Source organism: Mustela nigripes, chromosome 1 (assembly GCF_022355385.1).
Source record: "Mustela nigripes isolate SB6536 chromosome 1, MUSNIG.SB6536, whole genome shotgun sequence".
NCBI classification, from domain to species: Eukaryota; Metazoa; Chordata; class Mammalia; order Carnivora; family Mustelidae; genus Mustela; species Mustela nigripes.
The window spans coordinates 167055038-167127126 of NC_081557.1; the positions used below are offsets into that span (position 1 = coordinate 167055038).

The window sequence follows — 72089 nt, forward strand, 5'->3', positions numbered from 1 at the left end:
CTTTATACATACTACCTCATTAACTTCACAAAGGGCTGTGGGAGCTGGGGAGCAGGCCGGTAAACTAATACAAGACCTGGGAACCAGGTTGCCAAGTGTAAAGCCATGCAACTGAGTACATAAACCAAGATTTCTGAAGGTTTTTTTTTTTCTCTTACCTCTATTAACGACTCCATAGGTCCTCATATAAATGTATTGTCAACAGTCAAAATTAAACAGAAAATGGACCAATTCTCTGGGAATTATCTTTATCTTATTCTTGAGGCATATTCTTTATCTAGGAATTATGATATACTGTCAACCAGAATAATTCCAGGAAAAATAATTTGAATTAACTAGCTACTTTGGACTAGCTTTTTACCAAATAAAGTGAGATAAGTAACAACAAGTCAATATAATCCAAACTGGCTATTTATCTACATGAATTTACAAGATAATTGCTCAGTCCTCAGGATGATTTCAGTTGGATGATTCAAACCCTTTGAGATGTATTTTTATCTGTAATTAATCTTTGTATTTGATACAGTCTCTTTGATTCATTAGTTAAACTCAGTATCAGGAAAAAACTTTCTGACAGATTCGTAAATATTCAGAAATATAATATCAGGAAATAAGTGTTTCCAGTGTTTTATGTATATATTTGTATGTGTGTGTATATATATATATATGTGTGTGTGTGTGTGTGTGTGTGTATGTATATGTATATCTGTATACATATTCATATGTATATATATAGAGAGATCTATATCATCTAAATATGTTTCTACTTATATAGGTATTATATATTCATAAAATATAGGGAGAGAGAGAGATATCATCTATATATTTATATCTATATCATCTATCTTTCTATATCTGTAAGTATTTTTATAGAGAGAGAAAAAACTGGAAACATATTATAAGGAAGAATACCACACAGGCCTACAGAGAGATAGAATATGTGTCTAAGCTTACTTTCGAAGGTTATGAACCATATTATTAGAATATTGGCTATGATACAACTATAAAATGGAAGTAGCAGGCTTTAACCAAATTCCTGAACCATGTGTGTTAACTTCCCTAGATACTCTCTAGTACACTTAATTTTATTTTCCTACTCCACTTAAATTTTATGGTCAATCAGATCTAAGTAAATGAATCACTCCATTTGGACAAGTAATGAATATGCATCAATTGGGCTCTGTAATAAGAACAACACAGGGACCAGAAGTTGAGGGATTCAATGTACTTTAGCCATCAGAGTTTCAATCTTGTGTTCATCTTCTATATCTCCACTTTTCAACCTATCTTTGCTCCTTGTCTCAACAAATACTGTCATCTTTACCCATTCAGTTGGCTCAAGCTTGGAACTAGTGACTCCCCTCTCTTCCTCGTGGTCCCTCACACATGGTAAATTCCTATTATGAAGCCTCTTTATCAGTCCTGGAATCAAGCTCACTGCCATTACCCACATTTGCCATTGTCTATATTAGAATCTGAATTGTTCAGCTTTAAGCTGCCTCACCTCTAACCAATCCACCTTAACAGTTGCGTACTAAGATGTCTACTCAAAGTCCAAATATGTCATTGCCATATTTCAACTCAAAAATTTTCTCTAGCATTACATTTTGTTTAGGGTGATTTGCAAATATGGAATAAAATGTTTTTTATCATGTCCTATTTTGACTCTCCAACCTTGTCATTTTTGATGGTACTACCCTCATGGATGGCAAAGGGTGCTTTATGTTCATGAACACTCACTTAGCTATCAACTGTTTGCAGAGCTAGACTACATGCCCCAACATCTTGTATAAGTGGTACCCATACGGCCAAAGTCTGACCAGTGGCATGTGAGCGGTTACGACATGAGTGTGTCTTTCCCACGGTGTCTTTTTCCCTCTGTCTGCTGAATGAGAACTTAGAAAAAGGTAGACATATAAGACAAAGGAAGCATAGACCCCTGAATTATTATGGTGGAAATTGTCCGACAGGAACTCAGAAAGCGAATAAGAAATCATGGTTTATCTTTAATGGCAATTAGTATCCCCTCAGCTTCCACGTAATTCTATCAGCTGATACCACCCACCTACTTCTCTGGGGAGCACTTCAGGTGCTCACTCAGTTCCAGGTTTGGCACATGCTATTGGGCATCTGGAAACTTCTGCCCTCCCTGCTCCTTACATTTCTCTACTCCTGATCACCGGTCAGATTTCAGATTAACTTCACGTCTTCTGAAAGCTGCTTTCCCCAGAGGCCAATCTGTACTAAAGTGTGAATTCATTACATCTTATACCTACCTTACTTAAGCATTTTACCAAACATACAGTATTATAACTGCCTGTCTCTCTCTCTCTCCTGCTAGATCTTGCAAGGTACCTTCTCAAAACGCAGGTCTGGGTCTTGTTCACGTTGTGTATGTAGCAACTTACATAGGGTCTGACATAGTAAGCATTTATCTTTGAGTCAATAAATGATTATCCTGTTCGTTTTCATTCAATTCACAAAAACACATTGGTACCTTATATGCTAGGCTTTATACTAGACAAAGTAGATATAGTGGTGAACTTTATACTAGACAAAGTGGATATAGTGGTGAACAAAATAATTAAAGCCCCTACTCTCATAGAGCTTAATGGATACTGGGCAGAAGATAGAAATTGTGAGGAATGCCAAGTAGGAAAATTATGCAGCAAATAAGAGTGTCAAATGTGGGAGGGCTAATTTGGGTTATAAAGTAGACCTCCCATGGTCTTGAATTCTGAAGTACAGTTTGCCCATATTCTGTGGGCAAATTGCCTCCGTTACGATTTGTAAATGAGAGAACAATGTCAGTATGACATGGAAGTTGCATTGGTTCATGCACAGTTTTTTCCCTAGTGTGTTGATATTTTGTTCCTCCAAGTTCTCGCACAGCTGAGCACAGCAGGAGTGCACAGGAGTATCACACAGGGCATGATGGCCATTTACCCCAGTCTCTTGCTTTTAGCTCAGTCTGGTCACATGTTCTGTTTTGGAAATAGTATTGCATGTTCTTCCTGATGGGTGCGCATTTTCTATTCTCTCTATAACTCAGCAACCTCAACATTTTGTGAAAATCCCTTCATAAGTCTTACTCTATCTGTTTTTTAGGGGTAAATTTCCTGTGTTTAAGCCAGTTGTATTTCATGTACAAGGTACTTAACACATCTTTCAAGCTGTGTTAGTATTTTTTTAAAGATTGTTACTGGTTTTTGTTAGCGCACTGATTACAGACTTGCAAAGTTTCTTATTTTCATGAACCTATGAAAGTTTTAAGTGGTCTATCCCAAACCTATCTCCCTGTACACCCTGCTAGTCTTTTGTAAATGTTATAAAACCCAAGGGTTTTCAGAGACCTGTATATTGTGTTCCAGCAGAAACCCCCCTGCCTCCTTTCCGAACCCTCCCTTCCTCCTTAAACTGCTTCTGTGGCGCTTTCTCTAGAAATTAATAGGTGCTCTGCTCTTCCTGCCATACACCAAACATTGGGCTTGTCATTTGGTTCCATCTGTGTACAGAAAACCTGTCCAAATCTGCTTGTCTAACTGTGAACTTGGCCTCTCCAGCCAACTTGGTGAGAGTTTTCTGTACAAGGCATTTCAAACTGTATGTACTGTCACTGACCGAAATGAAATGTGGAGAAGACAATTCAGCTTATCATCTTGCAGTGACAGAGCTCTGTGCCTGGTTTCTTTGTCACACTGGGTAATGCCACTATATCAGCAGCCAGCCACGCAGGAAATCTTGGAGTAATTGTCAACTCATCACTGTCCTTTGTTCTATAGATCCATTTTCTTCAGTCCTTGCTGTAACTGTACTTATCCTTCCCAAATATGGTTCTTCACTCTGCTTTTACTTTAGCTCCTTATTACATGTTTCCTATTAAAAATCCTCTCATCATCAGACTTTGTGTGTCCAGTTACAGTGTAACACAGGAAAATGAATGAGTTCTGGGGCCAGACAGTCCTACAGCAAAACTTTGCTTTGTGGGACCTAAGGCAGATTATTCAACCTGTCTGAATCGCTATTTTCTCATATGCAGAGTGGGAATAATAATGCATAGAGTGCACAATTCTTATATTTGAATAACCATATGTAAATTAAAATGTATATGTCAAAAACCTTAAATAATCAGATTAAAAACAAACAATTGGACAAGTATTTGCCCCCAAATTAAAGACTTAATATTGTATCTAAAAACAAGAGATTGACTGAATGTTCAGTAGAAAAATAGACAGAATATATGAACTGATTCCTAAACAACTAAGTATAAGAAGCTAAAATTAGGGAAAGATTTTAATCATATTAATAACCAGACATGTGCCAATAAAAGTATCTATGAGATACTATTTTATCATAAAATTAGTGAAAAATAAAATGATAAAGCCCAATATTGTGATAAAGGTGTATTAAGCAGAGATATTAACTATTAGGAGTTGAATTAGTACACACTGTCTTGAAATCATTTTTGCAAAATTTATCAGACTTTGCTTTTCTAAAATTTCGACTTAGTAAACACCTTTCCAGGAAGCTCATATGACTGGCATTCTCAGAATTCTCTTTTTCTGGGAGAAAATACAAAATAAAATATAGAGCAGTCTTGCCAAGAAATTATGATATATGGGGTCATATAGCTAAAATAATTTCTTGGCTAGTCTCACTTTATGTGATAGGTTTACTGTGTATAAATCAATTAGAATCTAACTAGAGATGTTCATGCATTTATATGCATGAAACAAACTCACTTTGTTTAGCAGATAATCAAGAGAATACTGTTCAAATATGTACTTTAAGCTAGGTTACCAGATGTGTAGCAAAAGAGGAAAATGTCCCTTCTGCCTGCTCTCACACCTTTTTTGCCTCAATATTCTCAGACAAACTTTTAACATCTAGAGTGTTTGCTGTTCTTTTATCTTCTTTTTCAATTTTTCATTCAGTGATTTAAAATTTTAAGCCAATTATCTTGCTAATCCACTTCATTCCCTCGGGTAGCCCCACTCCAACAGTTCTTTGAGTCCATCACCAATCTGATCTACTGAATTTTTACTACCCATAATCCACTCATATTCCCTTTCCCCTCAACAAGCTTAGATTCCATGTTATATCCTTAGAACCACCACATTACATAAACTCCCTTGCTCCATCCATCTCTTCACAGTTGTTTCCTGCCCAGTCTGACTCTCTGTTTACATTAGATTCCCTGCCTCTGCACATGGAGGGTGGAAAACTCACCGCCATCTTGACAGGTTTTACTTTTGATCAGTGACCACAGAGTTCAAGTGAGTCTTCCTCCTCCTGAAAAGCCTAGTACATTTCCCCACTCAATTTACATACCTGTTCTCTGAAACTACTCATCTGTATTTTCCCCTCTTTTCTCTTCTAATCAACACGTCCTCACTCCTTGAATTTCAGATTATGACTTGGTTCCCTATACTAAGAAAATAGAACCAGTCAGAAAAGAGCTTCCTTATCCTCCCCCCACTAAATGTACAGCTAATTTGATGATGGATGATTCATTTTTCTTCTCATCTGCAGAGTGGAGCAGGCCCACATGATGAGTCTACTTTTACTCAATCTGTTTTCTTAAAGCTTACCTTAAGTCTTCTGCAAAATACTCAGAAATTGGCATTAGGATATGGCATTAGTATAAGGGCTTTCCTGATCGACAATTTCCCTCTAGTAAATTGTGAATCTATCCAATGGTTTCTGGGAAAGCCAGCCATAAATTATTATATCATTGTATCATCTATCTAATACGAATATTCAAGTGTATGGGTCATGTTGCATAATGCATAGCATTAATATTAATCTAAGGACTCTTATCTCTGCATTTTTCCTTCACAAAGCCTTTCCAATTCATAGCCTTAGATTATGATTCAGGAAACTATACAAAAATGTGAAGCAGGAACCTGGTACTAATGCCCTCATTGGTTTCCAAATTAGCTTCAAGATCTATACCTCTGTGTAATGCTTAGCTGTGAAGCTGTGGCAGGATAGGTCTGTCTTTAGAGCCCTGGTGCTTTGAGGGCAGCCACAATGTGGTACGTGTTGGAGACATTCAAAGGATAGGGAGGAAAAGCTTCTGTGGCAGTTAGGGTAAGTAAAGAAAATATAAAGTAAATTTAGTTAAGGAAAATAAAAGCATAAACAGGTTAAACAGATGAAATTTGAAACACAGATTCAAACATGTAAAATAAATAAGGTTGCATTCCTCAAAATAAAATGATTTAAACAGGGGCACAATTTTAAAGTATAGACAGACACTTCCATCACTAGAGCCATTTTTTTATGACTCCTCAGAGTCGTTTATCTGTATTTTCTTCTATTCTTTATTTCTTGCCTTCTGTTTATAAATACAACTAAAATACTACGTTTGTATCTTTAGGGTAAATACCCAGGAGTGCAATTGCTGGGTCATAGGGAAGTTCTATTTTCAACATTTTGAGGAACCTCCATGCTGTTTTCCAGAGTGGCTGCACCAGCTTGCATTCCCACCAACAGTGTAGGAGGGTTCCCCTTTCTCCGCATCCTCGCCAGCATCTGTCATTTCCTGACTTGTTGATTTTAGCCATTCTGACTGGTGTGAGGTGATATCTCATTGTGGTTTTGATTTGTATTTCCCTGATGCTGAGTGACATGGAGCACTTTTTCATGTGTCTGTTGGCCATCTGGATGTCTTCTTTGCAGAAATGTCTGTTCATGTCCTCTGCCCATTTCTTGATTGGATTGTTTGTTCTTTGGGTGTTGAGTTTGCTAAGTTCTTTATAGATTCTGGACACTAGTCCTTTATCTGATATGTCATTTGCAAATATCTTCTCCCATTCTGTCAGTTGTCTTTTGGTTTTGTTAACTGTTTCCTTTGCTGTGCAAAAGTTTTTGATCTTGATGAAATCCCAATAGTTCATTTTTGCCCTTGCTTCCCTTGCCTTTGGCGTTGTTCCTAGGAAGATGTTGCTGCGGCTGAGGTCGAAGAGGTTGCTGCCTGTGTTCTCCTCAAGGATTTTGATGGATTCCTTTCCTAGGAGAAGAATAAATGAAACAAGATGGGGTTGGGAGGGAGACAAACCATAAGTGACTCTTAATCTCACAAAACAAATTGAGGGTTGCTGGGGGGAGGGGGGTTGGGAGAAGGGGGTGGGATTATGGACATTGGGGAGGGTATGTGCTTTGGTGAGTGCTGTGAAGTATGTAAACCTGGTGATTCACAGACCTGTAACCCTGGGGATAAAAATATATGTTTATAAAAAATAAAAAATCAAAATATAAATAAATAAATAAATAAATACTACTAAAATAAAACACTAAGAAGGTGGCAGGGTATGCTGGAAAAGAGAGAAAAGATTTGGATTCTAGTCCCAATTGTACATTTGTTTGCAGTGTTGTTACCTTAGCTTAACTCTCTAAGGCAGAGTTTCTTCATTTGTGAAATTAGGAAAATAAGATGTCTACAACCTCGCTATATGGTACACATTTAATAATTTATAAGAGAAATTGACTACATATATGCTTAGCATACCCTGAAGACTACCTTCTTTTTAAAATCATTACATAAATGTTACTAGTTCTGTCAATGTCCTTCTCCTTTTATGAAGCTAAACACCCTTCCTGAGTTTTCTCAACCATTTCTGTGGCAACAGGTACATCTGTTGTGTTGATGCCTAAGTCTGTATCACTGGCTCAGAGCTCTCTTCTGCACACTCCAGTTTCTCCTTGTGAGTAGTGTCCCAAGAAAAGCTCAACCTCACAGCAAACTATCTTTCCTTATGAATTTGTCCCAAAGCATGTCTTTCCCTTTCATTGCAAATCTTTATGAAATGGTGCTACCAACCACCACGCCAGAAGCCTGGTGATCATCCGAAGACTCCCTTCCTCTCTCTCTCCTTTTAAAGATTTACTTATTTATTTATTTTAGAGAGGGTGGGGGAGGGGCAAAGAGAGAAAGAATCTTAAGCAGATTTGGCACTGAGTCCTGTGATGGCTCTATCTAAGGACATTGAGGTCACAACTCTGAGATCATGACCTAAGCTGAAACCAAGAGTCGGTCGCCTAACTGACTGCACCACCTAGGCATACAGGCTCTCTTTTTCTCTCACCTCCATTTCTAATACATGGGCCAGTTTTATCCATTCTACCTCTTTAACATTTCTATGTTGTTAGTGCTTGAATTAGTCTCTTGCTTCTATTTCTCTCCAAGTCTCCAGATGCATTCTCTTTCAAATGAGTTTCACTGTCACCAAAGCACTCTGTCTAAAGCTAAAATTCATTTTTCCACTTTGTAGGATACAAATTTCTGTGGGTCCCCATGACATACAGAATGAGATCCAAATATCTTAGTGTGGTGTATAAGCCCTTCTAACATCACCAGACTCTTCTAGATTTTCATGCTCCTTCTCCCCTGTAAGCTCTGGTAATCAGGAGTTTATAGTTGGGCACACAGGATAATGTCCTAGGCTTTCCTGATTCACTAACTCTGCTCCTTCATCTGAGAATGACCTTTCTGCCCTGGCCACAGTCCAGCCCTTTCATCAACCCATTGATAACTGCCTCATCTTTCCAGCTACCACTCAAGCATTGCTCCAAAAACCCCCTTCTGATACCCTCTTTCCAGATGGTACCAACTACTTTCTCTTCTGTATCTTACATCAGCTTCCTTCACTGGTCATATAATTCCCAATTCATGTGTCTACAGGGTTGGCTCCATTTCTACAGTTCAAGTTCCTTAAAGGCAACAACTGTATCTAATTCCTTACGGTGTACTCAAAGTCAAAGTCAGTCAGCTCGGAGCACAGATGCTACACTCCAATTTTGTAACTTGAGGAGTGCCTGGTACTGAGACTTATTTCAAGGGGTATGCCAGGAACTTAGGGGACCAGTAATGGATAAGTCAGGACTGGGACGCTAACATAGAAGAAAGCCAGACTGGAGGATGGGGGCAGGGTAGCAATCACAGAACTCACAGTTGGTAGTTGTGTGGAGAGGGTCTCCTGCCCCAAGAGCTGTGGCCTTAGCTGCAAGGAGGGATACCGTCATTCAGAAGCAAACCGCATAGGGAGAGGTAAGGTAATAAATCCTTCCTCTTCAGCGTCCTTCCTTCCTGCTAGTGTTTCCCATATTCTGAACCCAACCCAGAAGTGAGAGGACAATGCGGCCCGTTGATGCTGTCTATATAGTTAGCTTTTGCGGGGGCTCAGAACACACTAGAACAACAAAGAAAAATATAGTGCAGGGTTTAAAGAGGTCGACAAATCCTAATTTCTTAAAAAATGTAACCTAACTGAAAACTTATGTGCCTCTGTATGACTCTCACACAATGGACAATGAAGAGTTAAACGCGAATGCTCTGAAATAGCATTTCTGCCAGCTTTATACAGGATTAGGTTGTGCGGCCACTTAGCTGCTTCAGCAGAGAAATGCTTTAAAGGGAAAGAGCAGGAAGCATTGGAGAGAAAGGTTTTGTCATATTTCCTGGAGGAGAAATGTATTCCTGGTGGTGTTACCCAGAAGGTGGTCCTTTCTGACAAAATGGGGATGTTTATGGAGGATGGATACAAGAAATTAGGAAGGCTTTCATAAAACCACAAATAAACAAGCCGACATAACAAGAGTGATGTCTAAATGAGAATGCCAACAGCACAGGGATAAAGAGAAGTGAGCTTGGGTGATAGGTGGAGAGAAGCAGTAGCCATGTGACTAGAAAAAAAAGGAGAAAATGGGGAAATAAAGTGAGATAATAAGGATTTACTGCAGGGAAAGCAGGCAGTAGTATCAGCAGGAAAATGAGGTATCTGTGGAAGGAATCTGTAAATCTCCCACAAAACTCATAACAACTGTGAGAGCCTTGGAATAGCATGTCTGCCAGCTTGGAAAGATTGTCCAAGAAATGACAGCCTGCTCAGCCAGCAGGCTCTGCAAGGACAATGTAGGCTTTCGAGGAAGACAAGTGAATAAGATCAGAGAAGCTCTGGACCCAGGCAGTCCAAATATAAACTGGTGGTGCATTTTCAACAATTAGAGATATTTTTCATTGACTGTACATGTACAGATTAATTCTTTGCTAAGCTGTCATCTTTACATTCTGCCTATATGGAACTAGTTTCAAATAAATCTAATAGTAAGATTTAGATTAGGTTAGATTAGAACCCTAATCAAGGTTCTAATCATATGATTAGATATCCTATCCAGGTATTGTGTATGAAAGAAATGCATGACTTCATAGATGTTAGCAAGGAGAAAGTCCACCTCAGGCAGATCTTTAGGTCAATTCTTGCTCTACCATGGAAGTTATGTTAGTTTGATTTCAGTCTTAGTTTCCTCTTCTGTACAATGAGGATATTGCTAGATCCTCCTTTACAGGTTTCCTATGGAGATTAGAAGAGTTAAGGCATTTTATGTTATACATAGTTAATGGACGTTAACACAGAGCCTGGAACATATTATATGTTCAAATCCTAAACCATTATTACTTCTAATGGAGCTGACTTTTTACTCCATTTGCATGAGGCTGAAAGGAAACTTATAAAAATTATTACATTTTGAAGACTGTAAAATATCACAAAAGTTTCAGATGCCATCACTATTACATATAATTATTTATGGCTTAGGGGAATTGCTCTAAAATAGATTTTGAAAGCAATTTGTAGCACATCAAAATGCTACACCTATACTGGATTGTTGGATCATAACATAGCTTTATCGTTATAGTGATAGATTCATGTAAAATATTATTTTATGGATTAACTGTATATTAATCACTATAATGCCATAAAGTGTCCCAAATTTTTAAAGCATATTCTTCTTGATTTATATGGTTTTAACAAATAACAGAGGGAAACATACCATACTGGTATCACCTAAATCTTAGTCTCAAGAGTTATTCCACTTTACAAACAAAACAACTATTTGTATTTAACATATAGTGAGTGTTATTAACACATAGTGAGTGTTATATGTTGAAATTATCTGAATAAATAGGTGAGACTCATTTTGATCAAAATTATGGTGTAAGTCAAGAGTCAAATACATAAAATCCTAATGGTTAATCACTTTCAGCAAAACGAAAGTCTTAATAAATATAACCACTCTCTCTAGCTAAAACATGAACTGGTTTTAAATAGTGAATTAATGAGTTTGAGCCAAGAAAAAACATTGTAACACACTCCCTATTTGCATACCATACTTCTTAACCATTTCATCAAGTGAATGAAAATTGCAGGGAAGCCAAAGTCCATTCTTGAGAGTTTTATCACTGTGAAAATTACTTGCCATAACTTAGAAATTGTGATTTTTGAGTTGAAACATTGGATTTTTTTTCCCTGTTAATTTCTATTCTCTCTTGATTCATTGTGGAAGAACAATTAAAAAATAACACCTTTTTTTCACTGGGAAAAACACAAAAGAATGGATTGATGATGGAGTCCCTCCTAGAAGTCATGGACACTATAGATTACCCAGAACAAAGGTGCCATGTTGGTATTCTCCGAGCCTTTGCAACAAAAATTGGTAAAACACGAGAGATGTGAGGTCAGATATATCCACTATCTCAGTCTAGAACTAAACTGTACCCTTTTGGTATCTAGAACATTCGTCAAGTTAAATTCGAGGTTGTTTTTCTGTTCCCAACATCTCTGAATAAAATGTCACACTACATTTACCCCCACTAACAATGATTCACTAAAGTAGTGGCAGTACTTCTGAAATTGGGGGATGGAAGGAGAGCCAAATGGATAGGTGATTTTTAAAGATCCCTAAGTGACTCTGCTGAGTTTCCTAGGAGAGTGAACTCTTCTTTCTCTTGTCTCCCTGCTATGAGTCTCTGGATGGAAACAGAGATCTCAGTGATGTCCAATACGAACTAGTTCCTATGAAAAGTTGTAAAAAAAAAGAAAATGATATTTAGTTTTCATTAACCTAAAATTTTTGAGTACTTACTCCGTTAATACTTTTTTCCTCCCTCTATTAGATACTTTTGAATGCTTTACCTGTATGCCTTCTTTCTTTTTTTTTTTTTTTTTAAGGACTTATTTATTTATTTGAGAGAGAAAGAGCAAACAAGTAGGAGGAGGTATAGAGGGAGAGAATCTTTCAAGCAGACCTGACTTTGAGCTCAGAGCCCAGTGTAGGGCTGGATCCCATGACCTGTGAGATCGTGACCTGAGCTTAAACCAAGAGTCAGAAGCTTAACTGACTGAGCCACTCAGATGCCCCTAAATGGCTTCTTCTGAAGTTCATAACAACAGTCAGAGATTTCCAAGCTTACAGGTGGAGTGTCTAGGCACAGAAAGGATGAAATCCTTGACTAAGATCACATAGCCAGTTACTAAGTGATAGAACAAGATTTACACCAGACTGTCTATCTCGTGTCCATTCTCTAAACCACAATCCTGTGTTTCACAGAAAATCTATCCTGGCTAAAATATAAACAACTCTGATTTTTTTTTTTAAAGATTTTATTTATTTATTTGACAGAGAGAAATCTCAAGTAGATGGAGAGGCAGGCAGAGAGAGAGAGAGAGGGAAGCAGGCTCCCTGCTGAGCAGAGAGCCCGATGCGGGACTCGATCCCAGGACTCTGAGATCATGACCGGAGCCGAAGGCAGTGGCTCAACCCACTGAGCCACCCAGGTGCCCCAACTCTGATTTTTTTTTAAACCTAAAGTACATAATTCTGTTGCTTTACACCACCATGTACTTACTTATGCTGCCAAGCCCGTCCCTCTGTTTCCTTTCCTTGTCTGACTGCTGCTCATCCTCCAGGACTCAGCTTGGTCACAGCCTCCTTTAAGACGTCCTTGGGACAAACAAAAGGCATCTGCTCCATGCTCCCAAGTAAACTATGCATAACTTTATCAAAATTCTTTATTCATTGCTTCTCTAACATTTCTCACAGCTACCTTGTGTCAGGCTCAGCGCTGGTTATACATATCATCTAAAATTGCTTGTTTTAAGAATCTCTATCTTTGATGGCAAGCCTTATTCCATTTTGCTTCTCCTGAGTCAGGTGAAATGGATGGCACATGGAGCACTTTATATTTTTTTTTAACCAAAATAAAGATTACTATGCTGTATTTAGCTACATCAATATCAATGATCCATAACAACAGATAAGGCTTGTTGAGGACTAAAAAAATGTAAGTAGAGATTTAGACAGAATTATAAACCTTTGTTATAATCAGCTTCCAGTGATTTCAACACTTTTAAGTGCTTCTATGGGTCAAACTCTGTGTTAGAGTCTGAAGAAAATATATGTATCAAAAAAGAATAAGGTTTATAGCCAGCTCACAAGAAGCACGTGGTCTAGTGGGAAAAGATAGAGTATGTATGGATCAGACCATTTAGAATGAATGTTGTAATAATGGCTTCAATAAAGTTAGAAGAAAGCACTTTGGACTAAAGTGATAAGGAGTGCTTCCAAGAAGAGAAGGCATCTAAATTACAACTTGAATATACAGAATTCCAATTAATATCAAGAAAAGCCTGAACAGAAACATTGTAGAAGAATAATATTTTGAGATGTTAACTAAGATTTGCCTCTTGGAATTGTATTTCCTTTGATTCTTTGACCCCTTCTCTATTCCTTTTCTCATATTAGGGGAGAGAGAGGATATCATAATATACAAAGAAAAACATTTTCATTTAAAAAAAAATCTAAAACCAAAAACAAAACAAAACAACAACAAAAAAAAACATTTTAATCTCAAAAGACAAGGTTTTTTGCAGTGAAAGAAACTAAACTCTGAACCTTTTAAGGCATAAAGTTTATGCCATAAATAAGGAATAAAGAAACAGGCCTTCCCACTCAGACTACACAAAAAATTCCACAGAGTGCAAAAATGGAAGATAACCCAAAAGGAAGCTAGGCCCTAGATTCTATTAGGTTCCTGGAAAAGGTCCTATATTCTGTGCCTACCGTCCCCCCCAACTTTGGAAGGTATAATTAAACATGTAGAATTGAGATACCAAAAAAAGGATTGGATATGATCAAACCCAAGGATAGGAACAATAAGAGCCAGCCTTAATCAAGCACTTCATAGGGCCAAGCATTATTCTTACCAAATTTTGAGTCATAACCAGCTTAAGAGGGTTTTACCATTATAGTATCACCATTTTACAGATGGCACAACTAGGTTATAGAGAGTTGAAGTAATTTATCCAAATCCATTCAATTAGAAATGGCAGTTTGTATTTGAATCCCAGTAGTCTGGTATTTGAATCCCAGTAGTCTGATTCTAAATGGTGCTTATAATCATCATGCTATGTAAAGACACAGAATTACCTAAGATTTAGTTTCTAACACCAGCTAGGATTAGGGATGGATGTAAAAACAAGTTCAGTTACAGAAAAAGAAAGAAAGTTGCATTTTTTGGGATGACTGAACTGTGAACACAATCATCATAATAATGGCAGCTTTCATGTGAATGATCTCTTTTAATTCCTCCAGTGGTTCTATGAGTAAAACCATTATTACCAATTTAAAGATGAACAAGTGGGCAATTATATATATTAACTTGGCCAAGTTACCATAGTTAGTAGGTGGCCCAGCAGTATCTGAACTCATACAATCTGACTCCCAAATCCATGTTCCCAATCATGCCATCCATTTATTAAGTAAATGGCAACTGTGATGCCCATGAAAAACGCACTGCTTACATTTCCTGCTATAGGATATGTGATTGACTGATGGCCCCAACTTCATCCCTCTAGGTCTACCTTTGTATTCACTCTAATGTTACACCTGCTGGTCACTCTTTTCTAATGATTGACCATGGCAAGGTAACATGTAAGACTCCTCCAATGTGGACTTTGGTTCAAGCACTACCACTGGCCTAACCAAATCTTTATTAGAACTGTGCTGCAGTCTGAGATTCTTACTTTCTTCTACCACACTGTTAAACCTATATCCTGATCTGACGCTTACCCTTACTGATTGCTGCTCCTTCCTCCAGTAAATCTCTTGTACTTCTTACCCTCTGTTGACATCTGCTTCTCTGCAGATGCCAACTATTGCAAGTACAGATCTACTGTACTGAGAGGGTCTGATAAAACAAGTGATAAGATGGGGATTTAGATATGGCTCATCTTAACCACTCAGTCTGAATGGGAAGCAGGTAAGAGAAAATCCCCGGTACAAGGCCCAACTGCTAAAGATTTCACTGGGTGATGATTTGTCTTTCAGGTATAATGGTTCAAAGATGGTAGAGTTGGCTGGTTACTGCAAAATTGTATTGACATTGACACCCTGCAAATGGTGAGGCACCAAGGACAATTAACAAGTAGTTAATACGCATGAATCCAGAGAGACTCTTGGTCTCTCAACAAAAAGTTCTTGACTCCTGGAATGGAAGAGCAGAACAGATAAAGAGCAGATCAAAGATTTGATAGTGTTACAGAGTTCCAGAGACCTTAGGATGCGCAGAAAATGCAGGTCTGTAATAACAAATTCAGGGTCCTGGCTGAGAAAAACAGGGATCTTGAATTATGGGATGAGAACAAGCAGTTGGATGTTCTTGAGGATTGGCTTTGTATCAATCCTTAGAGCTTGCAGAGATGGCCTACAGCTCCCCCTTCCCCCACCATGGTTAGAAGATGATGCAGAGGCCACTATTCGGCAAGATAGCAGGTGTCTCCTAGAACCTACCGTCAACACCTCTCCCGGCTTCTAGGACCATGACTGAAGTTAAATCCCAGAATTACCCATCTGAATGTTGCCCGATAAGGGGGGAAAAAGACTGTATTCGAATGTATTTGTAAGAATTAGCTAGCACGTACCCTCAAGAGCCTGGAAAGTAGCCCTGGGGTTGTGTTTAGAAAGTGTTTAATCAAGAGGGCTGGAATGTAAGACTGGATAAAGAAGAATTCATTGACTTAGGGAAAGGGATGCTTTCTCCAGACTTACCTGTCTCCAGATTTGGCATCTGACAAAAGCCCTCAGGGAATGGGCAAATTCACTGTTTGAGTGGATCAGCCTAAGTAGTTCTTGGAACTGTGCAGCCATCCAACACTCATTCCACCCAGTCTTCAGTGCTGCACTGTCTTCACACAAGTGTCACATACCCTTTGTGTCCTGAAGGTCCTCCCGCCTTCCCCTGCTCCTTCCCATAATAAATTTCTTGCACCTCTAATCCTGTTGTATTGTCTGCTTCTGGATAAACCTACAGACTAACACAACAAGGAAACACAGCCATAGGTTTCATATGAACAAAAATAAAAAACAAGATTGAAAACTAAGGTCTGGATCAGATCATGCACCTAAAAAGCCTGGCTGAGAAATCATGTCTTAATTCCCGGGTGAAGTGTCATAGTGAGAAAACTGATGAAGATTTATAGTGAGCATTTAACATAAACCAAGGTTGCTATGAGTATAATAATTCGGGAGTTAAGGTGAGAAAAGAAAAAAAAAAAAAGATTAAGAATCAAACATTTGAAAATCTTTCTTTCTTTTTTTTTTTTTTTTAATGTGAGGTTGCAATGCCTCCATGCTTTGTGTGGGTGGGTGAGTAATTATATTAAAATGCTTGGCTAAGAAAGATAATAATAGGAGATCAATAGGTCCCCTTTTCATTTTGCCTTGGAGCCATGCTAGAAACCCAAAGCCTGGGTTAAAAGGCTCTGTCATTCACCATGAGCAGATCTCTGGTAAAATAAGAGATGGGATGATTTGGTGAACCCTTGATTAAACTGCCATTAAATTCATCTGAATAGATTGATCAAAAAAAAAAAAAAGAGAGAGAGAGAGAGATGAGACAGGTCCATTTAAGAAAGTGTTACCTGATTAAATATGAAAGATTACTATATTTACAAATGAATGCATTTTATTTAGAAATGAATCATCACACACATATTGACATCTGATAAAAAAAAAAAATCAGTACATTATCATTAAAAAGAACTCTGTCTCCAGATGAAAGACTGCTTCCAGGACTTAGGTGGGAGAGGAGGGAGACCTCAACAGAGTAGCCTTCTGTAAAAGTTGCTCAAAATTGCTTAGTTTTATTTTGTTCTCAGTATTTTCCATTTTTTTAAATACTTTCTTGCTTAGAAAATAGAAAATAATTTATAAGGATATCAGCCATTCCTTTAAAAAAAGCAAAGAGAACTAAAATAAATGTCATGCTGAGACAGCATCTAATATAGGTGAGGCTTATTAAAATGTATGTTTGTTTGGACCCTACTTTATTTTTTTAAAGGTTATTTATTTATTTATTTATTTGACAGAGAGAGAGAGAGAGAGAGAGATCACATGTAGGCAGAGAGAGGGAGAAGCAGGCTTCCCGCTGAGCAGAGAGCCCAATGTGGGGCTCAATCCCAGGACCCTGGGATCATGACCTGACGCACTGAGCCACCCAGGCACCCCTGTTTGGAGCCTACTTTAATTGTATGCTTTTTTTCAGTTGGAAGCTTTTGATAAATGTAATATTTTATGTAATTACATACATTTGGGAGCTATTGATGGCATTAACTCTAAGGCGTTATCTTTTTACGAATAAACTGAGCAGAGGATCCACTTAGAGAAGTTGACTTTCTCACCTTAAGGAAGAGACATGCAAATAGTGACTGAACATAAACATTCGGTAAATATTACAGAACGATAAAATAGTAGTAGTTATATTAGAACTATCCCCTGTCAAATGACATAAGAATCCTTTCTGCCAACTAATCAGTTAGATTTTGAAATATGTGAACTTACCAATGCTATCAATGTTGTAAATATAAATGTCTTGTTTTAAGGATGAATACCACCACTTAAAAAAAATCAGTGTTTATATCTGAGTATGTATTCTACTAATGACTCAAGAATAATAAATAATTTGAAAATTCATAAATATGGATATAGACTCATTATTAAACCTAACCATTTCTTTTAAATAAGATGTTCCAATTGGATTGAAAGCATTCATTGTCAAATAAAAGAAAGCATAATTAAATTTCCTACAAGCACATTTAGATATCACACTTCTTAGATTTTACAGCAGCGTTCCTGGATCAAACTTTTCAATAAAGATTTTTTTTCAAAATAAATATCAAGTTTTGGGTCTATAAAATTATCTATTACTAGTGAAATATAAAGAAAGCCCTAATTCAGGATTTTATAAATTATTCATTATATTCTTTCGTACTCAGGATTTTATAAATTATTCTCTCATTATATTCTTTCACTTTACCTATTTTAGGTTTTTGATATTTACACATCTATATTTTAATTCCTACATGTTTATATCAACATAGGAGGCCAAATTATCTAAAATTTTACAATTCTTTTCTTCTATTTCAAATTGAAGAGCAAGAAGAAAAACACTTATATAAGAAATATAGGCTATATAAAGCAAACATATATTTAATTACTTGAAGTTTTTTTTCCATGTTGAATGTTTCATGTTTCCCTGTTAATGAATAATGAGTATATGATTATATAATATAATTACATATTATATTATATTATAATGATTATAAGTAAAAACCCAGTAACAGGCATAGCTGAATTTGTGTGTTTAGGAGATCTTGTTAGATGTCTTTTTCCCTGTCTCCAATATAGGCTTGAATCTGTTTAGCTTCACTTTCAGGAAGATTCCCACTCTTGGGAATAAGCGACATGGTCACCAGCAGTTCCCATCATACCATATCCCATTTTGACAACCTTAGCAGAAAAAAAAAAGTTTCACTTTCTGCAGTGGTTTCTGAAAGAGAGAAAGAGAGGCTGAGAGAGAATCCTGGCTTAACTAGACATGTATCATGTACCTCTCCTTGAATCACTGGTCCATATGTTTATTAATCAGACAGGCTCATGTACTTCCTCCCTCACCCCCAAAGCTACCAGTGTGAAGCAGGTCCACCTGAACGGCAGGGACAGAGAAGAGAGGAGGATTTCTCACACGTTGGCAACAAAGACTATGAATTCGAACACTTAGGAATACTGCCTGTTTCTCTCATAAGATAATAGGCCCCACTTACTGTGTACTTTTTCCTTCTCTAGCTAGGAGATTTAAGAGCAGGCAATGGAAGTTTCCATTGGACGGTTATTCTGTTTACCTGCCCTGCATTTACTCCCTCATCTTGTGGGTTTGACTCTACTTTCCCTCTGACACGGATCCTCCTCTCCTCTCAGTAACATTTAGAGTGATACATTTCCTAGTTCTCTGTATTCCTAAGTGGGAACCAAAGTCCTATATGCAGGATTTACACTTTCCTTTTCAACAAAGACAAACACATTAACCTGTCACTACCACCCATGGTACAGTTTCTTTGGATGTGCCATCTTCATTTTCATACCAGGGTTGTTACAATCATTTAAGTGTTTATGACACATGGTTTTATTATTTGATAAAATAACAGCACAAAATGGGAAATGTGACTGCTGTTCCTAGGAACAGCAAATATGGCTTTTCTCATGAGCATAAAGTAATTGAGTCCAAGATGAAAAACATTTAGTGTGCTGAAACTAGTACACCTTTGGTTTTAATCATACTCATTGGGTCAAATCTAGTGAGATGTAGTTTCAGTGATGAGGCAGCAATAATTAAGGAATCTGTGAAACGCATGTTAAAGTTGGTCGCTAAAAATGATCTGTATTTTGAGATTTTGTGATCTTGTCTGGCTTCTCTGAAACAAATAATCTCATACATAAGCCTATAGCTAATCAATATTTGTACACATTTCTGTAAAGTAATGGGGTAACTCACGTAGACCCACAGACATAATGGTGTCGTGTGTGCCTATGTGTTGTATGTGTGTGTTTATGCATATACATGACTAATTAATAAAAACGGATCTTTCAAGTTAACCAAATAGAGTTATCACACAATTATACAGAAATTAATTATCCTATTAGGATTCCAGTGAACATCTCGGTTTCTCTGCCTCTTCCCTCCTGCTGCTTCCTTGTCCATTAACCCTTCGGTAAAACATCATATAGCAGACACTAGTCATCATTTCCTTTTCTTTTCCCTCTCCTTTCTTCTCTTTCTCTTACCTTCACTTCCTTATCTTTCCCCTTCTTCAGTCCTTCCTTGCTACTCTTCTTTCGCTCATTTTTTATTTCCTTGTCAGACATCAATTTACCTTTTTATGATAGTCTTACTCTGATCTTCCCTGGAGAACTAGTATTCTCCTATTCTGAGTAAATATACTTGGAAAAGGCTTATCTCCATTCAATTCAGATGTTATAGCCTATGGTTAAGCAAAACTTGCATGTTGCATATGCTTAAAATTCACCAAAACTTCTCTGTTTAACAGTGACTTGTTCAGTGTGGGACTCATAATCTAACTTAGGCCACCTAGATCTGCCAAGAATTAATTTTGGGATTTTTCCTGGACTTGTCTGGAAAGAAAAGTTTTCCCTATGAAAGAATTCCTAGCAATGAAAAATAAACATTTAGAGGTAGAAGAGACCACAAAAACAGATGAGGCTTCAGAAGAAAGCTGACCAAAAGTAATAAAAAGGCAGAGAGGATAAGATAAACTAGTGTGATCTTGCTCTAGTCTTTTCAGGACCGTAAGATAATATATTCCTTCTTTATTATTTAAGCCATTGTGAGTAGTTACCTTTTCTACTTTCTTTAAGGAGTAGATTATTATGAAATAAAAGATTATGAATAATACCATTATCAGAAGATGGAACTTCATTTACCCTTCTAGAAAACAGAAAGGCTAATTACATTGAATTTAATCAACTGATTTGGTGGTTCTAACTTAGCAACTCAAGAAGAGATTAAGAAATTTAGGTATAAGGTTATGAAGACACGCATACATTAGTTTTGTTATGTTATCTGCTGTGTATTTGTCTCTTCTCTTCCTATACAGATCTGCTTAAGTTATAAGTTGACTGTGAGTGTAGGGCAAGAAGTAACAGAGTTTACTTCCTCTTAATGCCTCCAGACTAGTAGTGAAATGTCTTCTTAAACTATAAGCCATTATTTAAAAGCCTATCTACTCACTAGTCTCTGAATAAACCAATAAGTAGTATAGAAGTCATTTTTTACTTACTTTTCTTTTTATAAGTAAGTCGATAAGACAATCACCTACTATACAAGTATCAAAATGATAAAAAAAAAGGCTACTCAGGGACACTCCAATGGCACCAAAGAGTTTCCCTGCCTTAAAGTTCACCAAGTTAGACACAGTAACTTCATGCCATGATATAAAATGCAAATTTATCTTTCAATTACAATTGATATTCTAGAGTTTACTATTGGTGGCAGCTGTAGGGACAATTAAGGAATTCTAATTAAAGTTAGTTGGAGTAGATGAAGCCTATACCAGATTCCTCCATTTGATGCAGTTTCTAACTCTTAAAGACAGAAAAGGATCAACAGTCATTTTAAATCTAAATCAGGAGCAGGTTTATTTACTTATTACATGCCACTTCCACTAATAGCATAAGGAATGCATACATAGATTATGTAATAGAGGATATAAGTGTACAACATTGGCAGCATTTGTGATGATTACCGACAAGAATTAATCAGCATTCCTCATGCCATACACAATGCAGTTAGAATAGAAACAGCAAATCTGTTCAAGTAATGCAAACAAGCTGCATAAAAGGCTAAACAAGTAAAAGTATATCATCAGCCATGACTCAAATTACATCTTTAAATTGTGTGCCAGCTTCCTTCAAATTGGCCATTTAAGAACTCAGTCTCTGACAGACTTTACAAACTGGGAAGCATTGCATCTTCTCAGGTCCACAGTTTTGTTATGGTGTGGGAATACATTTAATAACTCAGCCTGTAAATTAGCCCATACTTGATACAACAGATAGAGTGCTGTGAATCCTTATGTGATGTTTTTCTTAGTGATGGAATCGGTTGGTAAATCTCAGAAATCCTACATCCTCTGTGAAGATGTTATCCAAGCTCCTCAAGAAAGTATAGATTGTGGTCGTATTGCTTGATTATTTTCAACTCAAAAAAAATTTTTTTTTAATTCATGACATTGCATAAGAGCCAAACTGTGAAATCAAGCACTTCAGTTTTTGTTGTAGTCATTGCTCATTTCTTTTCTGGTTCTGCATATATTGAGGTTCCTGAAATCATTACCATTCAGTTCTTCTAGATTTGGAGCTACTCATTGTTTAGTCCTCAGAACTCTGATGGAAAGTATTCAATGGGAAACTTCTGGTATGTTGAAATTTCTGTCAAATGGCAGGTTTGAAACTAAAACTCTAGTCTAAGGATATTCTGGTACAAAATGCTTTCTCTTGCATAAAAAAAATATAAAGATGCACTTCTCTCTTAACCACTCTCCCTACAATTCATTTAGGCTATTAAAGAAAATATGAATGACTAACTCTGTGAAGAATCAATGATAAATAACAAAAACAGTAAGTATTTGAAATATCCATTCTAATATATATATATATATATTGAGGTTCCTCAGGACTCTAATGGACTGAAATCATTACCATTCTTAAATGGCCAATTTACCATTACTAATGAGCCAACTTCTTCCCTTGCAAAGAAAGTTTGGGCAAATTTAAAAATCTTATTTCTGTCTCATGACTATGAGTCAACCAAACAATCTCAATTCTCGGTTTGTTGTTTTAACATCTATCAACTTCCTGCTCAAAGGTTTTGGTCCCTGAGATGTTAAGAAGGGGACACTAATTTCATCTCCTTTAATGGAATTGTTAACAAAAATTTAAGAACAGAAAGATTAATTATGTTAGACCAAGTACAATAAAATTGTTGGGATAAATTGAGGGGGATGAAGGCTAACGATTGGGCTAACTAAAGGCTAAAAAAATATGGGTCACTGGGAAGAGGGAGAAATGGAAGGACACACCTGCAGAATTTTTCCTTGGGATTCCATTTCTTCTCTACCTTGGTCATTGTGGGATATTGACCCCAATCCAATAATGATTATAGTAAATGTGGAAGTACAACTGTGATAAATGAGACCAAGATCTCAGCCCTCATCCTTCCTGTCCCTTATCTATCTGTAGTCACTCCTTTGATAATCTCATTCAGTTTCATTATTTTCTTATGAGAATTTATTTATTTGAGAGAGCATGCACACATAGGAAGGGGCAGAGGAAGAGGGAGAGAATCAGCAGGCTTCTTGCTGAGTGTGGAGTCTGAAGGAGGTCTCAATCCCAGGACACTGAGATCATCACCTGAGTCTAAATCAAGGGTCAGATGCTTAGCCAATGGAGCCACCCAGTTGCCCCTAGAATCATTATTTTTATATACCAATCTATAAACCCATACTATAACTATACCTTGAACTCCAAACCCATACCAATCATATGTTTGACATCTTTATTTGAATGTCTGAGAAACAGCTTAAGCTTAATATGTCCAAAACCAAAATTCAGTCTTCTCCATCTCAGTAAATTGCAACTTCATTTTTCCAGTTATTCACATAAAAAACCCTGGCTTTATTATTAATTTTTCTCTTACTTACATATCCTACATGTTTATAAATCCTATTTCCTATATTTCAAACTATATGCTGAATTCAACTGCTTTTGACAACCTCTACTGCTAACACTCCAGTGCTACCATCTTCTTTCACTTGGGTTATAGCAATGCCTGCCCCCCAAACTGGTTTTCCTTCCTCCATCCTTGATCTATGGTCTACTGTCAACACAGTAGCCAAAGCAGTCCTTTTATAATATAAGTTGGATCATGTCCCCTCCAATCCAGTGCTCCAAAGATTTCCTTTCTCTTTCTGAGTAATAGTCAAAATCCTTAACCTGACTCCGTACAATCTTGTCACTCTTACTTCTCTAACTGTAGTTCCTACTATTCTCTCTCTTACCTACTACGTTCAAGACACAATGGATTTCATGGTAGCCCTTGAAAGCTCTAGTCCCATTCCTGTCACAAGATCTTTGTACTTCCCATTCCCTTTGTTGGGTAGCCTGTTTCTAGGAGGTCCCTATGATGTACTTACTTACTTGCCTCCTTCAGGTTTTACCTCGAATGTTGCCTTCTCAGTTCAGCTTTCTCTGATCATCCATTTAAAATTCCAACTCTTCTTCATCCTCTCACACTACTGCATTCCTAATCTCATTCCCACTCCTTAATTCTACCCATAGTGCATTTTACCATGTGACATTGATATTTGTTCACTTCTTTGTTTTGACCTCTTTCTTTGCACTAGAATGTAAATAAATTCTATGAAAAGAGGGATTTTTGTCTACTTTGTGTATGCACATATTCTAATCTGAATGATTGAATAGCACATGGTAAATATGTAATATATATTTATTGAATTAACTCATTAATTCCTAGGAAGAGGTATAGGGTACTTTAAGGACCTTTAATAGGTGAATTTGACATAGTCACAAAAATTAGAAAGAACTTCCTTTATAAAAGTGAAGCTTTAGCTAAGATCTGAATAATGAAGAATAAAGAAGAAAAAAAATCTAAATATTAAAAACAATGTGAACAAAATGTCCTGAGGTGGGAAGAAAAAACCCATCTTGCAAGTATAAAGTTTTTTAAAAAAAGTCAAAGCAGCTGGAGTGTAAAGAGAAAAAAGGATAACAAGAGATTGCAGAGCCAGATCACAAGATCCTCACAGATGACATCCAGGTTTTTATTCTAAGAGCAATGAGAAATCAGTGACAATAGTATGGAATCACATGAACTCTGTGTGTGATTTGCTCACTCCATGTTTCTGTGTCATATTCTGGTAATTCCCAGAATATTTCAGACTCTTCTATTATTATTATATTTGCTCTGGTGGTCAGTGATCTTTGTTGTTACTAGTGCAATTGCTTTAGGCGCCATGAGCCACAGCCACATATGACAGTGAACTTAATAGATGAATGTTGAGTGTGTTCTGACCACTCCATTTACCACCCATTCCCCCATCTCTCTCCCTCTCCTTGGTTTCCCCTATTTCTTGAGACACAACAGTATCCAAATTAGGCCAGTCGTCAACCCTACAATGGCCTCTAAGTGTTCAACTGAAAGGAAGATTCACATGTCTCTCACTTTCAATCAAAAACTAAACATGATTAATTTTAGTGAGGACGGTCTGTCTAAAACAGAGACAGGCTGAAAGCTAGGCCTCTTGCACCAAACAACCAAATCAGTTAATAAAGCCAAAGGAAGTATTCTTGAAGAAAATTAAAAGTGCTATTCCACTGAACACATGAATGCCAAGAAAGTGAAACAGCCTTATTGTTGTTGTGGAGAAAGTCTGGATGGTGTAGACAGAAGATCAAACCAGCTACAATGTTCCGTTAAGTCAAAGCCTAATCCAGAGCAAGGCTCTCACTCTCTTCAATTCTATGAAGACTGAAAGACATGAGGAAGCTGCAGAACAAACACTGGAAACTAGCACAGGTTGGTTCATGGGATTTAAAGAAAGAAGCCATCTCTATAACATCAAAGTGCTAAGTAAAGCAACAAGGGCTAATGTAGAAGCTGCAGCAAGTTATTCAGAAGATCTAGCGAAGATCATTAATGAAGTGGCTACACTAAACAACAGATTTTCTATCTTCTTCTTCTGTTGGAAGAAGATGCCATCTAGGACTTTCATAGCTAGAGAGGAGAAGTCAATGCCTGACTTCAAAGGACAGATTAACTTCTCTATTAGGGTCTAATGTGACTGGTTACTACAGGTTGACGTCCATGCTCATTTACCATCCCCCAAATCCTTGGGCCCTTAAAAATTATGCTAAATCTACTCCATCTGTGCTCTATAAATGGAACAATAAAGCCTGGAGAAAGCACATCTGTTTACAACATTATTTTAAGCCCACACTTAACTGAGGAAAAACAGTTTCCTTTAAAAATATTGCTGCTCAGTGCCAATGTACCTTGTTACCCAAAAGTTCTGATGGAGTTGTATGATGAAATTCATGTTGTTTGCATGCCTTTTAACACAATATGCATCCTAAACCCCAGGGACCAAGGAGTAATTTCAACTTTCCAGTCTTTTTATTGAATAAATACAGTTTGTAAGAGCATAGATATGTAGTGATTTCTCTGATGGAATGGGGCAAAGCAACCTGAAAACCTTCTGGAAAGGATCCAGCATTCTAGATGCCATTAAGAACAGTTGTAATTTATGGGAAGAGGTTAAATAGTAACATAAACAGGAGTTTGGAAGAAGTTTATTCTAACCTCAGTTAGATGACTTTGAGGGGTTCAAGACTCGAGCAGAGGAAGTAACTGCAGATGTGGTGGCAACAGCGAGAGAACTAGAGTTAGAAGAAGAGCCTGAAGATGGTAAATTTCTGCAATCTCACGATAAAAGTGGATGAATTGCTTCTTAAGTATGAACAAAAAAAAGTGTTCTCTTGAGATGGACTCTATTCCTGAGAATAGAAGATTCTGAAGATTATTAAAATGACAACAAAGGATTTAGAATAGTATGCAAAGCTTGCTGATAAAGCAGCAGCAGGATTTCAGAGAACTGTCTCCAATTTTGAAAGAAGTCTGCTATAGGTAAAATGTTTTAAACACTGTTGTTTGCTACAGAGAAACCGTTCATGAAAGGAAGAATCAATCAATTCAGCAAATGTCATCATCTTATTTTAAGAAATTGCCACAGCCACCCATCCTTTGGCAACCACCACCCTGATCAATCAGCAGCCATCAGTATCAAGGCAAGACTCTCCACCAGCAAAAAGATTATAACTCATTGAAAGCTCAGATGATGGTTAGCGTATTTCAGCAATAGAGTATTTTTAATTAAGGAATGAACATTGTTTTGTTTTGCTTTGTTTTGTTTTTGACATAATGCTATCCCACACTTAATAGACCACGGCATAGTCTAAACATCTTTTAAATGCACTGAGAAACCAAATTCATTTGGCTTGCTTTATTGCAATATTTACTTTACGGTGGTCTGGAACTAAACCCACAATATCTTCAAAGCATTCCTGCCATCCCCATGAGAAATGACAGCAACTTGGACTAGGGTGGTAGTATCTCTCAGGTCTTTTGAATTTCGTCCTATTTTTCCTGCAATTCCAATCTCTTTGGCTCACCATTGTACCCTCAGGTTTTACATCCCAGGAGTGCTCCAGCTTTGCCCTCTTTTTTCAACAGGGAAGAATGTGAAATTCAAGAGCCTCACTCTATCTCTTCTTGCCATTCCTCCACCTGATGTTGCTCCATTCACATTTTCCACTGTTTTTATTTATTTGTGTATTTATTTCAACCATTTGATCAGTTCCATGGTGATGGTAAATGTGTCAGGAATCATGTTTTATTCATCTTGATATTCCCAGTAGCTGGCACATTGATGATACACAATAATACTTGTTGAATAAATGAGGAATTAAATCAATTGCTGGTTTGCCAACACAAAAAAAATATTCACAATGTTCTTCTTACTGCTGCTCTGTAGACATCATGAATTTGGGGGTGGATAAAGGCATTTCCATGAGGTCAAAATATATAAGCTATGGGTTAAGTCATCTATTAGCGGTTGGATGTGCACTCAAATATACATACATATAAGTAACTGAATAGTATATAAATATAACTATAATATTAAAATTCTATAAAGATAAATAATGTATTTGGGGAGCAAATTGTATACATAATTTTCAATACAGTCCCTTAAATGGCTGAAAGTAGGATGTAGTGAACTGAAGGAAGAACACCTAAAAAGTCCAAAAGAGTCCATGTAGGCTCCCCAAATTCTCTGATTCCCTGACAACAGGTTAAGTATTATAAGATGCTCAGTCAACAAATTCAATTGCAATGGCACAACAGTGACCAAATATTAGCCATAAAAAATGTTTAATAACCCACACTGATTCTTACTTATTATGGGACATGACTTAAAACTCTGCTGACTAAACACATACACACACACACGCAGACTGGTCTAGTTCCATTCATACACATGTTAATTCAATATTAATAAATAAAATTATAAATTATAAATGTTTATCAATAGAGGTTATAAGTAAAATCTTAAGGCAATTCATACAAACATGAGAAAAGTTCTTGAAGGATACAATGGGTTTGAATTTTCAGCTACATGTGTTTTATGATGGTATCAAAAGTAAAACTGTATCATTTAACTGTATGCTTTTGTACCCTCCCTTCCACAGACTATATAATCTAATCAGTGAAGTAAGTAAGTGTTTTTCTGAAGCCATGGAATTTTAGATAGAAGATCACTTTTTAGAAATGTCATAAGCAGAAGATCATAATTCAAACCAAACAATCAGATTCTCCTACCATCTAACTCCTGAAGAGTTCATGTAATTCTGTCCTGAATTAAAAATGCTTTAAATACAGGATTTATACAGGATTAAGAGTAGTTTTTAAAAAGTACTCTTCTTGGAAAGAGGTCTGAACACTGCTTCTAATTTGTGAAATTATAACACCTGTTAACTGGAATGATTTTTGTCATAAGTAATGCATCATAAAGAAAGCATTGACTTAGACTAAAAAGATAGTTTGGTTGACATTTAAATATATATAAACTTTAAAAATAAGTAATATTGCCTCAAAAATTGGCCCAAAAAATGAATTGCGATGGATACAAGACAGATCTTAAGCCAAGATATTAGAGGATTAGAAATAAAATTTCCAAATAAGAATAAATTTCTTAGGTAACTATTCTACTTATATAGTGTATGCAAATAAATTTAAATTTGTGTTCATTGTGTTTACTTCAAACAACATTTTTTCACCACTAAAAAGAGACAAAATAAAGACAAGAGTAGAAATAAAATGGAGAAGAACTTCTGTATAAAACGTGCAAATAAAAACTTTTACCAATAAGCAAGTTGAAAAAATACATGATTTTTGCAGAAACTATATGAAATTATCAGGCTCAAAGTCTAAATAAGGTATAGAATTCCTCCCCTCTCCCTCCTTGGTTCAAACTACTTCGAATTATTCTCTTATCGTTACAGAAGAAACTCCAAGTACTGGTATCCTTAAAGATTTCAAGTAGAGACAGGAAGCTATTTTCTATGAAAATCCAATTCTATATTTTTACCCTATTGTTGCTTATACCACAATATAATAAAGAAACACAGCAACTCACCTGAAAAAATTGCTGAGGATCCAGGAACTCCCATAATTCAAGTTACCTAATTCTTCTTTCTCAGACTATATAATCTAATTCTGTTGTCATGGCCAAGACATATTTGTGATATTCTACTAAGAGAACACAGCCTGAAATTTCTAAAATGTATAAAAATCTTCTGAATTGGTATGTTTTTCTGTGGACATGGACTCTTTCAATTGTTTGAAAGAGTTCCAGGTTTGCAATCATGTTTAAGATTTCCAATATACAAAATTGTATTCTACATTTTTTGTAGGTTATGAAGCTTCAAAAAAAAAAGAAGAGCCTTGCTCTGAGAAGCAGTGAAGTAAGTAAGTGTTAAGCACATTCACCACCAAATAATAAGCAGCATGGTTGGAACCCAGTATTCCATAATAAAAAGAGTAACACAATAAAAATTTAATCTCAGAGTATTGCTGGGAGGGGCTGAAGACAGAATTCCAGTGTTGCGCATTTCTTCAGGCACTTCAAGTCTTTCGAGCATTACCACCGGACGTTTCATTCATTGGCACAGGGGGATGCTTTCTCCTGGCACACTTAGGATGGAGAAGAATGGAGAAAAGTTTGGATACATTCATTTCTTCCTCTATTTAGATGACTTTTTAAAACTTTCAACAAAGAATATATCCTTTAGAAATGTGAAAAGAACCATGTTCTTCTTTTTTCCTTTTCTTTAAGTATATGAGAAAGACAAAATCTATGAGGAAAAACAAAATGAACAAAACTGGCATATTTTATGAAAGATTTATATACAGTATTCATTCTGCTGACATAAGGGCAAGTGTAGAATTATAAACTTTTTTATCATAAACAAAATTAGATTTTCAGGATCATATGTTCATTACTGCAATTCCCACAAATAAAAATTTCTTCATGGAAAAATAGAGATATTTTGAATACTAAAGTCCTTTATTCAACAACACAGAAATTTCACAAAAACAACTTTACTGGGCAAATTGAATGTGGTTTTTTTAAGTTTTTTTTTTTTTTTTACAGTTTTGTACATGCCCCATAAGTAATTTTCTTTAATAAATACACTGTTTTCCAAAACTGCTTTTTTAAATAATTGCACAAGCATACATACACCTTACACAAATATCTATTAGAAAATTTAATAGATGACTGCACAGTTCAGAATAGGAGAACGCTGTGAAAGGAGTACATTTTGTGTCCCATGTTCCTGAAATATCTGACTTCCTTGCCATTTTGAAAATGGAATCCCTCCTCACATGGTAGCTGTCTTTTATTCACTAGGAATACAGATCTCAGTGTGAAACTGCCAAATTTAATAAAAACAAAATCTGAAACATTTAGCTGTTACATGAGAACCAACTGTTTGATATCACTGTGAATCTAACCATGATCAAAGACCCACCACAGTTTTTTGCTGAACACATTTGACCCTGAATAGTGTGCTCATTTAACTGCTTGCCTTTTTTTCATTATTTGATTACAGATACTATCAGCTTAAAGACTTTATATGCTTTAGCATTAATTGTACAACTTACGTGCCAGGCGTTCTAAATGAAAGGAAGGGAATATTCTTTTCTGTTAGTGATTGCTTCACACTAATTCATGGGAAGCCCGCCATCTCTTGCTCCCTATAAATATGTTTAGAAGCCGGAAGTTGGGTGTTGGGGATTAAGCAACCAGAGATGTTTTTATATACTCTTACACTGGAGAAAGACTTTCACTGTGTCACTGTGTTGTCTCCTAAGGATGGATATGTTTCTCACTTGCAAAAATGTCTCTGCTTGTATACAGGTGGGCAAAATCCATCAGAAAGCCACTTTGGTCTGAAGGCCTGGAAAGAGGGAGGTTTGCATTATGAGGTTCTTATAATGTTTGGGTGCTGAGTGACAGCTGACAAGTAAAATGGTTCAATGCTCTTCATACCAACACCCTGCATACTTTCCAGCTCTCCCTAACTGCTGACAGAATGTGGCATCTCCTTGCCTACACCTAGAGAAGGTAAGAGTCCTGTGCATGTTTGAACCTCTCTTACAAAGCTTTTAATTTGACTTCTTTGATACGTAATTCTTAAATTGTACAGTCCGCCACAATCTATATTCTGATTGCTATCTTCTGAATTTTCTTGGTCCGAATATGAAATGTACAGTGAACAATTTTGAAAAGTTACATTCATTGGTATTTTAGAATCGTGGAAATTGTAAACCTTTAAATCACTCCCTCGGGGTTATAATGATATGCTTTACAAGTTCTCAGTATATGGACTTAGGAGAAGAGAACCAAAAGGAGAACAGAAGAGTAACATCTTTTTTCAACATCACCAACGAGAACTTTTTATGTACCCTACATTATATAAACAGAGTTTTACCAAAAACATAAAAAAGGGGTGGTATAAAAGAACAATATCAAGAATAAAAACATGTAAGAGAATTAAAGAAAAGCTGCACTTTTCCATTTCAATCAACAGATTTTCTTTCATTAAAAAACTGATTTGACATGTAAAACAACACACTTTACAATATACAGATTCATTAGTTTTTTAAGAAAACAAATAAAAACACATCAAGACATGCAATACTTAGCATGTATTTTAGACTCTCAGTACATTGTCATGAGATCTTTACATGTTACTCTATGCCTAATGCAGCCTGAACAGACATTTGCTTCAATTCTGTCGTAACAATCACCATTTTCCAAAAAGCAAGGCAAACTTACCATTCAAGTGTAAAAGTAAGTTTTCACTTACTTGTAATTAATTAGCACACTGGCTTAAAAATATGAGTAAAATCAAATAAAAGTGGATGAGAAAGAACTCATATAGTTCTCATTGGTCCCACAGCAGAAACAGAAATTCTAACTAGAAACCCTCAAAGGAATATACATCAAGCAGAAAGCTATGTCAGAATTAACATACAGCACATTTTAGCTTACGATGATTTAATGATCTTCTTGAAACAGGGACAGGTGTAAAACATGAAATAAATTTTCCTTAAAAAGCCCGTTTGACTGAAACTGGAGGCCTTGCGATGCTCCTCTAGCCAGGTTCAGTCACTTGCTTTTCACACTGGCGTTTGCAGGGAACTTCACCCTCCCTCCCAGACTCTGATGATGAAGTGCTTTCTTCCGGTTTTCTTAAAATCTCCTGTCATATTATTTCCCATTCACAACTACAACTAGCCTTTCAAAATTATTAATCTGCTAGTCTTTCTAAAACTTTACAGCCCTTTTTCACCCTTTCTCTTCTCAAGTTATTTTTCTCTGCATGATCCATCTTGCTAACATTTTTCAGCAGACTAGTAGTGGCTGTCCAGGCTAAAATAGCTGGCTGGTGGATAAAGAACAAAAGTTACGGTAACATGGCCACTTCGACGCTCCATGTATTTTTACTAAATTCTACTTTATTCCTCAAGATGAAAACTGTCTTTATAATCTGGCAAGAAAAAGAAAATGAAATAAACTTCCTAGATATCATGGCATCACAAATAATATCTGTCCTATGGGGACAGCCTTAGGAACCTTGACGGCCATAAGAACACCAAATCCTATGTGAAAGAGCAGCATGGATCCTATGAAGCATTAGCTCCTTTGTGTTTGGGGCTGTTTGCACTATGAAATTCCACAGAGTGTGGACCTGGCTGCTCAGGAATGAAAGCATCAAGTGACAAAAATGGGAATGGGAGTAATGGAACATTCCACTGAGGGCCTCGGGGAAGGCCACTGGTCCACCTGGGAGGCTATGGGAAAGGAAGATAAAAAGAAATGTAAAAGACTCACTTTTATGAATGTGTTCAATTTTTTTTTAACTTAAAAAATATATGTAGTCATGCCTCAGTGCAAGAAGTCTTTATGTATTCAAATTTTAGAACAAACTACCCATTTCATATCATACATGGAATTAAAACATTTGGGTACATTTTATTAAGTGTTTCTTTTTCCTACCAAAACAAAATAATAAAAGAACAAAATATGAACAACAACAAAAAAATACATACACCCCATGTTGGGTTGAGGAAAAAAAAGCCCATCCTGAATTTCTCTGCCTAAGATATGATACTTTTCTCTGTATCCTAGAAAACACTGTTTTTTTTTTTCTTTTTAAATTTATACAACTGATTCTGCATGTTCCAACTACTCTGAGTACTCCGCCTTACAGTGCAACCCAAGACAAGTCAACTACACTAAGTATTTGGGAGGTATACCCTTCTGTACAGCTCGTTTGTAAGCAATGCAAGTGCATAACCACTACTCTAATATAGTGCTCAAAAGATTAATTGAAACTTTCATAACATCTTCCCCTCTTATAACAACACAACTGAAGGTAATTGCTGGATGCATCATAATCTTTTAGTCTTGTAAAACTTGGCATCAAGTCTCTACGGAAAGATGCATGGCAAAACATACCACTGCTGTTGCTGCTTCTAGAAACAACTGGCAAAAAATATTTAAAGCTAAAATTTATTGCTCCAGATTTAACTTGCAGAACCATACTGTTGTGTACAAACTGTTAATCTCCATAGATGCTCAGACATGATTGTCTCCTTGTGTCTAAACACACAAAATACAAGCTGCTATCTGTACAGTTTACAGTACTGAAACACATATATTTGAAAATGAAGTATAGATATGTACTTTGCAAAGATACATGATTTTACAGCAGGGGTTTACCCAAACTTGTTTTTTACAGCCACTTTCAAAATAGACAACAACTTCACTAGTATAGCTAAATTACATCAAAGAAAGAATCAGTGTATTGAAAGTAAATAGACTGGCCAATTCCCCAAGCTCCCAGATTATTTTTATATGTCTTTTTTCTTTTCTTTTCCTTTTTTTTTTTTTTTTGGAAGAAACCCCTATACATAAAATGAAAATAATATCTGGATATTTTCTTCAGTGGTGGACTAAGCAGTTTCTTAAAACAAGACATTAGTTTGCCCTTCACTTCCAAATGCCTTGAAAATAAGATATACTACTGCTTTAAAAGAACCATCGGAATGCTTCAGCGCTGGGAACAGGTGTTCTCTATAAAAAAAGAGCAAGAAAACAAGTTAAGCTTTCTTTCTATGCCAATATAAAATTAGATTTTTCTCCTTTACACTTCAGCAATATTTTTAGTCAGCAATACACAACATAATGACTTGTATATTTCAACATTTAATAAAAAAATGTTCAGTCTTGGAACATTACAAAAATTGGGATGCTAACTTTAACGCTAATTTACTGAATATAATATTAAACACACATTAGTCTAAAAAATACAGGAAACACAGCCTAGAACATGGATAACCATCGGAATAAAGGGGGAGGTTCAAACTATTAGCCAATAGTAGGACGTCCGGCCAGAAAGTCTATATCTGCTGCGTACATACGCATCCTACGTAAGGTTGATATTTAGAGAATTCAGTGAAGTAAATTTTTTTATTCCGGGGAATTCTGTTTACCACAGACATCAACAAATATTACATTGATATTAATTCTATCATTTAACAACTGCTAATGCTAAACATTCCTACAAATAATCTAATGAAAACTATACTGACAACATATGCCACTATTTTCAACAAATTCTGCATTTTCAACAAATTAATGTTATATGTATGAAACAAACTTATACTAACCAATGACACTCAGTGGAGCATAACTATCCTTTTGCACCATAAAAAGAGTAGCTTTCCAAAGGAGTACTAAGTTAGCACCAAAGTATGAACAATCATTTTAACAAAATGCTTAAAGTTATGTGGTGTGTTTTGTTTTGTTTTGTTTTGTTTTTTGTCAGAAAAACAGTAAAGTATTGAATTTTCCTCTCTATATTAATATTACAGTAATTCATTATACTATACTCGTATTCTTTAAAAAACAGAAGCACATAAGAACATATTGAAGGTACATAACAATAAGTTAAATTTTCCTGTAGGGGCAAATGAAAGAGGGCTGATTTTATTCCTTAAACCAGTCCAACAATCCTGCACAGAATACAAGATGGCTGCTGAGAATAAGTAAGCATATAAGTTGGTATGCTGAATGCTACCAAATTATTGGGTAAGTACAGAACACGCACACACACACATGCACGCACACACACGCACACCTCTTAAAAACACATCTTAAGACTGTGTTAGTAGCAAAAACACATCTTAAGACTGTGTTAATAGCACTTGAATTTCATATTTCAGAAAATACACGAAAAATTCAACTCTAAGTACTCTTTAATAATTGAGGCTAGCTTTTATTTACTCTCTCACATTTGACTTATCTGGTTGACACAGTGCTACTGTAACAATGTCATCTAAAAATAAAAGTGTATTATTTGGTTAAGATGTCCACTGAAATTTAAATGAAAAAAAAAATTGTTTTGAAAGCAAAGCCACTTTTCACTATTTGCACTAGAAAGAATTTTTAAAAATTTGTCCTCACAGTCAACACAATAGATTTCCAAAGAAAGTATAAGAACAAACTAATGATTTTTTTGAAAGTAAACTCTCCTCCCAATGTGAGTCTCAAAATCATGACCCCAAGATCAGAATCTCCTGCTCTCCCAACTGAGGCAGCCAGGCACCCAAAACTAATGATTGCAACGCAAGTTTGTATAATGTATATGCAAAAGTATTTAACTTGTGAAGTATTTTCTAAAAACGCAAGCAAGAAAGCCCATTATTCCCATATAAGTAGTACTCATTAATATTTTACTCTTTACTCCTCATGGTATAATGTTTTCTTCTCTCCAGCTCACTATGAGTATCTGAATCCCCGTCATTTGATTTGGTTGATGAAAAAAACCCCTTTACCACTTTTGAAAACTAACTTTTGAATGATAAATGTAACTGTATGTGTTCATTACATTTATTTAGTCATTATTAAAGGAAGCATATGAAGCAATAAGAAACATATTCATTCTAATATTCATGCTTTACACACACACACACACACACACACACACACACAAGCAGTAAATGAAAACTTAGACGTTCATACCAGATGCTAAGCTTGCTGCCTGATGCCAACTAAGAATAAATTTTATATAAGTATGCATACTTATATAAATGTAGTCATTTTTAACAAGATAAGTTAGATCCAAACATATCCATGCAATTACAGATTCACATATGAAAAATAAACATGTGCATATATATTCATATATATTCACATTTACATGTATAGAATATGACATAGAGATGCCAATTTACTTTCAGATGCCAACTGGAAACAAGACTGTAAGTATATATACTTAGATAATCTTGTATCTTGATAAACATATATGTTTATGAAGATAAACAGAAAAATGTATGGAGTACATTTTTTAAATGAGGTGAACTCCTTATGTCTTGGATACATTTTGAAAATTCTTTTCCAACTCTTTGCTCTTCCTGTGCCCCTTTTCATTACTAAATTTTATTTGCAATATTTAGAGAAAGCAAGCTTCATAAAATGCCACCTGAGATCAAAGGTCATGGTTGTGAGGAGAAAGATAATCAGTTTTCGGTGCTTATTAGCACCAAAAATTAATTAGATAATGCAAATATGAGAAAAGCAGAGAGCTGGCTTCCTTTACTAATACAACCTGTCACAAAATAAAGCACTGTGATGTTTGCATATTATTATGCATACATTGAGGCCAGTATGTATCTCCATATATAAAGATATAGTCCACTGCTGCGGGGGAAGGATGAAGATAAGCAGAGAAGCATCTTTTAAAAAAATATTTCTCCCTTATATTAAGATTTTTGAGGTCATGAAGCCTAAAAATGATTTGCTGGGAAATCACTTAAAATGTGTGAGAAAACAGGAAATCTACTAGTGCAGTAATTAGAACAAGTTATCAAGGCATTCACCACAAGCTTGAAGTGAGGTTTCTCTAAATTTTATTTCAGGGTTGAAAAAGTAACACAACTCTTTACTGTCCCATAGGCCACACAGAGCAGAAGATGTATGCTCAAGCTCCTGCCCAGTTTTCACTGAGCTCATGAAAATTCCCTGGAAATTTACTTTATACCTGGACTGAGTTCTTTTTGGTCACGATGGGGAAAGCAACATTGTTTGCTTTCATACATAAAATATTGGTTAAATTATAGGTTCTTTATAAAGTCTGCACTAATCTGGGGACCTATCTTCTCTAATTCTGTCAACCAATGAGGTCATCTTTGTTACAGGAATTTTATTTCAAATGGAATTTTATTTCAAATGGAGCTCAGCACACCAGCCAGGAGGATTAAGCACCCTGACCAGATATCTTCGGGTTATATAAATTCAACAGTCCCAGCTGGGAAATCACACTCTTGATGAGATTACAGTGACTTTCTGGATCTTGGTGATGCTTGCAGGAAATCGTTATCCTGAGTGACAGGAAAGCCAGATTCCCCAGGAATAGAAGGGGGCGGGGAGGTAAAGAATAGAATGGAGTTGATCAGCATTGTTTAAGGCAGCCTTCACTGCTCATGCAGGTGTGAACGCTGACACACAACAGCCTGCTACTCCCAGGAGGCCTGTGCAGAAACCCGCAGCCCTCCGTTCTCCTTCCCGTAGTGCTGTAAAGCCTCGTGTTCCAGAGCATTCCTACCATGAGAGAAAGCCAGAGCCACATACGGAAGACCTTAAACTAATGAGCTTAAAGACAGGACTTCTGTTTCCTTCCTAAATGACTAAGCCCAAGAACAGTTAACACAGACTTTTAAAAAAAATGAAAACAGAAGTTATCAATATGTCTCCAGCAGAGGTATATTTAAGTTTAATTTTTGTTTTCGCAATGAAGAAATATTTAAACACCCTAAAATAAATTAAAAATCTGCAAAGCTGCCACCCAAAGAATTTGAGAATTTCTCTTCTTTGGTGTCTGCAGAGCAGGGGCTATCTTCAGGCTGTGCAAGCATCTACACACTCTTGTGTGAACTTGGTGAGTCGAATAAAAATTCACCTCCTGGAAGCTGTAAAAGGGATATCTACTCTTCTTTCTATATGAAAGTGGGTGGGATTGGCTATTCATATTTAGCTACAATATGTAAAGCATGGCACTAAACAAACTCATTTTAATAAAACCCAACATGAACTTTCAAAGGGCAAATTAAAGACAACTCAATGCCGAAATCTTCTTCAGAATGCATAAAGCTATGTAAATGGAGGTAATTATTATGACATTAGAAAATTCTGTAACTAAAGTTCAATATATCTTCATATACTTTCTAATCCAAAAATCGTGGTGATTCCCCTAGGCCTTCAGAATTCTACCGTGAAATAGGATGCTTCGAATACAATGATTTCCAAGCTGCAGTCCATACTTTTGGCCACCACTACTCTTAAGCTAATAAAAAATAATTTCCTGTTTTCCCATTTGTTATTAAAGAAATAGAAGCCATCCAATCATTTTCTGATTCTCCTGTAATGATGTGAAGTATGCTTTTTCCAATCAGAACCAAAGCAATATCAAACTGTAGTTTGCCACTCTTCTGAAACAGTGTTTTCCTCTGAGGAGTCGCCTGTAAGTTTCTTAGGCTCCAACCATCTAAGACCTCGAAATTGGAGCTCCTCACAGCATTTGATTGACCTCTTCACACTAGAACTTGAAAACCTCAACAAAGCACTGAAATTTCACAATAGAGAGTACATATTACAAAAGGTAAGAGTAGGTACCATTGTTTGCCTTTAGATATTTGATTATATTTTGTTTTAGCTTCATATGAAACATTAAAACTTTGTAGTATTTTGCATAAACAACAGCAAAAGATTCCTGATGATGAAAAAAATTACTTTTTTTCCTGATTTGATTCACAAAGAATGCTAAAACATCAAGTTATATGAAGTCTCAAATTTTTTTACTGACAAAATTTCAAAACCTACTTGGAGAAGTGGAAAATTGTATTATGTATACAATATTGTGAATGTGAATACACACACATGCACATTAATACAAGTCTTTGGAAATTTAATAATTATAATTATAACATTGTTATAATTATGATAATAATAATTATGATCTAAAATGATACTTAGGAAATGTTAGAGACACCCCAAAATGTCTTTAGCAGAAATATTTTCTATATTGTATTTATAATTAATATTTTAAAAATCATAGAACAGTAATCCACTAACTTTACTAGAATTAATAGCAAGCACAAGTATAGAATAGGCTAGTAAATTGAGAGAACAATTAATTTATGATATATGATAATCTTACAGTCCAATAACTGTTATTATAATAAAAAACAACTTTATATTTTAATAATACCTCAGTTAATATAATATAAATTAATATAAACACTTTCTACTTTTTAGATTACACCTTTCTTTTTCTGTCCTTTTAAAAATATATGCCATTTATATTATGAAATATATATCATATGTATGATAGATGTCACATATGTGATATATATTGCACATATGTCACATATGAAATATGTATCAGATTAATTCTTCTCATAATTCAAATTAATTTATCATATGACTGTATAAGTAGTAGTATACTTACATTTTATTTTGGCCATTATCCAGATGTAAACTAAAAGTATCTACCAAAATTATCACTAACTGGAATATTAGATCCCTCTCTAAAAGAGAGAAAGCACCAAATAGGTAACTACATAATTTTTATGACCCAATTTTTTTGCAGGCATTAAATATGATTATAAGGAGAACTCTACTTTTTTGGTTTTCAAATTGACATGTATGGGGCCAGGATTTCTCTAATTAAGGGTGGAGAACTGGCAATGGCTTTTTCATTAGTATCCACTCTCTGTAGGCCGTTGCTCCCGCTACTCTTCCCACTATGCAAATTCTGACAGCTCCTCCTCTTCCCCCCTACCCCCCCAGCATGAACACCACCACCCTCACCATCACCATTGTGATGGCATGATTTTAGGTGATGATAGCATGACTTGAGAAGATAAACCTAGCCAACTTTTGCAGATGGAAAGATGAATTTATATATTACATTGTACAGATGCTAATCAGTGTACTGGTAGAGCCAGGTAGGAAAACAACTGTCTAAAGGAGAATGTGTGTGTCTAAAGGGTAGGAATGGGTTGGTAGGAAGGAAAGTAATAGTTTACCACTGTGATTTACATGCATCCAAAAGTGACCGGAAAAGGTGCCCACCTGTGGCCCCAGTATCTAATGCAACTACTTAATTTAGGCAAGTCTTGTGATTAATGCTAAGTAAAGTAGGATTATATTTTAACTGATTTTGGTAAAAACACTTCAAATCACAGCATTCTAACAAATAAGTAAATTTATTGTCTGATAAATGAGTTGTTTAGTAATTAAAATGTTCTTGGAAATATAAAAGTAAACTATAATAGAATGATATCAGGGTAAGCGAAAAGAGGAAAATTGGTCAATGATTCACCAATTAAAAAGGTGTTTTTGAAAAAATTATTTTATGCAGTATTTTTAACCCTATGCTAAATGTTCTTAGAGGGAGTGTGAAAGGAAATTAAAAGTAAAATTGAGATTAAAAAGCAAAATTTAGATTAATAACATCAATACTGTCAAGAATGATTAGTACAGTCAATTCTATTTATATATTCTATATGTTTATATTTAATTTATGAATATATACACAAATATATGTGGTTATGTGATAAATGAATCTTAATCTATCTACCTACATACCTATCACTTATATACCTGGCAGAGACAAAAGTAGGATAATTCTACCTCCCCTCAAAGTCACTCCACTAATCCTGTTTAATGCAACAATGCCTTTAGGTGAGATCACTGCTAATCAGCTATTGAAAAACCATCAGCATTCTTTTTGTGATAAAGTTGTTGGACAATTTTGAAAATTCTGGTTAATTTTAAAGCAGACAGTGAACTGTCTTTTTTTTTTTTTAAGTGAAGAGAAGAAGAAATATTCTTGTAAAATGTGAGAAAATGGGAGGTCACAAAAAAATTAAGAGGTGAAATTTTAAAATGATCAAAGCTATGATTTGGACAGTCTCTAACGTGTAGTAAAATTAAATACAATAGTTACACCAAACTTTTATAAGAAATTCAAATTATAGTGTTTCTCTTTGAATTATTATAGATAGGAGAATTTGAGAACTATTCACTTTTTATATTATATAAAAAGTGAAAATAACTTTAATAATTTTTTCCCCCTTAGGCTAAGTCCTTAGTATCTTGGATGTAGTCACTGGACTTCATTTGGTTTAGAATCCTCTATAACAAAATTCCAACCACTTCAATGACCTAGCCCAGAAACCAAAGCATGTTTTATGTCCATGAATTACTTAGAGGAATTTAGAGTAAATTCCAAATATTTCAGTCATTAAGATGTTATCATCAAAATAATGCATTTGGTTAAAACTGTACTTCTGAGAATAACATGTAGCTTTTGCAGTATTTCCTTAAAAAAAGTGTTTTTTAAACAATTGTAATTATATTATAACTGCCATCCACCAAATACTCAAATTCTCAATCACTCTGATTTTTTGGTCTTTCTCATTTTTTTCCCTTTTAAATAATGAAATTAAAAGGTATACAATCAACAATTATTATAATTTAACTTTATCAAGTTATTACATGTTACCTAGCTCTTTAGAAATACATTTTGGCTAATTTCCCTCATTAAGGGATATACACTCTTAAGCATTCTACACTACCATGATATCAGCATATCTTGTGCTAAAGCAAGTTCTCAAATCTTTAGATTCAAATTTCTCCTCAGAGAATTTCCACATACTCCTTCTGTTTTATAAGCATCCTGTACCCCATCTTTGTGCAAACATAGCCACCTTCCCAAAGTTAACTAGCAGAGTCAATTGATAAGCCCAACTTTTTTCAAGCATAGAATTTATAAGATGTAGTGATTAATCATCTTTCTTCCATTTTTTCTGGAGTTTTTTTCACATGTGCATTCTGTATTTTCCAGGAAATTTTCTACATAACACTTAAAAATTACAGATATATTTGGAAGAATTCATTGTTGATAAGATGACCTCTATCTCCCTAAACACCACGGCTAATTTGGAGCATGAGTTTTCTCACTTTGACTTTTCTATGTTTCTAACAGAAGACCTGAGTGAATTACTCTTTAAGAGAAGGGGTTGGGGGTGGAAACTAGTTTCAGTGAAACTCCTTATTCCGCTGTGGTAAATGAAAAGAAACAGTGTTGAAGGGTTCTAGTGGGCCTAAGCCCAACCAGACTCATGGCATCTTGCCAACATTTTTGAGACTTTGTTTCTATTAATTTCTTATTTAAACCAAACTCAAGAAGATGACCTTGGGCATGACAATACTTTTCTACCAGTATGCACCTTTCTCCTTTCTCTGGGGTTTGTGACACTACATTCTGCCTGCCCTTTCTCCTCCCCTCCCGCCCGCCCTTCTTTCTTATGCAAGGCAAACAAGGATTTCCACTGGTCTGCAAAAGATACTTGAAATAACAAGTCATACTGTAGATTCTCAGTATGTTCAAAGGTTCAAGGCAAGTATTCTTTTTTTTTCTTTATATCTTGAAAAATTCTACTAATAGCAAATGTAATACAATACCACATAATCACATGGGGTAACCAGGTAGAGATCCTCAATGGCAACCTGTATTTCTTATTTAGGTCTGGGGAAGAACTAAACCAAGGACGCATCAAGGAATCCTAAGGCTTTTAAGTAGATATGAGACTGTTTCCTGAGAAATTATATCATTTTAATTCAATTATGTCATTTTACATTTGTCCGTTTCTTGGGACTGAAAGTTAAGAATGTAAGTAGGGAACTCAGTATCTTGGAGGAAGGACTAAGATGTAGATTTAGGCATTTAGATGGGTATTGCAAAAGGCAGAAATAAAGGAAAGTGTAAGTTCCTTAAATGTGTGTGTGTGTGTGTGTGTGTGTGTGTGTAAACATAATTGTATGTATATAACCACAGCACTTACCACAAATCATAAAAAATAGCAGTTCCTACCTAAAGATTTGTCAAATTGAATTGAATCTATCAAGGGCTGACTATATGCTTAGTAACATACCATGTATTCATGAATATACAGCATAGGTAGAGGCCTGCCTACGAGAAGTAAAGACACACTATTTATAGAAATACATTTAAATTTTACTCTTTATCTTGTTAACATTGTTCCATTTACAAATGCAATTTCTTTCCTCACTACAGTCTCATTCAATAGTGTTGTTGCTGTCACTAAACTAGTGTTTTTCAAGCTTTTTTACTGCAACCAACACTCAGAAATACATTTTACATAGCAGCCTAGTACATGCATACACATACATTTATGTATACATACAAACTGAAACAGAAGTTTAACAATATGTACTCTTAGTATATGTGCTGCACTCATATATTTTATGTTCCACTCTCTTCTATCCTAGTTTCTGAAAATCCTCGTGGTGAACCAACACATGGACCACTAATGTTCTGTCACCTGCAGTTTGAAAAACACAGCTCCCCGCCACACAAATAACATACTCATGTGAAGAGAACCACATGAGGAAAATCCAAAACTACTCCACAATGAATTTAACTCTATAGAGCAGCCTTATATTGAAAGATCTAATCTGTATTTCCTTTGGGACAGAAAAGGCCAGTGTTCTCAATTTTGTTTTTCATGGATGAAAATTAGAGCACACAGAGTATTTAATGTTTACTAGAGGATTCCACACCTTCTCACTTATCATCTATCTACATACAACTGAGAATTTTAGCTCTTTCCTTATTCTTAACTCCATTAAAACCATCACTGGTCTCATTTAAGCTACACACAAGAACACTTTCCATAGACAAGTCTTTCCCCAGCACAGTTACATTCCTGTCACTGATTCACCAGCACCCGTAATCATCATTTCCTCACAATTAAATTTAAATAGTCTGTCTTTCCTTTAATATGTATTTTATCTCTTTCACTCTGAAAGGTTTTGGAGAAAATATATCTTCTCTGGAATTTACCAGATTTGCTGAAATACACAGAAATGGACATGAGTCTTGGTGATCTATAAACATATACCCCCTTCCCCTCTGGTCCTCCTAGATCTCTATCCTTTTGATTCTAATCAATCATCCAGGACTCCCCCCCCTCCCCCCCGGCCCCTACCAAGTCTTTGGGCAAGAAACAACACTTTCAATAGAGTTTTCCCCAGTTTGCCACTTATTCACATTTTCAAGAATGTCCTCTAAACTATGAATTTAGATGCAGAGGAGATCCAAGTGGGATCCCATTTTCCACTCATTTTGGAAGCATTCTCTTTCAGTTACACTTTGGAATTATTCTACCAAATGTTTCAAAGACATAAGTAAAAATAATAACATCAGCTATAACACAATCTGTTTTCCCTGTCTCTGATTCAGCTGCCACTCCACTGAACTTGAGCTTTAGCTCTGACTCCCAAACCAAATATATTGAGTGAAGTCATAAAAATATTATCTTCCCTCTTTTTATAGTTTCCACTCTCTGCAAAACTTCAATAACTGCTGAAGGAAAGCAGACATCCATATCCTGTCTTGACAAAGTTCTTTCTAGATACTGCATTGCGTCCTGACTTGAATATTCCTTTCTCCTGGATTTTTAGTGCTTTCTGGATTAGTATTCCACATTTTTTAGGACTTATCACTGTTTTCTCCCAAAAAACCATTAGCCTTTTCTATTATTGCTCACCAACCTTCTTCATTTCATAAATACCCTCTCCTTATTAAAAAAAGAAAGCACTGCATAGTCACTTTACTTTTTATCCCAAAATGTGTATCTACCTATTTTATCTCCTATACACTTATCTTCCAAAATAAAAGTAACTCTTAACATTTTCCAATATTTATTAAATGTTTTCCAACTAGAATTTATATGCATTTAACCATTTCTTTCTTACAATGATTTTCTTAAACTAATTCCCCTTTAGACGAACTCCTCTTGTCTATCCAAATAAAGAAAATAGTAGCCAAAGAAAGGTGCTGTGTTGAAGTCAATCTCTCTGTGTGTGTGTGTGTGTGTGTGTCTCTGTTTCAGGTGTTACAGAAATTAATGGCAATGGTGTGCCTTTGGTGAGGAAGGAGGAAGAGCACTAATTTATTTAAGGCTCACCACACTGACTGACTTGACCAGGCAATTTGTGCACTTTTCCTGGTATTTGACAGTGCAAGTACAAGAACAAGGAAAACTTGTTTATCAGGTTTATCTCTTTCCAAGTGAACTCAAGCCAGATATTTGGTGAACTTGATGATTAAAGCAAAAATTCAGAAAACACAAACCACAATGTAGTCTGCCTGAGCTTTAATTTCTGAAAACTATAAGAAACTTGTGGTGGATGGGATTATCTGTAAACATAATTGTCTTATTTTCTACTTTTCATGGAGGACTTTAACATAGGAATGAGAAATTGCATAGCATTTTTCATTATACAAAGTATACTAACTGAAATACAGTATCAGAAAGTTGTAAGCTAATGGATACTATTATCCTGATTCTATACTTGGGGAAACCAAGTTCAGAGAAGTTATACTGATGTAGCTAATTTCAACTGTAGTTACCTGATACTACTAGCTCTTCTCATAACCCATCAACAAAATGTGGTTATAGGGTTCAAATATAATTTTTAATTATAAAAGAAATAAAAGGCCAAGAAACTAGTAGTATACTTTCCTATATAATTTCTATCTGGTTTATTTCAGCCAAAGAACTACATCTTTAGTATACTTTTTTGAAAAAGTAATTTTTGCTTTGCTGTTTGCTTTTGAGTAAGAAATGTAATGTGAAATCAATGCTTTAAATATTAAGAAAAAGAATAACAGGACAAATTTAATAGGCTCACTCTCATACCTAGTTTTGGATGCTTATGCTGTTAAAATAAATTAAGAGAAAGCCCCGAAGTTTCACAGAGGAAAAAAAAAAATATTCCTCATAATGTTTTAGAGTAGAAGTTAACAAGCCTGCTGGGATCCTTTTAGCCCCTGCAGAGCTAAGTCTTCAACATTATTAAATGGCTGTCGCATCTGAAGTATGGTGCAACATAACTCAATAAACAACAGAAAACATACAATGCTGAATGGAGGAAGGCTTTCCTATTACCGTGCAGAATAATTCACTATCAGGACAGGTGTTTGTATGTGATGGAACAAGATATGACTGAAGAATAAACCATCCCTGTGCCCCTCCCCCAAGTATTCTGAAACTTTTAAGGATAATAGCATAATGCCAGATGAAAAACTATGTTAAGAATGAGCAGAAACACTGCAGCACAAGGAACAAAATTAATGCCTATGCAGAATCGTCAAATTTTACACTGATTACTATAATAAAAAATCCTTGAAAACAAATTTTTGTAAAAAATGGCATTTTCTAGAGTGTTCTACAGATCCTACACTACATTTTAATTGGTGACTGAAATCATACATAAAAACAAAAAAAATTTTACCATTATTTTGGGTTCTTTTTTGTTTTTCTAAAAATTAACTTTAAAATAAAAGAAAACTAAGAAAGATGTAGTCCTTTATCCAACTTACATATTTACATGGGCCTTCCCTTCAGCAAATGCTGAATTTAACCTATTAATTTGATTAGATATTTTTATGCAATGAATACATTAGATTAACATTTTGTATAATGTGAGGAAAAATCTATGTAAAAAAAACAGAAGCATACCCACTCTTGTGCAACTTATTGGATAGTGGGGGACATTTTGTTACACTTTTTCAAAGCAAAATTAAAGGTGAGTTGCTTTCTGGTAAAAATGAACTATGTATTCAGATAATGTAACTAGCTGAGTTCAAACAGTTCTAAGCACCAGCTACTTCGAAAGAGTTTTTAAAAACACATTTCTACAGACTCAAATAATTTCATGTTTTACTCGTGTATCCAGAAAGAATATTCCACAAGTTGTCAGGATCACCCTCCCCACAGATCTTCAGTCTCCAACCTGGCAAACTAGAGCCAATGTGGATAAAATGCCCACCCTTCTTTCACTACTCCTTTCCAGTTTTAGTCTTATAGACTAGTTTATTAATTTGTTTTGTATCTGCCAACCTGTAAGTCAAAACTCCTAACCGTTCACCCAGGGAAACGAGGGATTAACCAAAGTAGGTAGCAATACTTCAGTCATCAGTTCAGCAAAAAGTCTAAAAATCAAGTAACTCTTGTGTTCCTAATCACTAGATACCCTTTTCATTCTTATTTAATAGATATAATATTTTTATCTGATTAGTCTAAAAGTTGTTATTGTTGACTTGTTCTGATTGGCTTTCTGATTGCTTATTTATTTGTATTTTGTTTGATGACAGTTGAATTTCACACATCCTTACATATAGATTTTAATTACCTTTATTTTACAGTTCCTAATTGCCATGCAAAAGATTGCTTAGAATTTATATGATATTTGCATGGGTGGGGTATTATTTTCATTTAGGAATTATTAAAAAGGCATGGTTCTTTAAAAAAAAAAACTTTGACTACCTTGTATTAAATGTAGTGATAAAAGGAAAATCTCACTGAACTTGTATTACAGTTCGATGACTTGACTACAAATCTACTTGTCTTTAGTTAAAGCTAAACTTTTCTGAAACTTTTTCTTATCATTTATGAAACTCAGGATCTTTTTTCGTACCTGAGTTCTGTAGTACACTCTAGTGTTAATATACTATCATTTGTTTGAATTGATTGACAACTTTCCTCTTTCCCTTTGATAGTTACATACTTGCATTTTGATAATAAAACAAAAATTCACATTTTTATACTAGTACGTTTTTGGTTTTTGAAACTAAAAATTGAGAACTCATTTTTAAATTGTGATATAAAATGACAAACTGATGAATGTTTCAATTTAAGAATTGAATGTTTCAATTTAAGATAGGAAACGTGTGTTTACCTCTACATTTTTTAGTCACCATTTTTAAAGTCACCAAACTTCAAAAACTTACAACATGTTCAATTATTGGCTGTTTTCATTATTTAACTATACATATTCTGAGTTTGAAGGACACACAAATTTTACAGATGGTCTATAAATAAATTTCTTTAGGAAGCAGGTACCATCTTCCTTGTAGACAATGTTGTGTCCAGAAGTTTATGACTGCCTTTTGTGTGGTGGAACTTAATGGCATATATAAAGAAATGTGTCCTTTTCCCCTAAAATACTCCTTTAAAAAATCAAGTTATCAGGGTGCCTGGACGGCTCAGTCATTAAGCATCTGTCTTTAGCTCAGGTCATGATCCCAGGCTACTCAGATGGAGCCCTGCATCAAACTTCCTGCTCAGGGGGAAGCCTGCTTCTCCCTCTCCCACTCCCTCTGCTTGTGTTCCCTCTCTCGCTGTGTCTCTCTGTCAAATAATAAATTAAAATCTTAATAAAATAAAATTTTAAAAATCAAGTTACCAAGTTTGGGACAATATTTGGGTGTTTTCCACCAAACGCCTTAGTAGCTCAGCCTAACTTGTTGGCCTGAATATTCAGTAGATATATGTTTTAATGAGAGAAAGATTTTAAAAGAAAAGATTGAAATTGTCCCTTTTTCTTGAAGTTCCATTTTCTCTTCACTATAGTCTCTTTACTGTAATGATTTCAAGTTCCTCCTTTAACTTGTGGTGGCAGCGCGTAACTTACAGCTGAGAGCCAAGGGTGGGGGCAGGGAAATCTCCTGAGGTGTTGCTTACTAATGTAATTCCATAAATCAACTAATGGGAGAGAAACCAGATCTGTGTGGTCTCTAATGCTGTCCCACAGAGATCAATCATGTCACCTGAACAATGTTCAGGCACTAAGAGGCTGGGGTTGCCCATGGGACAATCCTATCCCTTGAGCCATATGGAGTGGAGATATTTTAAAAAGTTAGATCTTCATATCAGAAATGTAACCGCTGCAAATATGAAAACTGAAGGATTGGTTATTTTTGCACGGACAAATTGCTATTATGTAACTTATTATCATAATGCATAATCACGTGTTTATTAAAATCTCACAACTTGGTATTGATCATTTAGGATGCAAGTTTTTAAGATAAGTTTTGTTGCAGAAGGGGCATACGGTATTTGTAATAACTGCTTTGAATAATTACTGATAGTTTTTTAATGTAATAATTGACTAAATGAAGAGTGTTCTATGCAAATATACAGTGCACAGTATCACAGAAAAACTGAATTTGTTATATGTGTATTATTATCTTATGGAATATTATCAAGGACGTGATTTTATAAACATATTTCCAAGGCAGTAAGATGTTCTTAACATGAGACTAAGCAGGAAAATGCAAAAATAAGTAAGCCTGTTTTAAAAGGAATACCAGAGGGGAGACTTCAAAGAAACGTGGGCAAGACTCCCAACACTTCCATGTGTCTGTCTTAATTTCAGTTTACTCACCCTGAAAATCTGATTAAGCCTCCAGCCTTTGGGATGAGAATAAGTCAAAGGAAAGAAGGACGCATGAGGTTTGAAATGATAAATCAGAATTTAACTAATGATTGTGATGCAACTATTAATTGGTGTCCATAATTTAAAGCCAACAAATACAAGTTACTGAACTTCAACCTGAGGTCCACAGGTGATATCCATAATGAATCCCCAAATCACTGTCCTCAACTAGGGAGTCTAACCAATCTCTAAAACATCTCCACAGATGATGATAACTTACAGGAACCAAATTAGAGAGGGAAGCAGGTCAGCAGGGGACTTCTCACCAACCAGCAAACACTGTTCCAGCTTTGGTTCAGTCATGTAAACCCCATCACTCTGACATGCATCCAGCTGCTTCCCTACAGCCATAACTGCGTGGTTACACATATGCTTATGTCTGCCATTGCCTTTTTAAAATAACCTAGAGAGAATTTTAGCCAATTAAAAAAATGAAACAAAACAACCCCTCCCCACCAAACTTTTTCTTTCTACCAATAACACTCTGCTAAGGATCTTAACCTTGAACCATGACCCCATTCTCTGGTAGGAAAGGGTATGTAGTTAGGAAAACATCTTCACAGAGCTCTACAAAGACAGGGATGTGTTTCCTTTCTCACCCACACCCCATTTTCTGAAGATCAACAGAACTGTTGTGTACTTGGATTAAAGAAGAAAGAGAAGAAGGAGAAGTAGAGGAGAAGGGAGGAGGAGGGGGAGGAGGAAGAAAACGTAATACTACGGGATCAAAATGTCTAAAGAATTTAAGCATCACAATCAGTTTGTGGGAAAACTATCCAAAGGAGGAAAATTAAAAAAAGGAATTCATGAAGTTTGTCTAGACTGATACATCAGCATAGAAACTTGTGCAGAAAATCTATTAGTACCCACACTAAGCTCCTGCAAAGCAGTTATTTACTAAATAAATCAGAATTATCCAGTGGTCTTACCCACTGCATACTCTAAACCAGGACAAGGCAGTGCCATGGGTATAGCTGAAGATGTGGCCTACTAGCAACATGAAATCTGTAATTCTAGATACTATACAATTCAAGTGGAAAAATAAAAAACATCTAGTCCTTATCAACTGGGCATTAACAGGAAATTTAGTATGAACGGAATTTTAACTTCCATGGGCCTTAGAGACCTAGAGGTAAGATACAACAAACTAGTCCAGAAAACGGAATTCAAAAATTAAAAACGAATTTTTGCCACCAGCAAAATATAGGGACCTGCATTTTTATAATTGTTATTATCTTTGTTTAAGCAGTGTTGCCAAAGGAAATGTAATAAACCACCCTGGAGTAAAGTCAAACTTTCGACAAAGAGATGGGTTTTCTTATAATGAGGAATACATGTAACATTTTGATGGAACTGATCACAATCAATAACGATATCAATATAATACTGGGTTTTTTGAATCTCAAAATGATATTTGCCTTGCATATTAATAAAACTTGAAAAAAACTATACCTTATTTGTGTTCTAGCCTCCAACAAAATTCTTTAAGTTTCCTTTTTAAAAAATCCTTTTAAAGATCAGTCCTTCATGGAAAAAACTCCTTTAAGCAGTGCTCACAATTTTTAAAAAGAATGTGCAAGTGCCCCTCTGATGATAACCTGTGAGAGCCAATCTCACTCTGTAATCCAGACCATGGAATATTCCCAAATGCCCAATCTACCACCTGAATTCTCAAGTATATATGAACATCCTGCCACCTACTCTGTAAGTGATATCAAGGGGCTAAATATGATTATTTGTTCATACATCTTGCTAAACATGCCACTAAAATCATTTCGTTTACCTATGATTGTACATTTTTTCCCTTTTTGTTTTGATCATGTTACCATATGAAATTCCCACCAAACACATCACTCTTAGTATTTAACATAATTAAAAGCCTAATTTAACAATTACTTTAGTGACAGTCAGTACATTGTCTAATTTAAAGACATATGGGGAAAAAAAAACCCAAAAACTATTGTTGACTACCTAGCATATCAATCAAAACTGTGCTTCATTTATGGAACAGTTTTGTGACCACAAAATGGTTACTTTGTCAAATGCAGAGCCCAGAGGAAACATTCTTTGGTAACCAAATTTTAGTAATCATTTGTTTGTGAGACTATGTAAAACAATTCTTAAATAGAATTATCCTCACCTGTCTGAAATAAACTCATTCTGTCCCTTGATTTTAAGACACACCCCCTTAAAAATTGCAGGTGGTGTTCAGCTTTCTATGTTATTTCTGCTTTCTCAAAAAATACCAGCTATGCAGAAAATGGGAAACAGAAACATTTTTATCATGGTGAAGAGAAAAACGATTCTGGAAGGGGATAGAACACCCTTTTGAATCCATGTTATTTCAGCTTCCAAGATTCTTCTGTGTGTGTGTCTTAATGCAAACATAGGCTTGTGTGCCACAAATGGTGTCCTCACTGTTATAACTGAGCCACTAAGTCTCTCTTAGCCAATAAAAGTATATAAAATGTGGTATGTCCAATCCTTTGGGCAGAGATGCTTTTAAAACTAATACTAACAGGGAGGGGGCATATTAAACCGCCAAGGGGCATTTTTGAGCATACTGAATGTGAAACTTTTGATTTTTTTAAACCAATTACATTAGTTTACCACCGTAGATTAAAAAAAAAAAAAAAAAAAGGAGGGGCGCACCCCCCCCCCTCATTTGGAGGCCAGTTCCACGCGAAGTGCAGCTGGGAAGGGTGGTGAAGAGGCCGTGCCCTCACAACCACCTGCAACTGTATCTTACAGCCTGAATGAAGCTTCAGGAAAGGGGTACTGCATCTTCAAGCCAGACAAGAAGCCCTGAAGGGGAGAAGAGAGGGGAGTGAGGAGGGAGGGGGGGAGACTGGGAAACAAGAAATCATCTCCTCTGACCTCTAGCGAAGTGCCAGGTTTTTTCTTTAGCTCTTCACATTTTCTAAATTTGCAGATCTGGTGTCCCGTTTTGCGGTTCCTGCAACTGCTGCAGACGCCACAGTTGATGAGCCTCTTGCAGGGCACGCAGACCCCACACCTTTTCCTCTTCTTCTTGGCCGGGTTGGCTCCGCTAGCTCCCCCTGAGGAGGACGAGGAGGAGGAGGAATGATTCTGCGGGCAGTCTGCCAGATTGGCAATTTGAAACGCACTGTCTGTGACGGCTGCTGAGGCTGCTGCGGGGGAGTGAAGGGCTGTCATGACGATGACCCCTGGAGGTAATGAGATGCCCCCTAAAGCCGGGATAGCGGAAAAAGTCCCCACGCGCTCGGGGAGATTCATTATCTCTGCTTCAGCAGCGCCGCATTTGAGCTTGTTCATGCATTCCCCCGCCAAAGGTCTGCAGTGTTCAGGGGATAAGGTGGAGAGGAAATTAGTATTTGCCATTTGCAACGACGGCTCTGGCGGGCAGCCAGCTTTCCCCAGCCTCTGGGAGTCGTTTCGGTGGTGCATGCTGGTCCTGCTGCCGCCGCCGCCGCCGCCGCCGCCGCCGCCGCCGCCACCGCCGCCGCCGCCGCCGCCGCCACCGCCGGCGGGGAGGATTGCCGAAGAGGAGGCGGAGGAGGAGGCGGCGGCGGAGGAGGATTTCCTGCCGCCCCCGCCGCCCCCGCCACCGCCCCCGCCGCCCCCGCCGCCGCTGCTGCCCCCGCCGCCGCCCCCGCCCCCGCCGCTGCCCCAGAGCATGGCGGTGGCGGCGGCGGCGGTGGCCGCGTTGTCGCAGTTCCAGGGGGACATGCCGATGCGCGCGGCGGCCGCGGCGGCGGCGGCGCTGCTGGGGAAGATGGGGGTGGTGATGCGCGCGATCTTGGCCGCCTGCGGGAAGGCGCCCCCGTTGGTCTTGTAGAAGGAGGTGGCAAAGGAGCGGTAGCGCTCCATCTCCGAGTTGTAATCCACAAGGCTGTTCAGGGCCCCCTCGGGCAGGTGGCTTTCCTTGGGCAAGCCCGGGGCCTCCGGGCTCGGCCCGGGCTCCACGCAGACATTGGTGTTCATGGTGCAGGGGGGGAAGAAGGGGTGCAGGGTGGAAGTGGGGACCGCCTGGTCCGACACCTGGGTGGGAAAGGGGGGAAGGTGGGGGGGAGGGAAGGGGGTGATGGTGGTGTCGGGGTGGGGGCCGAGGCGGGAGGGGAAAGTAGGTCCGGATGGGGAAAGCAAGGTGAGGACTGCTTTATTCCTCTCTGGGGCGCATTTCCACAGACGGTGAATTCCCAGGCAGCGTCTTCCTTAGCATTATCCTCCAACTGTTACAACTAAAATAAAGAAAGTCATTCCAACGAGCTGCACGAGGAAAAAGATTAAAATAAATAAACAGCCTCCCTCACTACCCCACCGCAGACACTGAGAACTCCCACATTCTTCGTCAGGTCGTTTGCATGACAATCATCAAGACGTGACCCCCCCCCCCCCCCCCCCCCCCCCCCCCCCACACACACGCTCCCAACCCACTCCCCCCTCCCCACAGCACACCACAGCTCCTCCTCCCTATTCTCATAACCCTCCAGAGAAAATGTATTAATAGCCAGGATACCCAGGGAAAGAGGAAAGACGGGGGTGACAAATGCCGAGGGAAAAGGGCAATTGGAGTGCTAAAGACATGCAAATCAGGGGTGGGAGGGCGATACTACCTATAAGCAGAGGGCATTTAAACATTATGAAATGTGTGAACAAGTGCTGCCTGGGCATGCAAATGCTGTAAAGTAGAAAACAGCAATGGCCCTATGAGGAAAATGAACAGGAAATTAGCAAATGAAGTACTGAGAAAGTCTACAATACATCCGAGTATAAACTGTAAGCAAACACAATACAACTGAGAGCTAAGAGACTGCCCACATACAATCTGAACTAAAGAGGCAGGGAAAAAAGAACTACCAGCTGCCACAGTGTCCTTCTGTGTCTGCGGTCATTAGTTTGAATCCCAGCACAGCTGGCTCTGTTAGGGTCTTAATTCAATGGACCAAGGACAGGTCTCAATTGTACAAGCCATTTGGTGGTGGGGCTTGGTGGGGGTAAGAGGGTGGTGTTCTACTTGTTTAAAAGAAATAAAGAAAGAAAAGAAAGATCGACCAGATACAAATTTTTAAAAATAATACAAACAATGTCACCCGTTTTAAACCAAGTGCCTGCAGCCTCTTTAAGAATATTCCCAATAATTCCTAATGGAGACTCCTGTCTCTTCCCAAGACAAGAGGAAAGCATGGGACTTTTTTTTTTTTTTCTTTCTTTTTAAGGATCTCTCATAGTCACTGGTTTTTACATTGAGTAAAAAGGTGGTGGGTTGGGGAAGAAGGGAGATCCTTTAAGGTGTTGTTTACTTGAAGAAATAACCATAAAAAAGATTTTCTTTCTTTTGCTCTTTTTAAGAGGAAAGTTTAATGTTAACTGGGTATTTGCATTCATACCTTTGCTTACAGGCCATTATTATGCTTTAGGAAGAGGTATTTTAGTTGTTTATCACAGAGGAAGAGGTACATCTCAGCCTTTTAAGAAGTAACGCAAAGACATAAAGTGTATATTAACCTAAAAAAACAGTTTCTTTGTTTCCAGATTTTGGGGGGGGGGGACAGAATATCTTTCTGTGACATCTTTTGAAGCCCACATGTTGGTCTGGAATGTGGAGTTCAGGGAATTCCAAATGGGGGCCCAGTAGTCTCAGTCTCAAATATTCAGTTCGAAATGGATATCAATTATAGTAATTATGCTTATAATTAGATTAATGAACCATTTATGCCCAAACTCCAAGTGCAAAAACTTCAAGACCTGCTGATGAGGTGCCCTAAAAAGAGGGGTTTATGTAAACAAATCCCTATTAGGCAAAGTAAATCAAGATAAGGAACCTCACCCCAGGCTGGATTAGAAGCTAGCAGGCATCTTTCAATCACAGCAAGTCCCTAATCACTCAGGAACCACCTCTGTGGTTTCGCATTAGGGAAAACTGCTCCCTTCAGAGGTCTGATGGCAATACAAAGGGTGCCCCCAAAATGCTCCTGGCTAAATATTCTTGATGCTTGGAAGGGGGTAGGGGAAGACACAGCAAGAATATGCATATAGCTTCAGTTTCTGTGAATCACATTGTAACTGCAAGACCGTAATAACTGCTACTCAGTAAAAACTAGTTATGCCAACCATGCATTAGCTATCACACTGAGTGGAGAGAAAAAAAAAAAATCAGTATTTTAGTCTTCTGACCTTGTTCCAAATAAAGAAATAATTTAATGTCCCCTTTCCAGAGTATTAGAGTGCTGTTTGCAAACAGAGGCTTTCCTTGCTTTTCTTATTGCCATCACCTCCCCCTTCCTCCCTCAAGGTTTAATGCCACCAGAAACTGTAGAAAATGATTGTGCCCAGTATCCAGGTCATTATTGTTTAATCAATGCATCTCTGGAGCATGAAAAAGGTACCTAAGCCACAGCTATTGTTTGGATTTTCTTTAAAAAACAAAATAAAACACACACAAATAACTATAGTCCTATTCCAAAGCTAAATTAGACAACCATACTTCATGATCCTGTTTTGCCTTTAAACAATGTGACTGTACATGCCTAATATTGTATGTCTGGTCTACCAGAGACATAGAGATCAAAGGTCATATTTAACATTCAGGAGGAGGGGCGGGTGCAGATTAATTAATAAATTAATACAGCGACGCCTTTTATTGCTGGAGTCCAGCATTAATAATCTACTTTTACAATCCCAACGGACAGCAAACATTTAAGAGAAAAAAAGCCAGAGAAAGAGAAAGAACAATCACTTACCAGTCTCTTTTTATTTGGGGAGCCTTAGAATTTGCAGACGCTGCTAGTCTGCCTTTAATTAGTTGCACATCACCCCCTAACACAAAGAAACACAAATCCAGATGTGTCTTGGCAGCTCCCAATTACAACTTTAATACTTGTAAACAAACTGTTGGGGGGGGGGATAAATAAATATGCGGATCAAAAAAAAAAAATACCTGTAAATGGCTTTTTTTTTCTTGTTGCAGAGAGAAGGAGGAGGAGATGGTGTTAGTGGTGGGGGTGGAAGGAGGAGGAGGTGGGGGGAGAGGAAAGAGCCGAGTGTGAGTGTATGTGTGAGAGCGCGGGGCTGTTCTCGGTGGTCTCTCCTCTCCCAGCGCGTTGCTCTCCGTCCGTCTCCAGTCGCTGTGTGCGAGGGAGGGAGGGAGCCGGGGAGTCTCTCTCTCTCTCTCTCTCTCTCTCCCCTCTCCTCTCTCTCTCTCACCCTCCCCCCCCTTCCCTCTCTGTTTGTGTGTGTGTGCGTGTGTGTGGTTGCTGGGGGAGGGGAGCGCGAGAGAAAGGCGAGGGAGGAGGTGTGGAGGCTGGGGGCGGGGGCGGGGGCGGGGGGGTGATTGGCGCCGAGGTGAGGAGGACGCAGGGACGTGGACACCTACTGATGATTGGCTGCAAATTACACGGGGAACAAGAGGCGCACGCGGGCCAGCGCTCCCCTTCACAAATCCTCTCCTCGGCGGAGGAGCCACGTTTCCCTGCTCGCCTGCGGTTCGCCCTCCCTCCCGGCGCCCGGCTCTCCTGCTCAGCCGCCCAGCACAGAGGGCCGTTGATTATTTTCTTTTGCTCTCAGAGATAATTGTTTGGAAGGGATGGAGAGAGGGCGTTTCCGCCACTCTCTCTCTCTCTGCGTGTGTGTGTGTGTGTGTGTGCGTGTGCGGGTGTGTGTGTAAATAAACTTGTCTGGGTTTTCTGGCTGGGTTGAGAAAAGGAGTACAAGAAACAGAAAAGGTCGCGTTTGTTTGAAGAATGCTCTTAGTTCGCACCCTACCGCATGGCTTTTGAATAATTTTCCTGGTGTACCCAGTGAGACTTCAAAAAAAAAAAAAAATCATATCACTTATGTCTTTAAAGTAAGGAAAAACGGATCAGTGTTTTTGTCCGGATCTTTTAAATATTTTTATGCCAGAATGTTTAAAAAAAAAAAAAATGTGATGCTTGACCGATCTCAAAATCAATCTCAATCCTTCTCTCCCTCACTTCTCCCCTCCCTCTCTCTTCTCTTCATTCCCCCCCCCCTCTCTCTTCCAATCCCCTTCTTTTCTGTTCCATCTGGGAGTTTCAAGTATTAACTCAGATTTTTAACGTACTGCCCTATTTTTAATTTCAAACTTTACTTAAACAAAAACTACTCTTATATCTGCATTAATTGATTTTATACTACTATGCATTCTTGACACTTAAAAATAGTTTAATAATTGACAGATAAATCTTTTATCACAGGTTACGTATAAATAAAACTCATAAATGCGGCTGTGAATTAACTTTTTCACTGCTGCCTTCAAGAGAATGAGATATTCCTGGATTCATGCTATCCTACTCTTGAAGTATGCTCTAAAGGAAATGGTTATGAAATAATATATAAAAATGTAAATCTTTTTTGATAATTTCCTGAGAGTGGCTAACAAGCTACAGAAGTAGAAAAGAAATTAGACTGTTTACACTGGTGCTATAAAGTTTTGCATTAAAATTAAAACTATATTTTCAAATAATGCAGTAGTTTTAGAGAAGGAGGAAAAGACTAATGAGTTGTTTCTTTAAAATAACAAAATGATGAAAAGACATTTCAAATGATTTTGTATTTGAATTTTCCAAAAGGTTGACCTTGACCATATCAAGATTCTGTTAACTATGGAAATTGACTATTGATAAGATGTTAAGAACTGTATGGTGTGCATAAATGAAGGTGCTATTCCAAGAGTGGGCAGCTACTGAAATAAGGGGCAGATTGTTTCATGACTCATTGATCAATATGCATATTTTGTTGTTTTTTAAACATAGACTAAGTTTGGTTATAAAATTGATCAAAGTGATTTTTGGGCATTCACAGACAAAATAGCTGGATGGTAAAGTTAAGTTCATTGATAAGGTATTTTCATAATTTCATTAATTCATTTTAAAAGCAAAGAAGGGAGTTTACCTTTTTTTTTCTTTTTTGAGCTGAGATCATAGGGAATTGATTAGCAAAATGTAGGTGATTTTTAATGGGTGAAACATACTGTAAAGCTGATAGAGTCTTAAACATCTTTTCAAGGTATTTATAATACCAGTCCAAAGGATAGAAGTTTTAAAGTTTGTAAATGAACAATTTTAAAAATCAAAACATTATGCTTTCTCATGCCAAATTTGCTTTGCTTTTCAGACTACACCAAGCTTACTTTCAAAATGAAAACCTAAGCAAATGAGAGGAAATAAGCTCTAAATTCTAAAGAAATCTATTTTCTAATTTATAAAGGAAAAACTCCAGAATATTTAGTCTTAATTAATAGGAGATACTGTTAATGACCCATCTGTATCAGATCTGTACTGATGTACAGATATTTTATTTTGTCCTTGAAATCACTGTATGAGGTAATTTTCTCCATTTTTACAAATAAGTAAATTGAGGCCCTAGAAATTAGACAACCTAGATTGAGTCATAAAGCTAATATGCAACAAGGCTAAAATTTGTACCCAGTCCTGTCTATCTCCAAAGCCTTGTGCTTCTAACCTCCATCCTAGTTTCATGATCGGTAATTAATCAATAAACCCTCTCTGCATACCTTAGCTTTAATTATGAGCATAGGCCTCTTATTAATATGACATTAATTGACATATAGAACAAATGATAAAATATACCTCATGGCCCTTATATCATTTTCCTTCCATTAGGGAAGTTGATTACATCCTTAACCAAATGTGATAAATAGAAATACCTCTTTTCTGGTCTACCTCTTTTCTATTATTATTATTAATTATTATTATTAATACTAGTTTTAACACTTGTATATCTGCCATTTTCACACTACTCCCTGTCCTATCTTGTCTGCTTCAGGATGATGTGTTAGGGGTTTTGTAACAATTGCTGAGAACACTTGATTCTCTATTAACTCTCCTTCAGAATCCACAGTTCTATAAGTGCTAAAACTTAAGGTTTGTTCCCCCTGCAAAATGTCTGTTACAGCTTGCAATCACCTGGAAGTGATTTGTGTCTTTATTCTGCTTTATGAGTTTTGTGATCTTAAGTAGTAGTAGAGAAGCTTCATTGATATATTCATGGGAAAATGCAAAATTCCAACTGGAGTATCACCTGAAAAAGTATCCTTTACTCTACAAGCATTTTGTAATGTGCTATGCAATGTCTTTAAAGCATTGCTGCTTTCCATCATGCTCATGATCAGTATCATTGTCATGATCCCAGAATCTCTAAAAAGATAGCTTATCTGTTGTAACAAATAGACTCCAAAATGTACCAGCACAAAAACCATAGGAGTCTATTTTTTTGCTCATGAAACAGCCCAGGATAGGAATTTCAGATCAGAAGACCACTCTTCTCTATGAGTGATTCATGGTTCCTGTTTCCTTCCATTCTGGGACTTTTTGATCCCCAAAGGACCGCTACCTACATCAAGCGAGCAGAAGGGCATTGGAGAAGGCACAGATATCTGATCCCTTCTTAAAGCCCGTGGTCTTGAAGTGACCCACAGAGCTCTGGTTCACAGGCAATTGTCAAGAATTGTCACATGCCACAGCTAGCTGCAAAAATTGCTGGGCAGTCACTTCCTAAGTGGGACTCTATTACTGTGAGTAAACAGTTTTGGTGGACAGCTGGCAATTTCGCCCACAGAGTAACATTGGACAGAAAATAACCCGCTGGAGAGGTTAAATAGACCACACAGCCCTGAACTGACCTTAAGATTCCTCTTCCCCTAAGAGCATTTTTGCTAATTACCACCCTTAGAGATTATCATTAAGAGCAGTCTTAATGACTTTGGGGAAAGTTTGGCAACTATGAACAAATTATGTTGCTTAAATACCTGTAGGACAGCCAAGCCATAGAATATTCAAACAAGAATTCACTAAAGAATAAAGAAAGCTTAAGTAATGCAAGCAGAAGAAATACCATAAATGTAAAATAAACCGACTTAGAGATAAATCTGAGGCATTAGCTCTTCACTTGCTGGTGTTTCCAAAACCTAGGGGAAATTTTTAACCCCCCAACCAGTAAGGTGCTCCTCATGAACAACAAAAAATACCCACCATCCAGTTAGGAAAGCTATGTGGAGCTCTCTCACCTAACATTCTAGAAACCACCTTCCCGAATTGTGTTAACAGTCCCTGACAACTGCCTCTTTCCATAGTAATTCACGCTGTAAATATTAGTAATACAATAGCCACATCCTTCATAGAAGGAATATACCAATAACACAAATAGGTAATAATTTTTTTTTTTTTACCTCTTCTTTGGAGCTACCCAGGAATTTTAATTATCTGTCTTCTTTATCAAAATTTGAGATTCTTGGTATCAGGAGTTGTGTCTGGTTCAGTTTTATGTCGCAGCTCATACAAAGCTTGGCACATGGTAGGTACCTAACATTTTATGCCAAGCACTTTGAAGGAAAGCAGCATATAGAAAACATGGAAGTAAGTTCCCCATTGTTTGTAGGATAAAAATGCAAGTTTCATACAACATCATTCAGAGCCTTTCTCTGATTCACCCCATCTTCTGAATCTCATCTCTTACTATACCTTGCAAAAACTCTCTCTCCCAGCACCTCCACTTTTCCCAGACAATGTTGTTCACTTTACCATGATCTTATAAAAATCAAAAACCAAAGCAGAAACCTTTACTTAAAGACTCGTAAGCTAGGAAGTACTCCTATTTATATATAAAAAAAACTTTTCCTTGTAGTGAATTACTATATTGTAATGAAATAACATTTTTAAATCCCATAAGTAAAGATTTTCCAGAAAATTTTTAAAGATGTTCTTGGTGACTCAACAAGTAGAATTTGATAAAATTAGCTCTTAAAATCAATATTCTGCACACCTGTTATTTTCTTTCACATTCAATTAAATATCGATACATCATTATCACAATGCTGACCTTCATATTTGAAGCTGGTACTCTTAACCTGCCAACAGCAGGTCATGTGCTTTGAGCTGTTTTCCAGCAATAATAAATTTGTCTTAAGCTATCTACACTCTCTGGCCTTGTCTTTCTAATGACTAACAGGATGAATTTATGAAATGGCTGGCCACCGTTAAGGATAAAGTCTGTGACTGTTGAGGGTAATGAAAATAATGGGTTCACAGGGTTAAACCCATTACCTTGGCCTCATTAGCACCATATTCAAATCACCTATACTAATCAAGGACACTCATTCACCTATTTTTACATACAGTCTGGACACTAGACAGATATGCACCAAATACTATTCTGGACGTTCATTTTTAGAATTGTTATTCACAAGGCCTAATTTGGTCTAGGCCCATTCTTATTTCTTCATGGCACTCCTCGTTATGTAAATTCTCATTTCTATAAAATTACAGCTTTGGTATGCCCCTGCAGTGTAATAGTTGTCCACACACACAGAATCCTATAAATTTGAAATAATAATAGGCTAGGAAGGGAAGTCTCCAGAAGAACACTTCTTCTGTAGTCTCCCTGACTGGCTTGGTTTTGCTAAGATATGGGCTTCCTTGTACTTTACCATGACTATTTGGTGTGTTTTGTTCATTGGAATATTAAAAAACACAAACAATAATGTCACAGACATTTCTTTAAAATTATTCACTTATGAAGGAAATAATGAATCAATTTTGGTACAAAACACCAAATACATGTTTATCAAAAATAAAAAATTAAAAAAAAAAAAAAACACCAAGTCCTAGTAAGTAGCTTCTGGACGCTAACAGATCTAAATGTAGATTTACAATTTGAGCCCCAAGTTGCCCTGGAGGGTCTCTCTTTTTCTTTGCCTGGAGTTCTCAAGGCCCCTTTCATTGGCCTTTCTCCCAGGAAAATTTTCTTTAGACATGGAGCTCTATGCATTCTTGAAAGCATATTTCTCCGGATAGGTAAGTAATGATAAAGTCACATGAAGTTTGGAAATCTTGTGAAATTGGCAAGTGTGAGTTGACCAGAAAACACTTCCCACACCTCTGTCAACAAGCACTCAGTGTCACAGCAGTCCCTGCATCCTGAAGGCCCTCAGCAATGTGGTAGCCTAGGCTCTCTTGGCTTTCAGTCATTCTCTTCTGTGCCCAAGGCTCACTTGCCAGGATTTACAGGACATTGGAAAGCAAGTAACAGAGTCCCCACTCTCATTCCCTCTCTAGCTCTCACTCAAAACCTCAAACCCAGTAACTCCCATAACTAATGTTCTCCTTAGCTCCCTGACAAGAGGTGGGCTTTTTTTTTTTTTTTTTTTTTTTTAAGATTTTATTTATGTGACAGACAGAGATCACAAGCAGGCAGAGAGGCAGGCAGAGAGAGGAGGAAGCAAGCTCTCCGCGGAGCAGAGAGCCTGATGCAGGGGCTCAATCCCAGGGCCCTGAGATCATGACCGGAGCTGAAGGCAGAGGTTTTAACCCACTGAGCCACTCAGGTGCCCCAAGAGATGGGCTTTTGTTTAAAATGAATTTATATGCAGAAATTGGACATGTCATAAATAGGCTTGTGAATCTTCAAATTACCGGACAGGACTTGTCCAATTATTTAAAACAAACAAAAAAATCTCCAAGAATTTTAGTAATAAATCTATGTCTAAAATTAACTTTTTAGAAACATACAATTAGGCTTAGGACAGTCTGTATTTTAAGTTCTATCGCATCTTGAAATTAAATTTATTTTAAACTATTTTCTATTAAACAATGTTCCTTGAAATCACCATTTTTGAATGTGACATTTTTAAATAAAATAAAGACATTTTTCATAACATGTTTGTGGTTTTTTTTTTCTCCTGAATTCAAAGATTTTGACTTCCAGTGTAACTTTGATATCCCTTCTGGCAAAAGCACAGGTATCTGATATGCTGTCAATATTATACTTTAAATTAAAACCATTTTTATGTTTGATTTTTAAAAATGTGTATTTCCATTGTTTAGTCTATCTCCAATTAACCCTTTTCAAAATGAAGGGTTATTATCTTCCTTTTTCCAGAGGAAGAATTCAGGATAATGTCCCTGAGTTGTTAATGTTCAGTTCAGGAAGGGTTTTTTTTTTTTTTTTTGCTGTTGTTGTTTTTTTGTATTTTGTGTTTTCAGTGCTAACCTTTGTTATGCCGTAGTTATAGCAACAAGAAGAGTTCCTTCTGTCTGTCTGTGGTGTTCTCTTTCTGAACTAATGGCAATCTTTCTCTGCTATTGTATAGTATGGACAATGCTTTATGTGCATCGGTTTCTTGATTTATCGATGTATTTAGGGAAATCAGCAATTCAAATGGAAATATTTTAAATAAATGAAATTAATTGAAATGGAATATGCATATTATTTGTATTTGTGGGATTTGGCTCATTCATTTAGATATTTTTCCATCTTGTCTTTAAGCTTTTCTCATCAGCTTGCAGTTTAACTTCTCAAAGATCAAGTTTATTTATCCTATCAGTATATCCTTAATCTAAACATGGAGAGAGAGATAGAGAGATTGGAAGAGAGAGCTAGGGAAGCCCTCCTCAGGGGAGTAATGTATTGTGAGAACATGTGGTTTTTCTGCCAAACTGGGCCACACAATCTCACTATGACCTTGGGCATTCTAAGTCTCATTTTACTGATCTGGAATATCAGTTTAATTATAGTAATTACCTATCTCACAGGGTTTGTGAGGTTTAATTAATGTTAGCAGAGTGTTGGAGCTATTTAGTAGAACAGTACTATGAAAGGCAAACTACCTGAAAATCACAACTCTCTCCTCCCCACATGGTACTTAATTTTCTATACTCCTTTTTCTTTTTTCTTCAGACTTAATATCACATTTATTTTTCTACCTCCCTTCCTTATTTCTATCGATGGTCTTTCCTACTTGGGACTTGCCTTGGAGGAAGCACAAGGCCTCTGCTCCAGTTCTTTTGGTTGTCCATCTCCTCCAGGAGGTGAGACATCCCTGAACCCAGCAGGATCAGGAGAACTGCACCAGGTAGGTAAGCAGCGGCCACTGCAGGTCAACAGTTTGGTTTGGGGCCTCAAACACCCTTTGCTTGAATTCATGGTATTATCTGAGTTAGACCTCCAGTCTTTTTCCCAAAGATTGGGAGATCTGAACACCCCGTGTCTACATTTCCCTCTGGAGATAGTACCTGGAACTGTGCTTCAAGATGGGGCCTCTAGTTTGCCTGCATTCTTAGCACTCTGTATTATCTAATACTTGCCCACCTAAACACTGGAATGTGTGACTCAGGGCCTCCAAGTACATTTGCGCTAGCTGATCACTTCTCAGCAACGCCTGGCCAAATGAACATGTAGGGGCTAGAATCCAGCCCGTTGCTCTGCCTGCTGGGCCAAGTTCTGGGCCTAATTTGTACAAAGGCATTCTAGGGACCAGAAGTGGCCTTGTCAGTGTCCTAACTCTAAGTTAATTAAATACAGCAGTGACAGGGGTGCCTGGGTGGCTCAGACAGTTTAGTGCCCGACTCTTGATTTCAGCTCAGGTCATGATCTCAGGGTTGTGGGGTCGAGCCCCTCATCTGGCTCTGTGCTCAATGGGGAGTCCGCTTCCAATCCTCTCTCCCTCCCTCACTGCCCCTGCCCCTCCCCAAATGAACAGCGACTGCCAGACTGCCACAGTGACCTGAATTAGTATTAAAAAATTAACATCCCATCTTTGAAATTATACCCCACAAGACTCTATCAAGCTTAAAATCATATTCAATTTTATCATTAACCCCTGCCCCACTTCCAACATGAACTACTTTTTAAATGGGGTGTGAATAGCATGAAAATTTTAGTTGTGTTAACTCACTGTGGCTGAAATAGGAATTGCATTTAATTAAAAATTAAGAAAATGTTTAAAAGTGTAATATATATTGGATAGTTGTAATAACATTATATTTCTTTCTTTGGGCACAACTGCTCTTTGAAAGAGGGGGTCAGTGCTCACATCCTATTCTCTGTTAACTGCTAACTTTTTGTGATGGTAGCACTGCTTGAAAGAGCAGTTATTTTTACCTATTACTAACTTGGCTCCCTTAAAATGATGATGATTTGATGGCATTTTCTTTTGAATGCTTTTATTTTTAGAGCTATTCTATCCCTGCGATTTTTGCTACCCTGTATTAATGAAAAAAAAAAAAAATGTTACCCGATGGTAACACTAATTGATTTGAACTTTTTTCATTACCAAATTTCAAGAGTCCAAAATTTGAACAAGGTCCAATGAAACCCCTAGATATTTGCAAAAGAACCACAGATATGTATATCCTTCCTTTATACACAACATAATATAACTTTATTCTTCCACCAAAGTGAAAAGGAAGGTTGTCAGATTTCTACTCACTACATGTAAGAGAAAATTACTCAAACTGGCTTAAATGTTGAAGTCCCAGATAGGGGAGGCTTCAGGCGTGGAACAATCAGTGTGTCACGGGTGGGATTCAGGTTCTTCCCATTTTTTCCCTCAATCATCTCCATCACCTTGGCTCTTCCTTGAGTCAGGTTTCCCTCAGTTACTGCTGCAGCAGTTCCAATCATCATTTCCAGGCATTAAAATATTTCAGGGAAAGAAAAGGACTTTTTTTGGTCTGTATCTTCAGAGCAATAAAATCTAGAAGAACTAAGGCTGACTTCTGCTAAAATCTCAATCCAATTAGGTTACATGTCCACACCTACACCAACCACTCTCAAAAAGAATGAGATTGACTTACTCTTATAGGTACCTACATCCCTGGAGCTAGTGATGAGATCATCCTGAAGCACATGACTACATGAAGGGTAAGAAATATCTGAGCATAATTATGGTTCAACTGAGAAAGAGGAAGAAGGAGGTGGGGACTGGGTAGATGTTGGTGAGATGAGTATCAGTGTCTGCTGTTGCCTTATATAACTTTATCACTTCATTTCTGCTCTCTTGAAAAGCTAACCAGCCCTAAATCTCATGAATCATGCCAGATTATAGATGATAAGAAGAAGTCAGTTTATGGATGCCAGCATTTTATCATGAGTGAATTAGTGAATTATAATTCCAGTTATGACTGTCTATAAGTAGAGCTTGTTTTTAGCAACATGGCTTTCTGAGCAAAGTTTTATCAACCTATTGCTACTCTCATCTTTGTCTCAGAAATTTTGTGCTGTCTTATACAAATCAGAGAGTATCTAAGGTACAGATAGAATGGGTAGGGTGAAAAACTCTGGATATGAGGAGAAAGCAGAGAGAATAAGGAAGTTAAAATAAATTAAGAGAACTGATAACATTTTTTATAGTACAGCACATCTATTTCCATAATTAAGTCCATCATAAATAATGTCCTCTTTTACCTTCTGCTGGCCCTTAAAACCACTCCTTTAACATATTTGTAAGGTATAAGAAGCAAAATAAATAGCCAGTCTTTAAAATTTCAAGTTGATCCCCAAACTGACTCAAATTTGCAAAAATCTGGCATAATTTAAAAGTAAATAAATAGAAGCAACACTTAGCAGAAGGTTCCTAACATAAACAAAGCTGTGCACGTTTTGTTTATTTATGGGATCCATGCAAAGTGTCATATTCATTTAAAAATATTCAGCACAAGAGTGATTGATTTAAAAAATTGAATAGAATTAAGGAGTCTAAGCATCCCTTAAACCTAAAAGTTTCCTAAAAGGAAGACTGACTCATTTTTGTAATATTATACTTGGGAAAACATTTTTCTCCTTTATGTCTGTTCAGAGCTTTTAAAAGGTTGATTGTGAGAAAGATAGCCATCATTCTCAAAAGTGTATATAAACTGGGATGTGACAGACTCCACCCTTATGTAGCACTTGAATTTTTGCTCCAGGTAAAGTACTGAAATGTAAGTGTGAAATCTCCTCTATTAGTCTTTTTTTTTTTTTTTCATTCAATGAACTTTCACGATGTCCTCAAAAGACAAAACAGTTTAAAATCCTTATCCTTGTAGAACTCAGTCCTGCTGTCATCTCCATATTTAGCTGGTGGTTATTCACTCTTCCTTTTCAGCCTGAATTATTCCCTATCATATTTTAATTGAATAAACATTCTTTAACCACCAGTTATGTGCCCAGAATTGTGTGAAGTACTGAGGGAATGAAAAGCTGGCCTGTAGAAACTAATAATCTAACAGAGAATACTGAGACAAGGAGAAAACACACACACACACACACACACACACACACACACACACACACAAAGAGATCTAATGACAATTATCCCATTTCCTTTATAGCAAGAAGAATTTAAGTGAACAGGTAAGGTGTAAAACAGACTCTGACAACTTCTGTACTAGAAGGGTAAATAAAGGGCAATGACAGCAGACAGGAATGATTGGACAATTTGAGGGTTGGGATGCTCTTCAGAAAGACCTCACAAAAGAAGTCTTCTCTGAATTGGAATGACTAACAAATGGAGACAAGGAAGCAGAACATGCAGTGTAAAGGAAATAGTATAAGCAAAAGCTGAGGGAACACAGTACATAATCAGCATCCACAAATGGCATGTTGTCAAATGTGGCTCGCATAAAGGGTGTCCCCAGAAGAGAAAAAGTGATGGGTAATGAAACCCTGGAAGAAGAAAAGGGTCAAACTGCATAAAATCTTTAATGTTATCCTGAGGAAAAAAGACTTGTCTCATGGTGAAAAGATTCCATTAAATATTTTTTGTACAGGACATTTATTATTAGCAGTTTCATTTGTTTGTTTTTAATGTCTCCCTGACTTCCATTGGAGAAGATGATTTGTTGCAAGGAGTGACATCACATCCCTTGAAATCATTTTACTTATTTTATTTATTTTTAAAATTTATTTATTTATCTGAGAAAGAGAGAGAGAGCGAGCAAGCAAGCAGGGGGAGGGGCGGAGGGAGGCAGAGAAGCCTCAAGCAGACTCCCCACTGAGCATGGAGCCCAACACACAGCTGAATCCCGGACTTTGAGATCATGACCGGAGCTGAAATCAAGAGTGGGCCCATTAATCGACTGAGCCACCTAGGTTAGGTAACCCTTTGACATCATTTTAGATTTACATTCCTGCTACAGAATAGAACAGGAAGGAAATGCCTAGATTTTATTTAAGGGACAGATCAGAAGGCAAGTAAGGTGATTCAGAAAGAGTCATCAGGAAAGAAGATAGTGACAGGAAATCCCAAAAGGAAGGGTATTCCTAAATTGCTAAGTGGTCCACAGAAATAATGATGCTGAAAAATCCAAAAATCCTTGAAAGAAGCAGCCAGGGGGTAATCCTAGGGTTGTACTCATAGCCGTTTTATTTTCATCACTAATTGGTTTGGGAAGAGATGGCAGATTCTCTTTACTATTACTGCTCTGAGCGCAGCAACCCCACAATTGGCATCTGCTCACTCATATGCCAAAATCATGGTTATTTTATAATTTATTTTAGAGGAAACTATTATTTATTTTATATGGAGAAACAGAAACTAGAGGTACCTGCTAATATATTTGAGCTTGCCCCATATAGAAGCCAACAAATTTGGCAATAAGGAGGGCTTTTTGCATTTGAGAGAAAAGTTTCAAAGGCTTTGTGGTTACTTGATAACCAGGTAGTTAAGACCAGCTTCTTTCTAGCAGTATCTGGGTGGTTAAGTTGGTCAAACATCTGCCTTTGAGTCAGGTCATAATCTCGGAGTCCTGGAATGGAGCCCAGAGTCAGGCACTGCACTCAGAGGGGAGTCTGCTTCTCCTTCTCCCTTTCCCTCTGTGTTCACTCTCTTTTCAATAAATAAATAAAATCTTAAAAAAGAGAGAGAGAGAGAGACCATCTTTTTTCTAGTCTTCACTCCTTCATCAAGATAATGAAGAAAGGTTCATAGATTCCAACCTTTGTGCTCTCCCTAATACTCGCCTCCCTGTCAGAACTTATCCGGATCATTAGGATTCACGTCCAATGCACTTTATCACTACTTTTGTCAGTCACAATGAGAAACCCTGATTCAAGGATAGAGTTCATTTTCCATATTCTCATTTCCATATAGTTCTGCACATCCACGTCTCAGTAGCTGTCTACCTGTCTCCTGGGACTGATTGTTAGCAACCATCACCCCATGTCCTCAACAACCTCTCTGAAAGTTCCCTTCATCTTCTTGCTCCTGCTGAGATGTGGTTCCTTTAAAGGCACTAAATGCTCTGTAGCCATCACACATGCTGAACTAGTAGAAGGCTCATCCTTGCTCTTCATTGCCACTTACAGACTACTGGGCTGTACTCTACTATGCCCCCCTTCCCTTCTTTAACATTAATGTCATCACACCACACCATCTACTTCTGGTTCTTTTAAAAAATCATCTAAAGGGGGTGCCTGGGTGGCTCAGTGGATTAACCCTCTGCCTTCAGCTCAGGTCAGGATCCCAGGGTCCTGGGATCAAACCCCGCATCGGGCTCTCTGCTCAGCAGGGAGTCTGCTTCCTCCTCTCTCTCTGCCTGCCTCTCTGCCTACTTGTGATCTCTGTCTGTCAAATAAATAAGTAAAATCTTTAAAAAATCATCTAAAGGACTTTGAGGTTCACCTCAATGTTTGACAACTCCTGCCTCACTCTACCACAAGTCTTTCCTTCATTCTGAGAGATTTCAGGATTCAGGTATGTAATTCTCCAAGGACTCCTTCTTCTTTGCCATCCCCTTCTAATGATGGTTTCTTCCACCTTACCTCAGCCACTGACCTCTGTGGTCACACAGACCCTAGATACACTGTCTTCTTGACACTTTCTGACTTTCAGACCCTCAAATCCTTGGTTCCCAAATATTCTTCAATCCTCCCTCTCATCAGACCACTGATTTATTGATCCTACAACCTCCATTTCACTTACCCATTACGGCCTTTGATTCCTTCCATACTCAGCTAAGTCGATCATTATAAGCACTCCCTTGCAAACGTTCTCCTTTTCCATGATCGGTCATTTTGAATACTTTTTCATGTATCTTAATTCACTGGCTTTCTCTTTGCAAAACTTGCTAAACAAAACCTTGACCCTTGTTAAACGCAGCTCTGCAACTCCTTCATTCATGTACCTGAATAGCTGAATGTGGCTGTTTGATATTATGATTAATAAGAAATATATATTTCTCATGTGAATGACCAGAATATACTTCTTATATGTATTTGGTCTTTGTCTATAGTTCCTGGCTCACAGTTCCCCAAACCCTTGGAATTTCCTAAGTATAGAGAGTGATAAATGTGTCTTTTGTTATATTAATGAAGTTGACTTTTGGACCCCACTCAAGGGTGGGAGCTGGTTGCCAGGAGGACCAAAGTTTGGAATTTTTAGTTCTCCACCCTCCCAACACAACTCTGACCTCTGGGAAGGCGAGGGGGGCTGGAGGTTGAATCAGCCAATGGCCAGTGACTTAGTCAATCATGACTAATCAATGAAGCCTTCATAAAACCCCGAAAACTGGGTTCAGAAAGCTTCTGGGTTGGTGAACATGTGGAGATTGGGACGAATTGTGTGCCCGCAGAGGACACAAAGGCTCTGCACCCTTGCTTTATACCTTACCCTATGTATATCTTCATTCGGCTGCTGATTTGTATTCTTTATTCTATTTTTTAATAAACTGGTAAATATAAGTATTTCCCTGAATTCTGTGAGTCACTCAAGCAAATTAAAAGAACCTAAGGAAGAAGTCACTGGAACCTTCAATCAGAAGTTCAGATAATAGCCTGTGCCTTACAGCAGGCATGTGAAGTGGTTTGTGTGTGGGGGGGCAGATTTGTACAACTGGACGCTTAACTTATGGAATCTGATGCTATCTCTAGGCAGATACTCTGGAATTCAATTCTTAAAAACCATGATGATGTCCAAGAATTGCTTTGTGTGCTGTTGGCAGGGGACCTCCCCCCGCAAAAAAACACACTGGAACTGAAATTGGGAAGAGTTGGTGTCAGTAGAGGTTGGAAAAAAATGTACAAATCTCTGTCTCATGTTAGCTTCATGGTAGTTAGTCAAGTGGGCATTTTATGGGGCAAAACAATTATGTTACTTTTACTCTTCCTCTTTCCTCTCTGTTTCATATTCTTCTCAAACCCTGAACACCTATTCCTTATTCTTTTTTCTAGTTCTCTGCTTTCATTGAGCTCACAAAAATTCTGTGAGCTACAGATCTACTATAGCTACATATTGAGAGAGCTACATCTACTCATCCTCAAGAAAAAGTACACAGCATTTTTTCTTTTCTCTTAGTGGACTAAACTCTAAGTGTTCCTATTTAAGGTCAAACCCTCTACATTTTCATTAGATCCATTTGCTCTGGTCCCACCTAAGAACCTTGTTCCTGTAGTCGTCCCCTCTCCTTCATCATCAAATATTTCTCTTAGCTGTACTATGATCATTAGTATACATATATATAATGTGTATATACAGATACATATATTATATATGTATATATATATATACACATACATTCCCATTTTAACCTCATTCCTCATTCCCATTTTAACCTCATTATATATATTATATATGTGTGTATATATATATACATATATACACATACATTTCCATTTTAACCTCATCCAAAGTTCATTCATCCTTTGATGGAAAATTTCTTAAAAGAAATATGTATATTTCTTTTAAGAAATATGTACATTTCTTTTAAGAAATATGTATATTTCTTTTAAGAACTTAAATATATATTAATATAAATTAATTATATATAAATAAATCAATATATATAAATTAATTATGATATATTAATATAAATTATATATATACATATACAATGTTATAACTTCTGTCTTTCTTTTACCTGTTAAATAGACTCCAATCAGTCTTTTGTGAAGATTCCCAACAACTTGTACCTTGTTAAATCCAAGATCAATTTCAGCCTTCCTCTTTTTTGACCCATCAATAGAATTTGGTATTTTCTTCACATGGCTTATAGGAAACCACTCTTCTGGTTTGCCTTCTGCCTTGCTAACCTCTTAACC

The 72089-nt window shown here is 36.9% G+C and overlaps 1 protein-coding gene across 2 annotated transcripts; it reads right to left on the reverse strand.

Moving 5' to 3' along the window:
* Window positions 1-29891: 29891 nt before the first annotated feature.
* Window positions 29892-56510, reverse strand: CXXC4 (CXXC finger protein 4). Of its 2 annotated transcripts, XM_059394908.1 has the most exons (4): window positions 56197-56510; window positions 56000-56075; window positions 52152-53497; window positions 29892-33974 (listed from the first exon to the last, which is right to left on the reverse strand). In XM_059394908.1, the coding sequence occupies exons 3-4, from the start codon at window positions 53238-53240 to the stop codon at window positions 33930-33932; spliced, it is 1134 nt and encodes a 377-aa protein (XP_059250891.1). In that variant the 5' UTR covers window positions 53241-53497; window positions 56000-56075; window positions 56197-56510; the 3' UTR covers window positions 29892-33929. The 2 variants fall into 2 exon arrangements, with proteins under 2 accessions (XP_059250891.1, XP_059250900.1); XM_059394917.1 differs by lacking the exons at window positions 56000-56075; window positions 56197-56510 and having other exon boundaries at window positions 52152-53556.
* Between the last annotated feature and the right edge of the window lie 15579 nt (window positions 56511-72089).

Coding starts and splice junctions, on each gene's coding strand:
- CXXC4 (XM_059394908.1), bottom strand. CDS start 53,240: ATGAACACCAATGTCTGCGTGGAGCCCGGGCCGAGCCCGGAGGCCCCG. Junction 33,975..52,151: donor AACCTGGCACTTCGCTAGAG/GTCAGAGGAGAT, acceptor CTTTTTTTATAG/AGAACACCTGTTCCCAGCGC.